This window comes from Gigantopelta aegis, chromosome 6, assembly GCF_016097555.1.
Source record: "Gigantopelta aegis isolate Gae_Host chromosome 6, Gae_host_genome, whole genome shotgun sequence".
Lineage (NCBI taxonomy): Eukaryota > Metazoa > Mollusca > Gastropoda > Neomphalida > Peltospiridae > Gigantopelta > Gigantopelta aegis.
In genome coordinates, this window is record NC_054704.1 from 19152259 (window position 1) to 19224347 (window position 72089).

Sequence of the window (72089 nt, forward strand, 5' to 3'; positions counted from 1 at the left end):
ATCGGGAGAAACTGACACCATGGGCAAAATATTTTGATGGGATTATCTACAAAACTTAAAGTTTCCCATAATTATGGTTTTAACACATCCACAAATTACTTGAGCTCAAACCTGTACCGTTGTTTCAACATGGTATAGTCAAGTTATATAGCTCTAATTATTGAACGTCTTCATATACCTGCTACCCCCGTCTTTGGTCAGAAACACGGTGTAATTTGTAGCCAATAAATGAATGAACGTAGTTCTTTCCTGTTGCTCATTGGCTGAAGGCGCTCTCTGCTGGTGCCTAGTTCCAGTTGTGTTTACAGAAAGATCGACGGTGCCAGTGGAAGCAGGATCGCAATGGATATCCCTGCCAGGCAAGGGCCGTTGTAGCGGCGCTGTAAGTATACTTAACATTTCAAACGTCGGTTCTAGTTACGGAATTATCACAGACACATAGTTAAAAGTGACTGCGGACCCATCGCTTTCGGTAAATACGTGTCGGCTAATCTTTTGAACTATCTGCTTCAAGGAACATTTACTGAAGCGTGTTTCAATGGGAACGGTAAGTAACAAAAGTTTAAAGTGTTTATTCCTCTTTTACATATACTATAGACATTTTCGGAGCATACAAATGTAAAGTTCATTGTCAAGAATGCACCTCTCCTTGTTAAGACATGTTGATACGTCTATTATACTTTATCTTTCTTAAACCTTTTCGACTCTTCGAGTTGATTTCAGAGGCAGTGGCACAAAGGTTGACCTTTAGTCGTGTGCCCATGACGATGGTGCAAGACCTGGCTTTGATGTAGGTCGTGGCACATGTTAGAGACTGATTAACTCCATGCTATAGTGTTTACAAATAATAAATAAAGAAAATACAAACAGGACCGTACACAGCCGAAAACAAGGGAGTTAAGAAAGGACAGAGGAAACATATATGATATTTTCCAACTAGACTAGAAAGTGCGTTTTTAAATTAAAAATGGTACCTTAATTTTTTGTTTCTTTAGTTGTTTTTTTTGGAGTTCTTTTTGGGGTGGAGGGGGAGGAGGGAGAAGCTGCTCTCTATTGTTTTGGTACCTACTCCTTCTGAGTGTTTTATACAATGCATTGAATCAAATTGAATTATTAGGTATGATCCTGACAGGTACTTCTATACCAGCATTCTCCTTCAGACTGCTCTAACAAACACTAAATATGTTTTTTGTTATTGACTTTAATTACATGCAATAAACAGACTTCCTGTGCTAACACTGCTACCTTACATAATCACTAACTGACTACTACAGTCTGGTACATGGTAAGTTCTCTTCTCAGCGTTGCACTGTAGCTGGAAGAAACCTGGCAGCTTGTCAGTGGCAGTCCTGTTCTTATCAGTATTGAGAGCTTTTATAACAAAAACAGGGATTGTGTAATCATGTTTCCACGAATATTTGTGCTCCATTTGGAGTGGATCCAAACAAGATGTGTTTGCCATTTCCTAATTACCCAGGTGTTGTGAATAGTCTTCCCATGTAATGAAGAGCACTACAGGTTTTTTCTCTCCAAATCCTATTAGTTGTAAAAAAGTAAAAAGTTGCTTTGAATAAAACTGCTGGTATTTGTGAACATCTGTTTAGACTTTTACCAGTTGGTTCAGTTTTTTCCCCCATCTCTCTCTTTATGTTCTGTCCTCCCTTTGTGAAATACAACTTTTCAGTGTTTTGTTTGGTATTATCAATGACTTTTCCATTGATTCTTCTGTGAATTAATTAATTCATTTGGAGTGTAGCTTAAAATATTGACACCTAATCCTTCTATCCCACCTCCATCATACACGTTTTTGGGTTGGTTTTTTTTTTTTTTTTACATTTCGGCCAGTGTTTCACAACTGGTATAAAAAAAACCCTTAAGCTAACCTTGTTATGTAGACCACTTAATTGATTGTTTCATTGCTTAATTGATTGATTGATTGCTATATGTAGGTAAGTAAGTAAGTAAGTAAATATGTATGTATGTATGTATATCTGTATGTATGTATTGATGTATGTATGTATTGATGAATGTATTGATGTATGAATATCTATATATTGTATGTATGTCGTGGTTGACTGTTACATACATAGATATTAACACACTGGTGCAGGAAATAATTAAATACTTTCTGGCCTCACAAATTGTTCCATGCCATTGCTGGGACTTGAACCTGTGGCACTGAATCGCCCGCAAATTGCAGACTAACCACAATGTGTTCTGAGCTATCGAGGCATCCATGTATGTTGATTGATTGATTGAATGATGGATTGATTGATGGATGTATGGATGAAATGATTGGTTTGTAAGTTTTGTTTGTTAATTAATTAATTAATTAATTCATTCATTCATTCATTCATTGACTTTTCTAACTGTCTGTTAATTCTTTTATTGTCTGTCTTTTTCTCACTACCTTCTCATATTTGTATACGTTATATTTTTGATATTTTAGTCCGTTTGTGATGTGCACATGCATATATGTTTCATATCACTTTCCCACTTCTCTCAATTTCTCTTCTTCCACTGCATCTGTATTAGAAATCAAATGTTCTGTGTTCCCATACTAAAAAAATGCCTCTTTTCAAAGATTGGAACAGAGTGAAAATTTTATAAATTATAAACAAATTTTGTAAGTGCTAGAGATTGAAGAAAACAGTTTATTGCATAGATCAAGATAAGATAAACATAAATTTTATTGCAGATATACATTTCACATTTGGAACATTGTACATAAAGTACAAAAACATATGACATAACAATGTGTATGACTAATTTTGATTCTGACCTGTCCCTTTCTGTTATACCTTATGCCACATGTTTGTACTGGAGCAGAAGGTACCTTATGCACCAAGTTATAAAATATCCCTTGCTGATTGTGTCAGTAAACCAGCCTCAGTGGTGTCGTGGTTAAGCCATTGGACTACAGGCTGGTAGGTACAGGATTCGCAACCCGGTACCGGCTCCCACCCAGAGTGAGTTCTTAAGGGTTCAATGGGTAGGTGTAAGGCCACTACACCCTCTTCTCTCTCACTAACCACTAACCAACTAAAACTAAACCACTGTCCTGGACAGACAGCCCTGATAGCTGAGGTGTGTGTGCCCAGGACAGCTTGCTTGAACATTAATTGGATATTAGCATGAAAATAAGTTGAAATGAAATGTGACAGTAAGAAAATTTACAAGCATGTGGCAAAAGCAAGTTTGAATATAATTAGTATTATAAGTTTAGCAATTTTGTACTACTGCATGGTAGTTTATACTTTAAAATACTGGTTACATTTTGTGATGTGATACATAAGTCTTATATTGAAAATCCCCAGTAAACAAATGATGCATCAATTAAATCCAGTATCTGATTTCACTTTGAAAGACAGGAAGGAAGGAAGAAAATGTTTTATTTAACGACGCACTCAACACATTTTATTTACAGTTATATGGTGTTGGACATATGGTTAAGGACCACACAGATAATGAGAGAGGAAACCTGCTGTCACCACTTCATGGGCTACTCTTTTCAATTAGCAGCAAGGGATCTTTTATATGCACCATCCCATAGACAGGATAGCACATACCATGGTCTTTGACATACCAGTCGTGGTGCACTGGCTGGAGCAAGAAATAGTATGGTTTAGGACTACACAGATACTGAGGGATGTAACCCACTGTTGTCACTATATGGGCTACTCTTTTCAATTAGCAGCAAGGGATCTTTTATATGCACCATAGACAGGATAGCCTTTGATGTACCAATCATGGTGCACTGGCTGGACTGAAAGTCAGAAGTTTTCTTTTATTTTAGCACATTTACCAAATCGCAGAACTTTTTTGTTTGAGTATATTATCATCATACCATACAATAAAAGTGTCCATATTTTGGAAATAAGCCACATTCACACATCTGCATGACGACCTGTATACCTGGTATGTTTGGAAGTGCCGAGCACTCTTGTGAACATACATGTAGCTTCGTAATTAACTTCTGTCACTGATGATTTATTGCGTACCTGTCTACCTGAAACCTGTCTGACTCATAAAAATTGATCCAACTTTTTTCAGCTGTAATGTATGCTATATGTTTTTTATAAAATGAATGGATGAATGGATGAATGGACGGACGGATGGATGGATGGATGGATGGATGGGTTTGATGAATGGATGGGTGGATGGATGAACAAATTTGTCAATAAACAAATGAATAAAATGTGTTTTTTGTTTAACAACACCACTAGAGCACATTGATTAATTAATCATTGGCTATTGGATGTGAAACATTTGATAATTCTGACTCGTAGTCATCAGAAGAAACACGATACATTTTTCCATTAGCAGCAAGGGTGAAAAAACCCCGTCATTTGAATGGATCCACCAAGGTGGTTCGATCCTGCAATGCAAGCACCTCAGGTGAGCATCAACGGACTGAGCAAAATCCCACTCCCACTAATGAATGAATGATCCATCAACAAGACATTGTACTGTCAGAGAAATAATAGGTTGGGTTTTTGAAAATAAAATTTTCAATAACTAGCCAAATACAACTATAACAATCCTTCTTATATTTACTACCAACAAGAACTGCAACCTGTGTTGAGTTCTTGCACCACTCTTTGTTAAACCAGTGCCTGCAGTTCTGTATTTACTGTGTGGAGTCTGACTATGTACAGTATCAAACTGATGAGAAAACAGCCCGAGGAGCTGCCAGAGGAGAGAGGCGGCTGCCAGATTGTTGATAGAAGATGTTATCTGGAACAGGTGCAGTTTCAGAAAAAACACTACATGACCTTTACATTTTCTGCACACTTCTTCACAAATATATATATACAACTAGATGTTCCTGGTTAAATTAATTGTGATAAGAGATTTAGATAATATCTTAAAGAATGCACATTTGTCTTTTATTTCATAACCTCGTGTATGGAGAAAAATATGGTCCAGATTTGGAGTAAATAAGAATATAACAATATAAGTACTGTTTTCCTTAGAAAACTTGACACAGCGTGGTAGATTAATTACTTTGGGACCAGTCAGGGTTGTATTTTACATATAAAACATTTTAATGTGACTGTACTATGAGGTACTGATATCTGCTACAAAGCACATTTGTCAAGGGCATATTATTTGGTTTGAACCTTCAAAAAACAGGAAAATACATTGATATATTGATTTTGTGTGTGTGTTTGGCTCTGTGTGTGTGTGTGACATGTGTTTGTGTGTGTGTGTGACATGTGTTTGTGTGTGTGTGTGTGACGTGTGTATGGTGTCTGTACACGCCTCCAAGAATGGAATAGTTTTGTAACCTATTTATGGGTTGCACCAAAATAAATTAGATATCTCATTTCCATTTTTGCATAACCTGTTACATCTGTGTAAAAAAATATCCGAAATTTAAGGTGCAAATAAAAAATATGTTATGCAAAATGAGATTCACATGAGCAATGTGTGCACACAAGGATCAGTTTTACAATTTCAGAAGCCTGATGTTTGTGTGTCTTTGTGTGCATATGAAAAGCAGACAGGTATGTGTGTGTGTGTTTGTACACGCATGCATGCATATGCAGTGCACATGACCTTTCATGTACTGGATGCAACAGCTATGTACAAATAGTGTTCGTTTCAGTCAGGTGTTGAATCTGGTGTTATTCCAGGTATTTTTATTGCATCATCTTATCAGTTGTCAAGCCTGACACTGAGGTATGAATTCGTTTTCCGGGAATATTACTGCTGTTATGTGAGCTGTGTTACTACTGTTTGCTATATGACAAATTGCAATTCTTCTTGTCAGCGTTAAGTGATCTGTGTCAAAAATGTTAAACAATTGGTTATCAGTTACTTTGTTTTGACACTGATGAGATATGTTTTGGTGTTTTGTTCCCTATTTCCTTTTAGTTGTTAATGTATATAATTGTAATGATTATTTATTTTGCTGTATACATTTCATGAAACTATTACGGTGTTTTTGACAGCACAGAGTTCCCCTATTTCCTTTACACATAGTTGTCAATGTATAATTGTCATGATTATTTATTTTGCTATATACATTTCATAAACTACCAGATATGTAGTATGGGTGTTACATTAAAATTACAACAAGTACCCACCATTTCTCCCACTCATCCAGTTATCGAGGTATTTTTTCACCCACCCATTTATATGGGTAATTTCATCAATCTTTCAACCTATATGTACATTCATACCAGAAATATTTAGAAATATTTTATTTAACGACGCATTCAACACATTTTATTTATGGTTATATGGCATCAGACATATGGTTAAGGAGCACACAGATTTTGAAAGGAAACCCGCTGTCGCCACTTCATGGGCTACTCTTTCCGATTAGCAGCAAGGGATCTCTTATTTGCGCTTCCCACAGGCAGGATAGCACAAACCATGGCCTTTGTTGAACCAGATCACTGGTTAGTGCAAGTGGTTTACACCTACCCATTGAGCCTTGCGGAGCACACAGGGTTTGGAGTCGGTATCTGGATTAAAAATCCCATGCCTCGACTGGGATCCGAACCCAGTACCTACCAGCCTGTTGACCGATGGCCTAACTATGACACCACTGAGGCCGGTCACATTCATACCAAACCCAATGTCTACTCTATTTTCCCCACCAAGTTTCTCATCTACAGTGGACTCTGTCCAAACCGGCATCTGTCTAATCCAGATTTTTGTGTAAACCAGAACAATTTCAAAGCCCGTTAATCTATTAGCATTAGAACTCTGCCTAAACTGGATGCTGTCTATTCTGAATTTGTGATGCAAATTCAACAACAAAAGAATGGTTTATGTGGTAATTAGCTCCGTCTAGACCAGCATGTGCTTTTACCTGTTGAACAATGATGTGCAGTTCCACATTAAAGTGAAATTAAATAATAGCATCTTTTTGAAGGCTAAATAAACAATGAATACAGCATGATCAATCATATTATGAGTATGTGTTCATACCTAACTGTATTCACTCATATTCATGTCTTGTCAAAACTAGCACCTGTAAATATAACGTTTTATTGACATTGGTCTTTTATCATAGGAACTGTAACTCTGGATGAAATCTGTCTATACTGGCATACTGTGTAAATCATCATATTCCGTCAGTCCCAGTAAATGCATTGTATATTTATGTATTCTTAACCACCTTCCTGTATCTTTCACACAAGATAATATTTCAACATTTTAGGTAATAGGAAGTTGTTTCACATGATTTTTACCTACCTATCTATCCAGTTGGCCCTCCCACTAACCAAAAACACCCATCCATACTCCCTCCTTTCCTCCCTCTATCAATCGATCCATCCATGTATCCATCCAACAAAAATCCATCAACAAATTTACCTGCCTACTCGACCATTGATCCTGCTACTCACCATAATACTGACACATCCCATCTGATTGCCTGTCCGTCCGTCCGTCCGTCCGTCTATCCATCCAGCCAGCCATCCACCCACCCACCCACCCACCCACCCATCCATCGACGTTGATAATTATGTGTGTTATTTTAGGTCCATGATGGCTCCCGAGTATGAGTCGGTGTCTCAGCCGATTGGAATCTACGGCTGGCGGAAGCGATGTCTGTACGCCTTCATCCTCTTCCTCATGGTCGTTGTCATCATGAACCTGTCACTCACCGTCTGGATCCTCCGAGTCATGAACTTCTCCATTGTAGGAATGAATGAATCAATTAATGTTTAATAACACCCCAGCGTGTGCGCTCTCTCTCTCTCTCTCTCTCTCTCTCTCTCTCTCTCTCTCTCTCTCTCTCTCTCTCTCTCTCTCTCTCTCTCTCACACACACACACACACACCACACACACACAGACACACACACACATGCATACACACACAAACAAACACACACACCAAAATTAAAATAAAAAGAGAAAACCTAAAGAAAGCAATATAAAAACCCCCCAAAAACAAACAATAACCAACAAACTAAACAAAACAAAACAAAAGCATCATACCTAAAATAAAATAAAAACCCACTCCACAATTACGACTAAAAACACAGAACAAAAAAGAACCAAAATAAAACCCTATAAAGGATGAATAAAACAAAAGGAAGAAAACGGCCCAAAGTTCTTATTTATATCAGAATGTTTAATCTGCACTCCAATAAAACTTTTGCTTAATGTCTTCCCTTTTATTCCATTATTTATCAATCCCAATGGAGACAGAAAAATTATAATTCTTTAATTCTTAAAATCAATTTGTCAAATGTCACTTTCCAACATTTGTTTTCAAAATATATTTACAATTTATTTCACAAACATCATAGAACTCAAGGGAAGACGAAAAAGAAAGAAAGAAGTGTTTTATTTAACGACGCACTCAACACATTTTATTTACGGTTATATGGCATCAGACATATGGTTCAGGACCACACAGGTTTTGAGAGGAAACCCGCTGTCGCCGCTACATGGGCTACTCTTCCGATTGGCAGCAAGGGATCTTTTATTTGCGCTTCCCACAGGCAGGATAGCACAAACCATGGCCTTTGTTGAACCAGTTATGGATCACTGGTCGGTGCAAGTGGTTTACACCTACCCATTGAGCCTTGCGGAGCACTCACTCAGGGTTTGGAGTCGATATCTGGATTAAAAATCCCATGCCTCGACTGGGATCCGAACCCAGTACCTACCAGCCTGTAGACCGATGGCCTGCCATGACACCACCGAGGCCGGTAAGACGAAAAAAGAACTTTGGATATTTGTGTTGTAGTGTACCTATGATTTCTTTCTTTTTATGTTCAAGATCTTACAGAAACTGATGTTCTTTTTTAATTTTTTGTTGTTGTAGCATGGCATGGGCAGTCTGAGAATAATTCCAAAAGGCATCAGAGTTGAAGGGGAGTCTGAATTTTTAAGATCTGTATATGCACATGAAATCAAATCAAAAGAGGTAAAAAAAACAAATTCAGCAGTACAAATGAAGTGCCTCCCTTATAGCAGAAGCTAGTTTTCTATTATGTGTGATTTCAAATAGAACATTTTGCATTTTTGCTAATTTGATTTCATGTTAATTCATTACATGGAGTTTTTTTAAGTGATGATACTGACTTCTAATATAATCTCTTGATGTGTACCTACATCCTCTGATAAAACAATTTAAGTACAGAAATTAGGGCTCAAAAGAACGGCCTGCAAAAAGTGAAAAGCAGCTATGTTTTAGACCTAGCAAGTGAAATAAAAATTCACCTGCTAAAATTATTTAAAATTTGCAGGTCATTTTTCAGGTGATGGATGTATGTACGGTCATTTTATTTTCTATTCAGCTGAGGCTGACCTTGCGATTCTGTTATATTTTAATTTTATAATGCTCTAAACTACATGTCAGAGGTGCCAATTTTCCACACACAGCTTGTTTTTAGATACTTTTTAATGGATCATTTTAAAATGTTTTCAACTTTCAAATATGTATAACTAAAGGTCAATTAAATAAGAAATCACATGATCAATAACTTGTACTCAGATTTGAAGTTAATATAATGTATAATATATTAAACCCTTCATTCAACCTCCATTGTGTCTTATTTCTGGCAGGCCATATTATTTTTTGGCCTGCTGTTTAAACAAAATAAAAGCAGGGAGTATTTTACTTTCTATTTTGAGCCCTAGAAATAGTGTTAAAGACACAATGATGTTCCCTATGTAAGTATGATCTAAAATTAAATTTCATTACCTTTTTATTAAAAAGTACAAACAATTTTTTTTTACCCTGCTTAACACATAATGCAGATTTGTATCAAATGATTACATGTTAAATTTTGATAGCCACTAACATACTTGCTACTCTTTTGTTGAGGATGAAGGTCAGTGAAGGATTTTAAAATTTGTTTTTGCAGGGGCAGCCATTGTATATAGAATCTCGTGAAGCTCTCAGGTTGCAGGCTATAAACAAATCCAACAAAGTGAAAAGTAGTTTAGTTTTAGGTAAGTCTAAAGGATTTACAACAGATATCATTGGTGGTAAGTACCACAAAAAAAATCTGTTTTCAGTGGCTTAAACACATGTAGATTAACCATGTAACTGTCCAAAGCTTGTTTTTAAAGAAAATAAGCTTGAATCTCTTGTGCATCTTGAACTTTAAAAAAACAAAAAATCTTGTAATGTGATACTGTATATTTTTTGTATACTCTGATAATAAAATTGAAATGTTCTATTTTCAGAGGATGATAAGATAGAAGTTAAGTGTGGAACTTTTGAAGTAAAAGATACCGATGGTAAAATGCAATTCAAGGTCACAAATGATGAAGTTGTTATAGGCCTGGATGAGGTTGTATATCCTGGTATGAATTATTTACTTCAGACTTGTTTATAATGTGGTTCGTTTGGCCTCCAAAAAGTTTTTTTATTTTTATAGATGACTGGTTCTTCATGTAAAGTAGGCCTATATAGCAAAATTAGCTTGTAAGATTATTTGTAATATTTGTAAACAAATGACCCATTGACAGCAAAACACCATTAACCAAGTTAATAATGGTAAATATCAAATGTTTTTATGACTTGGATATTATGGGTAAATTATGCAATAAATTTAGTTATCAAATAATGGCAAAATATTTTTGAAGATGTCTTCTGCAGTTGACGGAGTACAGTTTGATAAACCATTATAAACCAGACTGATGTAGATGTAATAAAAAATGTTTTTCTTTCAGAGGGCGTGACGTTTAAGGGCTCTGTGGAAACTCCCAGTTTAAGAGGACCAATTTCAGAAGATTTAGTGTAAGCACATACATATTCAGTAGCATTAGAAATGGTAATTTCATACTTAACCCTCTTTTCCCCACTCACAATATGTCTAGATGAAACATTCACAAACTATTTGACTGGTTCCATCTATGGTCATTTGGTTTAACATGAATAGCATAAACAGGTCAGTGTAGCAGACATTATTGGATGTCAAACAATAGGTAGTTTTGACATATAGCTTAGAGAGGAAACCTGCTACATTTTTCCATTAGTAGCAAGGGTTTTTATATACACCATTCCACAGACAGGATAGCAGCACATGCTATGGCCTTTGATATAGTAGACTTAATGAATTGGTTAAGAAATAGCCCAATGGGTCCACCAACAGGGATCAATTCTAGACCGACAGCCTCAGTGAGCTCTTTAATAGATACAGCTAGGTTACCAAATCTTTTTGTTGGTATTTGTTGTTGTTTGTTTGAAATTAAATAATCTATTATCATTTTGGTTTAATGGTTTGATCTTTTAAACATTTTATTTTATACCATTGGTCTGATTATTGCCAGTTTTTAATACTTCTTAAATGATGAAATTTATGTAACAAACAGGTGGTCAAGTTTTGTAAAAGATCAGTTCTACAATTTTAGTAGGTAGTGTGTTTAGTGTGTATGATAATATTTATAGGATATTAAACAAGCTTTCATTTTGTATCATGTTTGTCCCGAGTGAAATAAGTTTCAGTTGTCACGAGCTTCAGCGAGTGACAATGAAAATTATTTCACAAGAGACAAAATGATATGAAATGATAGCGATTTTATTATCCTATTTATTACCCACGATTGATCTTAATTTATATCACTCATCTCGTTTCATTGACGTTCCTGTAAGGTTGTAGTACATCAATCTATGACGTCATCATGTGACGTCAAAAGTGTTACGTCCCATTTAGCATTCTAGTGGGACATATCACTGTGATATGTACCAAGATATCTTTAACCATATGGGTAATATAAGATGTTTATGTTTTTGTATGAGCTCACTACTGTTACAGGGTGGAGTCAGAAGAACATGCTGTTCGTGTGTCAGGGTTTGGGGGTGTTGAGATCCGGGCTCCGGCTGGAGACGTCAGCTTTGAGAGCTCAGACAGCATCCGACTGCAGGCAACAACGGGATCTGTGAGTCAATGTAGTGTTTAATACTATCCATGGATTTATATATATGTGTAGATGCCTTCTAATGAAACAGTCTACTGTAGAAATCGTATACCATCAACATAAATGAATTAAAGAAACATTGCAAAAAACATTGTTTTGTTTTTTTAAACCATTATTCTCCAAGTCAAGAATAATTTAAATATTCATACACACACACAGACACACGCACACACACACTTGCAAGCACACACACACACACACACATGCGAGCACACATACACAGTCGGTATTTAGTACAAGGGATGTGATTTTCAAACATTTTACCAGATTTCAGCTTCTTTTTTGTACATAATGTTTTCATAAAGTAGATTAGATTTGATTGGAAATGCTTAAAATGTATTTTATTTGATAATGGAATAGTTTTCTGATTTTTAAAGATCACTTTTGCTTTTACTTTCAAATATATTTCACATCCCTTTATTTGAAACAACAAAATACTAAGATATTCACAATTCTAATTACCAAATACATTTTGGAATTTTAAAATGTACTTTTATTTTTTCAGATATATATGGACTCTAGCAAAATTTATATAAAAAACATACAACAAGCAAATGTGGGAGGTACAAGCTATCCAAATGTATATCAACTGTGTTTGTGTGAAAATGGCCGAGTCTTTCTGTCGGAACCAGCAGGAGACTGCCAGGCTACAAACGATATCTGTGGCAGCTAGTGAACATGTACCATTACACTTCATATTTATTTCATATGTCTTCATTCATCCGTCTTCAGTCATTCATCGAGTTATAAATGTTGTAAATAAAAATATTAGCAATTTTATGAGACCATAGTAGAAGTAATGGTGTATTTAATATTTGTATTAGAAACTAGAACTGGAATAGCAATTAGCAGCTGAAGGAATTTTAATGTACCCATGATCTTCACATTTTGCAGCCCCCGTCCAAGAAAATAAAGACAGTGAAATGTAGTGAAAGTCCTCTGTAAACTGAAATTGCCTCAAAACTGGATGTATTTCACAGTCCCCAATTTTTAAATAGAATAAAACATCTGAACTGGATACTTCTAATCTTAAAACCAGACTTCTTACTTGATACTATGGGTGTCCGGTTTATTGAGTTTTACTGTAATTGTAATTTCAAATATTTTAAATTGGCATTCCTGCTAAATTAATTAACACATGAATATGAGACGCCTCTAGTGGCATGTCATTATTCTAATTTGGCAGGTAGTGGGTGATATCCAATAGTTGTTAATGTTTCAGTCACTGATATTTTGAAACATTAACATTGTCACTATTTAACTGGACTAGTATTATAAACTAGCTGATCTCATGATATTATGTCAGTGGCGGATCCAGAAAATCCAATGACATGAGGTGGAATGCCAATGGAACTTTGGGGGAGGTTTGGAGAGGATCGTAAAAAAATAAAATAAATTAATATAAAATGATCTACCTCTGTATGTTGTTAATGAGATTCACTAAATATTAAAGCCACCGACTCTGTTTTACATGGCATTAGTTTTTACCTACTACAAACACCAGGACAACCAGAAATATGGTGAATTTGCTAAAACTGATCATTTAAGCAAAAAGTTTATTAAATGTGTGTTAGCAGTAAAAAAAACTAAAACTTATAAATAAGACCAGCGTCTTTAAGATTGTTTGTATTTCATGATTCACAGTGTATTAATCACCAGTGGAATTTTTAATTTTGTTTCTAGAATTTTTATTTTATAATATTTTGTTGTTTAGGAATTTCTAATCAGTGTGTTTGAACATACATATACTTCAACATAAGTACAGGGCTCGAACTTAAGAAATTGTTACCTACGGCAATTTTAAACATAATTTTTGCAACAAATAAAATAAAAATAAAACATTATCACTTCAACTGATGGCAATAATGTTTTAGTTTTTTTTGTCAAGCAGCAAAAAACTGCCATTGGTAAAGTCTTGGCCTACAACAATTCATACCACAACTACAAGTTCGAGCCCTGCTGTAGATTTTTTGTTTGTTTGTTTTGTTTTTAATTTTAAATGTATTTTGCATACGACTACAATATTGTTTTATGTGTAGACCTATCATTTTTAATCTGATATTAGTAAGCTTTAATGTGGTTATTTTAGGTATGCATATGAGCAACAAATCATTGAAATATTTATGATGTATATATAACTTGATGTTTTAAATATAATTTTGACAGATGGTGTTTCACAATCATCTTAATTTTTATAATTTTATATTGGTCTTCAGCTTGTTTCAACCTTAAAGAAGAGTTAACTTGCATATAAAGACATGCTAAAAACCACATCCGTACATTTATCTTGTATATAGAGGCCACCTCTTCACAATGGTTAAACACTTCATTACCACCAACCTTTATGAATATGTTTAACTATATTCAAGCATCCTATTAGCTTTCCAATTGAAATTACACGTTTCAGACCTCGTCTTAAAAAATATCGGGCACATGTAATCTAATTGAGCTGAAAAAAATTATGTATTTAATGTAAAATAAATTGTAATAAATTGCTACCGATATTAATTATTAATTGGTTCAAGATGTTTCATTTAAAACCAGGGCTTTATTTACAAAAAATACCATCATTTCAGTTTAGTGCCCATTGTGTCTATCTGTATAAAATCCTATATTATTGTGCCCCTGTGTAATGTTTTAATTTTGTTGTTGTTGCTCTTCCAGTTATTTTTAGCTAGGTATTTCCAACAACCTAGAACATTAATATTTAAACATCAACATTGTGAGAACACAATTATGCACAGTAATCATTCATGACTTATCCTAGAACAGAAAACTGTTTATTACCCATACTGGCAGAGAGAAATAGGGGAAAAAAGTGATCTTTCCTTAGTGGCCCCCCCCCCCCCCCCCCCCATTTCTTTCCCTGGATATGTATTTATGTCATAATCAGTGCTTCACTATATGTTTTGACGTCACAACTGTTAGCTGATAATTTTAGTGCGTGCAGCCATTAGTTAAGTGCAAGTGTAATGGCTGTCATGTCAACAACTTACTTCATCAACTAAGCTGCAACACTGTCTATTGTTCTCAACTTGCAAACTTGTTTTCAATAACAGTATCATTTGAAAATCTTACATAAAATTATAAAGTGAATTGATGTTGCAGTTCTTGAGCCTTTGATGAGGGAAGGACAACATCAATTCACTCTTGCAAAATAAACAGTACTGCCTCGTAGCTCGTTGAGTATTCTCTAAATACAGTGATGGTCAATAGATGAATTAGATAATTCTGTGTACTTACATGTGTTTAAATATTTTTAAAACAATTATACTATGTGAAATGGCAAACAGAATTATGAAAACCATGAGTTATGATGTCAATTGTTGTAAAGCACGAGTTATGATGTCACATGTATCTAGAAATCGTCTAGCCCTCGGGTCAGACAGATTTATCTAGCCCTAAGGTCAGACAGATTTTTCTAGCACCGTGCAAAAGCTGGATAACCCTGTCCAGTGGTCAAGAATAGAAAGTATTAAAAGCCATATTACGGTATGTCTCAACGTTTTGGATAAAGTATATATAGTGGCAGTGTGGGTTTTTACTTTATCAACTGAGTGCAACAAGATGTACACCGTATATCGGCTGACTGAACAATACACGAAAACCAAACATTCATTTGATTCTTTCCAATACTTTGATATAACAAATAAGTAAGCTAATAGTATAAGTAAGCTTAAACAAAAGAAAAAATCCCCAAAAGATCAAATTCCAACAAAAATGTTTATTTGATTTGCATATTTTAAGAAACTAGGAAATTTGTACAGCAACATACACAATATTTTAACAAAACATCTATTCCAAGTATTGCACAAAATACTAAGCATTTTCAACTGTTTTAATGTTTCCAATACTTACATCACATACAAGCAAAACAATATACATGGCAGATAATCTCATTTGCATAAAATATTTTACAGAAAACAATTACGAAAAGATACATCAAGCAAATACCCACAGGTAAAGTACCGCAATATTGTGCAACTATTTAGAGTCAACTTGAACATGTTTAATAAAACTGCCATGACTCTAGAGCATAACCACAAACTGATGGTAAATGCTGCACAATGTAGTTACTTGTCACTGAAAAGCTGGCAAGGTTTTTATATTTTATTTTTTAGTCAGGACTACACAACATTCGTCACAATCTGACGAGCAATTTTGAACCAAGATTAGTTACAAACATGTTAATCACCATTTTGATCCTAAACTTCATTACAAAAGTATTTAATACAGGTAACCATTCTTAAATAACCATGATCTTAACTGATATAACTAGATTGCATGAGCAACATGGTCATGACATTTAGGTTTGTTTTGTTTAATGACACCACTAGAGCACATTGATTTATATATCATCGGCTATTGGATGTCAAACATTTGGAAATTTGAACATATAGTCTTAGGAAACCTGCTACATTTTTCCATTGGTAGCAAGGGATCTTTTGGTACACCATCCAAAAGACAGGGTAGCACATACCATGGCCTTTGATATACCAGTCGTGGTGCACTGGCTGGAACAAGAAATAGCCCAATGGGCCCACCGATGGGGATTGATCCCAAACTGATCACACATCAAGCACACACTTTACCACCGGGCTATGTCCCGCCCCGGTCATGACATTAAATAAAAGTATCAAAAGCTTTTAGTCATCAGCTTTTTATATAGAATATAAACAGTACACTAATATTTGCTCTACAAATATAGTTTTATGTGCAAATAGCTAGAATGTAAATCATTTTAAACCATAATTAGATAATGTAAAATAGTCTAGTCACCGTATCTGGAACATTAATAGAAAATTTGATTATTATATGCTTCCTTGTAGAAGTTAAGTTTTATAATTTTAAAAAAATCACATATACAATATGGTTGTTCCATATTTGGTTATGGGGGTAGGGGAGGGAGTATGCAGGAGGCATTGTAATTATTATTCTATCTTGATGGGTCTATCACATCTTTTCTCTCATGTATATGCTGTTGGGGTTTTAAATTGTAAATTTTGATATACATAAAATAATTGTCTCCCTCACCCACACTCCATGTCAAGAACTTTTCAGATTCATTTACAAAGGAAAGTGTAAAGTCATTTTAAAGCAATACTAAAATACAAAAGCCATAATGGAATATAAAATGGCATCGATGAAATATAAAAATTGTTTCAGGTGTACAAAAGAAGTACAGATCTAAATAACATGCCATAAGTTGGATTAGTTATGCCATTGGTAATGTAATGCTCTTGAAGACAAACCTTCAAGCAATAGACTGGTTCAAGTGATAGGTAACTTGTGTAGACTGGTTCACAGGACCAGATCCCACCCTAACAGCAAGTTATAGTTGCTAATACTGGACCAGTCCAATAAGGAATCTGAAAAAAGTCAAACAATGTTGTCCAGTGCACAGTACTCTAAAGCAAATGTAAGTAATACATATATTCAGTAAAAACATGCATACTGGGGATATTTGCAAGGAAAAAAAGAAATGTGATATGGTTAATTTTCCGATAGAAATGTTTAGGCTTAAAAGAAATACATTGTCAAGAATATTCATATTCTGATTAAAACAATACAACACAGGGACAAAAAAAGAATAAAGCATTGGAAAATGTTCACACAAATTCAACGATACATAAGGTAAAATCACAAACCATGTTTATTTCTTTAAACACTGACCATATTAATGTAACAACCTTCATAAGGATTACCTATAGCAGTGATAGGCTAAAATTGTAAAATGTAAATCTAATAATGACCAGCAAGTCTTGCTGCCAGTGACAGTGACAACACAAAAAGTCATTTTACTCTCAGTCATTTGTGAAAACAGTGGTCCTGGTAACAGTTACAATGCAGATAATTTTACAATCACTTGTGTTAACAACATAACTGTTAGGTTTGGCTAGTAATAATATACCCACTAAACTGAAAAGATATCATAAAAGACAAGAGACAAATTCATGCGTTTTTTGTGTGTGTTTTTAAAACCCTCTGTATTAAATAACAGTTCCTCGAATACAATACATTGGTTCTAATACTGGTTTTGTGTAAAAGGGGAGATAAGTTTATGTTTGAACATTATGGTGCATGTGATGTTACTCATAATTCTACTTGTTCAAAAGGTGAGATTAACTCACAAATGAATTGCATATCAATAAGATGAAATGATTTGGTCCTATTACTACATATATTATACAGAGTTATAACTTAAAAATGTATTTCAAAGCAAAATAATTTTGGTCCTATTATCAAGTTTTTAACATCACTAGACCAAGGAGACGGCCACTTCAAAAAATGTTAATATGGCTTAGTGGTGTGTGCATGATTGATATCTTAAAATCTGTACCAAATAATTTTAATTAAAGCTGTTTCTAAATGTATGACTAGCACCATGGCTACATTTAGATCTCAACATAATGGTTTAAATTTAGAAATGTATATCAACTAGATTAAATTCATGGTCCCACATTAATAAACAATATATATATATATATAATTGTTTATCAAACATTGTCTAAATGAGCAATTTTCAATCCTTCAGCAATTATTATTTTGACTGCTTAGTGATGACTGCATAAATACATGCAAATTCATTTGAAGATTGTAATACATGTCTATAAAATGTAAAAACTGCTATAAAATATCATAAAAATCTCTAATGAATGATTAATTATCTAAAGCAATCCAAGACAACAATCTCACCAATTTGACGATACTGATTGGGCAACTGTCAAGAAAAGCTTAACCACAAATTGTTATATTTTTTACTATGTCATATTTTATTGACAGCTTTACATGATGAATACAAGTCCTGTGAAATTAAAAACCTAAGTTACAATAAAGTGAATTTTTTTTTTTTGGGGGGGGGGGGGGGGGGGGGGGGATTAAATGATTTTCTAAAAATAATGTTTAATTAATTAATGTAAAGTTTATTATAAATCTCATTCTGTTAAAAAACTTGTAAAGAAACATCTCACCATGACAATATAATGTAGACCTAAATTTCGCAAAACCACTGAAAATGTGATATCGAAATTCCAGCTTCATTGAAGCAAGCAACAATAATCTATCCATGACATTTATTAAAATACAGAAACCTGCTATATATGATCAATATAAAAAATGTAGTAAATGTAGATCTATTTAAAAATTGAAATGAAGCTCAAATCCACCATGACCAGTAAAATCAAGCAACATCTCATAAGATCCTGATTAAAAGTACATGGCTGTTAACTGTCTGTCGTGAGACGGATTTCCGTCGTGAGAGAAATTGTGGAAATAATTTTTTCAGTCAGGTTTTTTTTTTTTTTTTAAATAAGAATCACTTCGGCCGTTTTCGGTTTCCGTAATGTCAACCTGATCGCTTCGGACGTTTTCTTTGCCCCACTGACCCCCTTTAGGGACCCATCCCAGGGTATAATCTACTATACATTTCACCGGCCCCATTCCCCTAATGTAAATTCCCAATCCAATATCAAACTTTTCCCCAATTAGACCCTTCAACCCAACAGTTTCCCAATAAAGATTCCCAAAGTTGCTCTTATCGTGGACACTTGAATTCATATTTTTTTTTACAAATTTAGCTAATTGTATACATTTGTTTTAAATGACATCGAAAAAGTTTCGTTTTGGTTTTCCGATCGATTAAGAACACGTGACGAACAACTCTGACCTGGATATGCAAATTAGGTGTATCCTGTTTTGATACAGTCTGCTGTATCGTAGTTTTTAGTAATAATGCCTACATTGTCTAATATAATATATTTTTGGTAGAAGAATTAACTTTTTGTTTTAATCCATCCATTTGCGTTAACACACATTTGGGATCTATCGCAACACGTCCAACCCTAGTGGTATATGGACATGTTAAATTGTTATCTATCTATCCAATCCGCTATTTATGGATGTGGAAAGTAAAAGTATTGACTTAATGTGCATCCTGCACTACCATTTGCTGTGCTATTTTAAGCAGACGATCTTATTTTGTAAAAAGGTGTGTACATATGTTTCGTACTTTTTTTCTTCAGATATTTTATTATTATTATATTAAAAAAAAATTAAAATCATGTTTGGTACAGTTTTTGTAATTAAACCCCCTAAAAAAACCCGTTACTACAGTAGTTGTAAATTAAGTGAAAAAAAACCCTAATTTAAATGTGCTACTTACTCTCTTTGAAGTAATGGCCGTACCCGATGTCACACCATGTGATGAACAGCACGTGCGAGTTTGAACACTGTTACAATGTAATAGTTCTGCTGGGAGATTATTAGATTGCGTATTATAGATATTAAGACTTAATAAAATTGATCCGGTGAAAAATTAACATTTACTGACCAGCGGTATGTTACTTCTTTATTATTTACGATTGAATAATGGGGTCATTCGAGAACTACTCAACGTGCACTAAGGAGAGTAGGAATTATGGGATGTGTGACAAAACGTAATTGTGTGTGTGTGGGGGGGGGGGGGGGGGGGGGGGAGAGGGTGTTATTGTGCAACGTAATGTTAATTAATAAAGTATGCAACCAGTCATTGCCGTTTTATTTTAACATATATGTATTACTAAAGACCCCAAAGTAAAATATGACATGGTCACAAAACGTTACACGAGCGAGAGGGGTATTAAAACTGCAAGATTTTGCGTTACGTATTGTTAAATGGACACAAAGATCAACAAAGGACTATTCAACGTTAGCGTAATGCAGTATCAGACATTGGCTTTTACCCCAATTTTTAACGACCATAATGAATTTGCAATAAGACTACGGCGACCCGATGTAAATGTATTTGAATATTTGATTTGCCGTCCATTAGCTGGCGGTCAAGCCTAAATAAATAATATCAAGTAATAATGCAAACTTTTAAAAAAATGTCCGTAGCTTGTGAAAGAACACCCCAGCAAATGTCAGCCTAATAGGACTATTTTTATTAATATAGGTTCACTGCAGGACCCATCAAATTAATGTTTGGGTTGGGAGAAATACATGTTTAAAGTGGACTACAATTATCATGTAAAACACTACCATTTTGAATGGTGATATAATCATGGCACTGACATCCGCCATCTAAACCCCCAACCAGGGCAATGCCCTGTACATGAAATTTCAGTCACAACATTTTACTTTTGTTAACAGCCATGAAAGTATCAAACTAAGCAGATCTAAATTACATCTGGTGTATTAACTACACATAAATTCCGTACACCAACATTATAAATTAAAATATATCTTAAAAAAAAAAAAAAAAAATCCAATCTGATTTCTGAAATAGTAGTTGACAGAATTATTTTTCAATTCTGTGAAATATCCTTGACAGAATTATTTTTCAATTCTGTGAAATATCCAACAAGTATAAATAACACAATGCGATTAAAGGTATATATAGAGGATTTGTCACGATTATTTTTTTAATATGGAAAATATCAACTGAGTCTATATTAATCGGTATTTGTCGAGGCTCTGCTGAGACAAATACCGATTAACTAGACAAGGTTGATATTTTACATATTTAAAAAAACGAGTAGCGAATTCTATTTATCCTATAACACTTCTAAAATAATATTTTAATTAAATTTTTAGTAAATCACAGTACTAAAGTCGGTAATATGACATCATCATGATTAGCACAAATTAGTTTGATGTCACGCATTTTAACTAAATCTTTGAAAACGTTACGCTCAGATACACAGGTCTTATTGGCTTGTCAGCAAATGGCCCATCCACAGCATCACATTACATAGAGACCTTGCAAATTTGCATACCATTATTAACCAGGTTAATACACTAAAATTATCACATGGGTTTATGACATGGATATCATGGGTAAGTTATAGGATATATATATATATATACATTCTGAACAACCGAAAAGTTATGATCTATTGCAATTCAACATTTCACTTCTGGATTTTAATATATTTACCAAAAAAAAAAAAGAAAAAAAAAGAAAGAAAAGCCTTGATCAACAAGATGTAAAAATACGGTAAGAGGTTTAAATCTGTTTTCAAATTATGTGTCGTGATACTATTTTGCACCTTGGTTATATTTTGTAACCAGACTTCGTTATGAAAATCAAAATTGAGATTAGCAATTAACTGCTCCCTCAACTTGAATTATGGGGAGCCATCTGAAATATTACCATAATGATACCATATAAATTGCTAAAGGGAGCTCAAAATTACTCTCCTTGGACTAGTCCTAGGCGAGTGAGAGTGATAGCTCCCCTTAAATGGTGAGGTCTATACATCAAATATAATAATTTTATAATCATCATCACCGTACATGTGTAACAGTGGGTGGTTGTCAGTCGGCTGTCGTGAATATCAACAAACCGGTCTGAATGCACAGAAAAATAATTTTTACCCATTAAAAAGCACTTCAAAACATTTGTTTGAAATTTGATATTATATTTTCTTTTATATTTATCAGTCATCTGTCATGAATATTAACTATACGGTGGACATAAAAAAATCGGTCTGATTGCACTAAACACTTGTTACCCATTAAAAAGCACCTCAAAATATTTCTTTGAAATCTGACATTTTCTTTTCTTTCTTAATTATCAGCCATCTGTCACGAATATTAACTATAGAGTGGACATCAACAAACCTGTTTGATTGTACTAAATAATTTTTACCCATGAAAACAAATCACCTCAAAATATTTTGTTTGAAATTTGACATGATATTGTGTTTTATAATTATAATTAGTCTCATTATTGCATTACTTTTCAACAATGAACCTGCCAAATATTGAAATTGTGTTCCACAGTTTTCTAGGTATTAACAATAAGAACTGATGAGGTTATCTTCTTTCACAGCCACAGCCACGCTAGAATATATGTCAAACATATACATTTGTATGTGCAACCAAAAACTAATAATTTCCCGAATCAGTGTCCCATACATTAGTAAGACCACAATACCTGTTTTTAACCAATTGTGTACATAAATATATAATAGTTTAATACCATAATACCTGTCTGTGCAACAACATGCTTTAAACACCAACAAAAAAGGTTATTAATTTTAAATATATCACAATAGCTGCTAACATAGCAGCCGAAGGACTAAGTGAACGAAACCTGACAAAGTGTTACAGAAGCTAGTATATGAAAGATCACAGAGGGAAGCGTAACACTGATTATACACACTGTAAGCGTTCGGATGTGTTCCGCACAACTTTCCTCAGATTCTTTAGCACACTATCACACGCCGTGACGCCAGCTCCCGCTCGGAACTGCTGAATTCCTCGCATCACTGTCCACCTGCAACAAACAATGTCATCATTAGATCAGAAGGTAGGACATGTTCTTGGTCAGAAGACCCCTATTCTCCTCCAATTAATCATGGACTGAAACAATTGCAGTGATCATCTTTATTGTTTACTGGACATGTATTAAGACCATAAGCAATGAAGCAATAAAACCAACATCATAATAAAACAAAAAATCCCAACAAAATAAGATGCAGTCCACAACAGAATCATTAGCATGACTGTCTGTTTGTTCCCACCATTCTAAAACTAGAATAACACTGGAGCATTAAAAAGCAAGCAGAAGCAGGGGTGGGAATTGGTGAACTGTAAAATAGAGGAAATTTAGAGGGGTCCCAGAAATTCTTGAAATCCTAGGTTAAATTCTGTGCCATCTGACACATTCTGGAGGAAAGGATGATTAAAATGCAAGGAAATGCAAAGTTCCATGAGAGGAAAACAGCTGATCTGAGGAGAATTCCCACCCCAGCTGAAGGGATACTAATATTATTACAACTCAACAATAAAGTTTATGCCAAAACATGATCTATACCCAATGAAAAGGATGTTAAAACTGTGCTTGGTATGATACATGCTATGTCATGTTGCAACAAAACTGATGTAAATGGACATATTGCAGTTTGGAAATGAACCCTTCATACATCTAATAACATCTCAGCATTGTTTAAATTATGATTATTTGGTGTCTAACATATGGTTATTTTGACTCTTTACTTGAAAAAAAATGCAGAAAATAAGCTATCACAAAGGCTACTACCACTGAAAAGCAGAGCCCATAGATAGAATAGTACATACCAAGGCAAATGATGTACCAACCTTTGGGTACTGGTTGGAAGAGGGGGAAAATATCTATCCAAGGTAATAAACCCTGTGATCTATTGCACCTCGAAGGAGCGCTCCACCACCGAGACACATAAATGGAAACAACAACGTGGATGTTGTCTTTACAAAACTGATTATCAAGTATGTTTCCACCTTTCAAAAACTAGCACCATACTGGAGGAAAAAAAAAGAAATGTTTTATTTAACGATGCACTCCACACATTTTATTTACGGTTATATTGCGTCAGACATATGGTTACGGACCACACAGATATTGAGAGAGGAAACCCGCTGTCGCCACTTCATGGGCCCGTACTGGAGGAGTACCTGGTATTCTGAGTATACTTACGTGTCAGTGATTGGGTCGAAGGCTTCCACCGAGTTGAGATAATTAGATCCGTCATGGCCGCCCACTGCGTACAGTTTGCCTCCAAGTGCGTCGAGCCCGACCCCTCCCCGACAACACAACATGCCATTGACCACAGACCACGTGTCAGACTTTGGGTCATACCGCTCCACCGAGTCGAGGGGGGAGTTGTCATCAAAACCACCTGAAACACCAGCAGTTAAAACGTTAACGTTTATTTAGTTTAACACCACTAGAGCACACAGACTAATCAGTCAATGATTAATGGATGTTTAACATCTAGTAAGTCTGACATAGTCTTCAGAGGCAACCTGCTATTTTTTTCCATTATCAGCAAGGAATCTTTTATTCTCAAAGTCTGGCCAGCACATACCACAGCCTTTAATATACAGTCATTGGGCACTCGCTGGGACGGGAAAAAAATAATAATCAGAGAATGGGTCCACCGAGGGGATTTGATCCTTTGAGATAAAAAAATCCCTAAAATGTCTAATGGACCACATGTGTATACTGACCTACAACATAAATAGCACCATACAGCACTGCCACTCCAGCTCCTGCCCGTTTTTTGTTCATGCTGCCGATAGGCGTCCACTTGTTTAAATACGGGTCATAGCGCTCACACTTGTCAAGTGAGCTCGTTCCATCATTGCCCCCAATAGCATAGATATGACCCTGAAATTGCCAATGGTGTCACATATTACGAAATGGGTACAAGAAATCATTTGAAAGAGATATTAATCATGACCTAACTAAAAATAACTTCTATTTCTATTAACTTCATATTAACAGTGTTATTATACCTGCATCACTGTTCGGTACTGAAGCTTGATAATCTACATGTTGTTAAAGATGCAATCTCATCTTTCCATTCTTTAACATAATTTACCAAGCTCAACTGAACTAGTTTTAATAAATTTATGTGATATCGACAACTGCCTTATTGCAACATACGATTCTCACCATCATTGTCCAGTACAATGCACCACTAAACAAATCAAAATCTAATTGCTCTCATTGCTTTGCAATGGTATACAGTGCACTTTTTATGACCTAGATCTAAAATCCCAGCTACCATAAATCGAAGAATGGTGCCTCATGGGAATCAACTGAAACTGGATGATCTATTTGTAAATACTGAAACATAGAACATAAAGTCAAGACTGCAGCTTTTATTACATGGTATTTCATTCCACAACACTGACATATTAATCTTAGTCAACGACCAATGATAAAAATGTACTGAATCACCAAATTTCAACCCTCCAATCAGTGTACCATAATACCTTGAGTGACGCGATGCCGACCCCGCCTCTCGGTGTGGTCATGCTAGCGACCGATGACCAGCTGTCTGTGAGGATGTCATATCTCTCCACCGTGCTGAAGCAGGTCGAGTCGTCCAGACCACCCACCGCGTAGATCGGACCTCCAAGACTGGCCAGGGCTATTCCTCGTCTGTGAGGGTAAATAACATATTATATATATATATACAATACAAAACATATCAAGACTTGAATGCAAGAATCATACCAAAACTTTGAATTCTACACTGTCGGTTACTGGGTTTTTAAAACAAAGGTCTTTTTAAAAAAAATGTTTTACCAAATATATACAGTAATACCCTCTGAACCAAACACCCATGGGACTAAGTGAAAAAGTCCAGTTTTAAGGGGAATCCTGTTAAAAGATTCTGTTCTGTACTGATATTTAAAAAAACCATTTGGTTTTGAGGGGATTACGGTTTACTGAGCATCTGGTTTTAATCACTACTACATACACTATAGGAAGAAACCCGACAGCACCCCCTTTCAATAGTGTTCTGGTTAAATGTGTAGTTTGGCAGGCACAGATTGCGTAGCTTTGATATAGTTTTTTTTCTGCCCGTAATCAGAGCGATATAACTACATAACTGTCCAACTGTCTGTATTGCTCTCTTATGGTCAGAGTATTTGGGCTAGATTTTTAGCTGCAGTCAAGAAATAAACTGATTGTTTCTTTGTGGAAACATTTATTATAAATTTGCGAAAAAGCACACGTAAGAAGTAAAATATTTCACTAAACTATTACTTCCGTGACATTATTTTACCTGATGCAAAATAAAACAAATAAGTTAGTAAAGATTATTTTCAAACAAAGATCATGTCTGGCAGCCTACAGCAAAAGTTGACAAATATAAACCTGAATGTTGCCATTGGATGTATCTCCTTCCACTTGTTGGTTTTGGGATCAAACACCTCTCCACTGCTGAGATGTTCTGTGCCGTCGTGTCCACCCACTGCATACAGCAAACCTTCAAAAAGTGAAGCACAGTCAACTATTCAGTCAATAACACAATAGGCTGTAAACTCATTTCAGTTTTATTCAATTCCTCCATTATCACCTTGACCAGAATTAAACTAACAGCATTATACATAATGCAGGGCTTGAAATTAAGAATGTGCTACTTACGACAATTTTGAAATATTTGTATTATAGGCAAAATGCTCTCCTACAGCAAAATTTTAGTCTGTCTACAGCAATGTTAAACCAGTAACTTTTGCAACAAATATAAAAAACATAAATGATCTCTTAAACAGACAGCAATAATTTCTATCCAATGAAAAAAAAAAGAGGACATAAGTAACACACCCGACCTATATCAATTCATATTGCAACTATGGCAATTGCCATCAGTGCCATCATTAAGTTAATGGAATGGGGAAAGGGTCTATGCAAATAAAAATAGAATTTCAGTGGTTAACAATGGAAAAAAATGTTTGTTTCATAACAAACCAGATTTTTTGTTTTTGGGGGGGGGGGGGGGAGATGATAAATTACAGGCACAGCTACTACCATTCAGTGACGGGGAACATAAAGGTGATTTCTAACAATTACCATTAACTGAAGGTACCGCTACTACCATTCAGTGATGGGGAACATAAAGGTGATTTCTAACAATTACCATTAACTGAAGGTACCGCTACTACCATTCAGTGATGGGGAACATAAAGGTGATTTCTAACAATTACCATTAACTGAAGGTACCGCTACTACCATTCAGTGACGGGGAACATAAAGGTGATTTCTAACAATTACCATTATCTGAAGGTACCGCTACTACCATTCAGTGACGGGGAACATAAAGGTGATTTCTAACAATTACCATTATCTGAAGGTACCGCTACTACCATTCAGTGACCGGGAACATAAAGGTGATTTCTAACAATTACCATTATCTGAAGGTACCGCTACTACCATTCAGTGACGGGGAACATAAAGGTGATTTCTAACAATTACCATTATCTGATTTCTAACAATTACCTGAATTATCTGAAGGTACCGCTACTACCATTCAGTGACCGGGAACATAAAGGTGATTTCTAACAATTACCATTATCTGAAGGTACCGCTACTACCATTCAGTGACCGGGAACATAAAGGTGATTTCTAACAATTACCATTATCTGAAGGTACCGCTACTACCATTCAGTGACCGGGAACATAAAGGTGATTTCTAACAATTACCATTAACTGAAGGTACCGCTACTACCATTCAGTGACGGGGAACATAAAGGTGATTTCTAACAATTACCATTATCTGAAGGTACCGCTACTACCATTCAGTGACGGGGAACATAAAGGTGATTTCTAACAATTACCATTATCTGAAGGTACCGCTACTACCATTCAGTGACGGGGAACATAAAGGTGATTTCTAACAATTACCATTATCTGACCGGGAACATAAAGGTGATTTCTAACAATTACCATTATCTGAAGGTACCGCTACTACCATTCAGTGACGGGGAACATAAAGGTGATTTCTAACAATTACCATTATCTGAAGGTACCGCTACTACCATTCAGTGACGGGGAACATAAAGGTGATTTCTAACAATTACCATTATCTGAAGGTACCGCTACTACCATTCAGTGACCGGGAACATAAAGGTGATTTCTAACAATTACCATTATCTGAAGGTACCGCTACTACCATTCAGTGACCGGGAACATAAAGGTGATTTCTAACAATTACCATTATCTGAAGGTACCGCTACTACCATTCAGTGACCGGGAACATAAAGGTGATTTCTAACAATTACCATTAACTGAGCATACACCAACGTGCCGGCGCCGGGTGTGCATCTGTGCGACGTCAAACCACTTGTTTCTGCGGACATCGTAACACTCAGTACTCTTGAAGGGGTCTCCTGACGCTCCACGTCCTCCAACACAGAACAACACACCTGAGAAAATTAAACAGTTAACATATTCATTATGTGCAATATTTATTAGTCGACATTACTCTTGGATGTGGGGAGGGTGTGTTAGTGGGGGTGGGGAGACTGGTCTATGCATTAAATTAGGGTCAGCAACACAAGTGTGATATTGATTTAAAATATACCAATTGCTTCTAGGTGATTACCTAGTCACCACAGCCACAATGAAATAAAGACAATCAAAATTGATAGCTTCATGACATACTAGTAACTTAACCTGAAACTGATTGCTCTGTGATATGTAAATTAACTACAAATGTCAGCATCGTAAATACATTTTAAATGTTTTAAACCTGGTTTTGAGGATATATAAGAAACAGAATACTACATTAATGTCCTTTAGTTATCCAAATGATCTTACAAACTCATTTAAAATCGTCTTCAACTCACTTTTACTCATAAGACATGTTTTCAAACAATTCATAAGATAAATGGCATGTAACGGCCGCTCATATAGTATTCTCTATTTAACACAGCATTCAATCAAATTGAAATCTCACCTGCATAAGCTTTCCTTGGACACGTGCGAGGTGTGACTTTGACATCCGGCACGAGACTGACCAGAGACATCTGGTAATACTTGGCCTCGTCGAGGTAATCGCGACAATCGTGGTTCTTCTTTATCAATTCAGCTGTCTCCACTTTCTCCATGAGGAAAGTCGGGTCCATGAGGGCCAGCTTGACATGGGAGATGAGCCCGGGGAGGTGTTCCCCGCGTGCCTCGGCGTCGTGGTTCACCCATGCCATCAGAGCATCGTACACCTGCTCCTCAGTCTCCACGTGCAGGTCCGGAGAAGACACCAGTCTCTCCAGCAGGTTCACCGGCATGTTCTTGAAGTCAGGGCTTCCCGTGATTTCCAGGAAGTGATCCAGGATGTATTCATCCACAGTCTTCATCAGCTCCACCCGGTTGTGCTGCTCGGCAAAGTTCCTCACGTCTATACAGTTTGATGGGTGGAGGTGGGTCTTCATGAAGTCGCAGCACGCCTGAGCGACGGCCTCGATCTGGAGAATTGAGGATGCGTACAGGATCGACTGAACGTTGTCCGTGGTCAGGCTGATTTTTGATGTGTAAACAAATCGAATAAGCTTTTCCATAGCATTCTCGTCAATATCGTAAATAGTCACCACACCTTGCTTACTTTCCGCCATTTCAGAAGTGAACATGGCTCGAAAATACAGACTGGCACATGCAAGAACCGTTCGATGACACTTAAATGATTTATCCCCGACCTTAAGTTCCACATCACAAAGATGTCCACTTTCATAGAATTCCAGGAGTGTCTTAAAACTGTCTCTGAACAATGTCTTTACTTCGTGAGTGAAAATCGGACAGGACGACATGCTGGCTGAATCAGCTGACCCTGGCCTCTCTAAAGCCTTATCATATGCCATTTTTCTCAAAGAAGCTGAAGAGGCGCGAGATACAGAGTAATATATTTCCGAAGCTGGGCGTAGTTTGTGCTGGAATGAGTTTCTCTTGACGGGAGCTGGGGGTATGGGGGGAGCTGTCCTAGAGTAGCTGGGCAGGCTGTCATTCCGCTGAGGTGGAGAAGGCACGTAAGGCATAATAACTCGGTCACGTCCTCCGTTCCGATACCTTCACTGCCATGTCAAGTAGATCGACTAGCTATAACAGCTGAGACAATCACTAGCAGTACCTGAAATATAAAAGAAACATATACTAATCTGGGCTCATCCTCAACAAGTTATATTCAAGGACATTTTTTCAATCCTTTTTAATTCGTGAATAAGGATCTTAAATGCCACTGACGAAACTCTGAAATTAGTGCAATGAGATGCATTAGAGCAAAGCACAAATTATGCAGTGATTTTCAGTGGTTACTAATGTCACCATCACTTTTTTCACTCTTGCAATGAACCTCTTCACAGCACTTAATAGATATAGCCACCTATTTTTCTTCATAACTTCCTACTTTCAAAGATCATGAGAATTAGGACAATAACCAAATAATTACCACAAAAATCTTCGAAATTGGTAATTTTGAAGAAGATTGATATCCATCATTAAAAAGAAAGTTTATTTATGCAAAAATAGTGTTCTAGTGTAAGCCAAATATATTAAAATAATCAAATGGTTATATATATATCCGATTACTGACAGGTAAGACGTAACATTTGGATGGTAACCTGGACATAAAATATGTCCGAGCTTTAAAGCATTTAACAGATTACTGAACAGAAGGATGGAAGGCTCAAGCAAGACTGGCAGAACATTTGCTACAAGTACCAGGAATCTTTAGTACCATAAGATCATCAAAGGCAACATTAGCTATACAGACATGATATACAGAAATTCACATACACTCTTTTTGCTTCCTATTTTTTGCACAAATTTATTTTGTGCAAGAATATATACCACGACACTGCATCAAATGCAATGGTTACAACATTGGCATCGTTTGTCGTTTTTCTACAACATAAGTACTGGGTTTTTTTGTTAACCCACCAAATAACAACACAACAAGCAGTCTTGATAAAAAGTTCTTGCTTATATCAGAGAATATGATACTCATAAAAACATATTTAAACGTCATTTGTTGGCAATTCAGATCAATTGCATGGCTTCTACAGACAAATTCCGCTTGTATGCATTAATACATTGCCTGACCCTATACACATCATTGATCTAGAAAAACTTTTAATGAGCTAGTTTTGTACATCCTTAAACCCAGAATACTAATGTTCAACTTTAAACCAAAAAAAGTTGTTTTCTTTACACAAATAATTTCTATATGCTGGTAATAGATCTATGCTTTAATACATTGCCTGCCTCAATAAGCTACATCTTTATACACTTAGTATTAATAAACATTTATAAAGAAAACAAACACCCCAAAACAATCACTGGTTTTCACCCCTCCCCCAAATACCCCCCACATGCACACATCCCCCCCCCCGAATAAAAACAAAACAGTGAGAGAGAAAAGATCTACATGGTCTCCATAGAACTTTTGAAGGAATTCACCTTCTACGACAGGTACTCATTAGTACATTAACCGGCACTGAACACATCATTCATCTCAACTTTCTGCAAGCCAAAGCACCACCAGATGTTCTGCTGACACTTAGAGATAGTCAAACACTGCCGTTAGTTCACCACAGAATACCTGCAGTCCAGCACACACACACCAGTCTTAAGTCAACTTAACATGAACAACAACCTGTTGATGTGCTCAAGGTCATTTCCACACCGGTAGCAACTGAATCTAAGCTCTGAAAACTTTCCAACTTGCCAGATAAGAATTACACAAGATGAAATGAGAGAAATATTGGCCGACCCAAAATACAGAGTCTAGGCTGGATACAGTGTGTATGTGCATGCATCCAAGCAGACCAATATAGCACATGGCACCCAGCTGGCCAAAGTAAACAAGTTATTTATGCCCACATTGAATGGCTGCATGAAAGCCGTCATTAGATAAATCATAGTGTAGGTGTTTTTCTCATGACAGTGAATGCCTGTAACACTGTTAAGATTCCAAAGAGGTGCTTCTTTCATACATGTGCAAACTGGTTCCCAATAATGGGATCATTAGAACTGGGTAGTGATATATACTCTTCAAAAAAAGAAACGCAAAAGGGTACAAATGGGTTATAACTCCGATTTTATGTTTCCTACCGGTTCATGCTTTGTGAATATAAGGTCATTGCATGTCCCAAACACATTCCCACGGTTACATTCGATAAAACGCAGCTACTGTACAATAAAGTTCCAAAATGTGAATATTCGCAAAAACGCAGCCACGTGCAAACCATGTCACCACTGCACGTGCGTTGTCTGCACGTGCAACATGAACACCGACAGTATAAAAGTGCAGGGTGTTCGCTTGCCTGGCCTCTGTATCTGGCCGACAGTTGACAATCCAGGACATGCCACGTCTCAGTGAACCGCAGAGAAACAATGCCATCGGCCGACTAGACGCAGGCGAATCCAGAATGGCCGTTGCCAGGGCATTCCATGTGTCCCCAAGCACCATCTCCAGACTGTGGGACCGTTACCAGCAACATGGATCAACACGTGACCTCCCTAGATCCGGTCACTACCCCCGGGCAGGACCGCTACATCCGGGTATGCCACCTTCGGGAACGATTGACTACTGCCACCTCCACAGCCGCAGCAATACCAGGTTTGCGCAGGATATCCGACCAGACCGTACGGAACCACCTACGTGAGGTAGGAATTCGTGCCAGACGTCCAGTTCGAGGTGTCATCTTAACACCACAACACCGTCGACTCCGACTGCAGTGGTGCCAGATTCATCGACAATGGCCTCAACTGCGATGGAGACAGGTGTGGTTCAGTGACGAGTCCCGATTTCTGCTCCGACGTCATGATGGAATATGTCGCGTGATTAGGCGTCGTGGTGAACGTTATGCGGCAAACTGCGTGCAGGAAGTGGACAGATTCGGCGGGGGTAGTGTCATGGTGTGGGCAGCCATCTCACACACTGGCAGAACTGACCTGGTCCACGTGCAGGGCAACCTGAATGCACAGGGCTACAATGACCAGATCCTCCGGCCACACATCGTTCCAGTTATGGCCAACGCCAACGCAGTGTTCCAACATGACAACGCCAGGCCTCACACAGCACGTCTCACAACGGCTTTCCTACAGAACAACAACATTAATGTCCTTCCTTGGCCATCGATATCACCGGATTTGAACCCAATTGAGCATCTATGGGACGAGTTGGACCGACGCCTCCGACAGCGACAACCACAGCCCCAGACCCTGCCCGAGCTGGCAGCAGCCTTGCAGGCCGAGTGGGCCACCATCCCCCGGGACGTCATCCGTACTCTGGTTGCTTCAATGGGCAGGCGGTGCCAGGCAGTTGTCAACACACGCGGAGGCCACACCCGGTATTGACTCCAGATGACCTTGACCTTGGTGGTGTGTCCTATCACTTACTCACAATGGACTAGAGTGAATTGTGAACAATCCTGCAACATTTGGTAATTATCGGACTCACCATTCAATAATTAAATCAATTCTCCAAATGTTACGACAATGTGGTTTTGCGTTTCTTCTTTTGAAGAGTATATTACATATATTACATGCTTCACTGGTCTTGGTGGTGTAGTGATAAGCCATCAGGCCTAAGACTGGTAGGTACTGGGTTTACATCCTTGTACCAGCTTCCAGCCACAGTGAATTTTTAATTGGTGAGGTGTTTATTGAGGATAGCATGCTTGGATCTTAATCTGCAAACACACCATTCTGCATTTGAATATACAATCATTTTAACTGTTTACTCTGCATTCCTGTGCTTGTCATGTCATATTAATGCATGACTTTACAAAAAATTATCAGTGCATATTTTGTGGGAAATTATTAGCACACTCCTATTTCGATCAGGATAAAGAAAATGAACGAGTCTCAGTGACGTTAAGTAAAAACCCCCACAAAAACCCCACTCTCTCCCCCACCCCTCCAACAAAGAACATTATTGACCATATTTCAGGTAATCAACAGGTTTTATGGACCCAACAAAATTATACTTCCCTCATTAATGGTCAATGATTGACATATATTTGCAAACATTGATAAACTGTAAATTATATTATCTAAAAAAAACCCACCGAATAGTGTGATTTTGAATATCGGGTGTAAATTTCTATTTTGCCTGTATCAATATTTGTCAGTGTCTGCAATGCATGCACCATAATGTTCACCACTATGAGGTATATATTTTGTTCATCAAATTTCTAGTGTATAAAATGTGTTATTATTTGTTAAATTGTGACTCACATTAATGGCAGAAAAGTGAAGAGAGGATAATGAAGTAGAAGAAATATATATATTTTTTAAATGTGGCAAAATTAACTTTAAACGGCTATCGTTTATTTAAAAATTAGAAATCACCGAAAGCACTATAGAATTTTGTCAACAATACAGCTCATTACCTCGGACTGTGAAATGTCATTTGTGTGATGAACAGCATAAACTGTACGAAATTAAAAGAACGAGTACAAAAACTATTGATTTCAGATGTCAATGTAATAACAAAAAATTGTAAAAAGGAAAAGAAAAAAAAATTGGGTTCAATTACATAGCTGTTTGTGGTTCTCCAGTGCCAAAATTTTACATTGCAAAAGTCTTCTTTTAGCTTATTGCCACATTAAAAAAATTGATTATCATCATGCAAAAGTCTTCTTTTGGCCTATTGCTTTATCAAACAAGATTACTGGTGAAGTACATGATACATCAAGAATTTGATGGAAAACCATATGATGTTCAGAATACAGACAAATTATTTAATTTATTTGTATCACAAAGACCTAGTAATTCTATGTGACAAACACCCATTCCAAGTTGTTCCTACATGTGAGGTTTAGTCCTGTATGCATCTGTATGCAAGATATGATCCGGACAAGGATTTACAGTTATGTGCAGTAGACTGTAAAAAGTAGGTCACAGTGACCTAGTAATATTATGTGACATACCACCATCTCAAGTTGTTCTTACATGTGAGGTTGGATGGTCCTGTATGCATCTATATGCAAGATATGGTCCGAACAAGAAAAAGTTAACAGATGGACATAGTGTCAAACATAGAATTTGTTTTTGTATAGGAGCAGGAATCTTTGTCTACCGTGTGGTAGTCAGCCGTTTTTTTGCTATAGAGTAACCTCTGACTAAGAGAACGATCATAACTATACAAATGTCCATCTAGCTCTCCAGCTAACCAGACTTTATATAAAACCATAATGACAACCGACACCAACTCTTGATAGTGATAATGAAATTCCTTGTGAAAAGAATGCATTTTAAAAAAGATAGTAATAAAATGGATACCAGTTCAAGTGATGACCCCAAACTGGGACAAAGTGTGGTAGTTGGAGAACAAAACATTGAGCTCTGCCAGATATGACATGCATTTAATCTTTTAACAACAGAAAATGGCACGGATATTTACATTTGTTGGTTGGTTTTGACAAAAAAGTGAACAAAGTAAAACATTATTTCATCAAATCTATTGTACATTACAGTGCACATGTATCGAAACCATTTTCCGTTAATAGGCCGGTTCACGGTTACTTGAGAATGCCTGATGTTTCACCCCAATGTCTATTCGCCACCAGTCAGTTCGCCCCCAAAACACGTCAATTCGCCCTCAACGCATTACCAGTTAGCCCCCGCAAAAAAAAACCCCAGCAACATAGGGTTTGGTATGTCTTTGCTAGGAATGATGTCACTAACAGCTTACTGTATAATGCTGCTACGGCTGTGACACGAGAGGCGCTACGAGTCAAAATCCCTTTGATTTAGGCTGATCAAAATGTTGTGTATTTCATCATACTTAATTACTATACTGAACAAAATAAGAAACTTCCGCTAACTTTGCTTGAACATAACTTGATGAAAACAAACCGGGGGAATAATTGTTATATATGTGTTTAAAGAGTGTTCCATGATGCATCGTTTGGTGCAAAAATCATGGCCATAGGTTAACAGAAACTGGGAGAAATTTTGACCAAGTGTGGTAGGGGTTAAAAAAAAAAACCCCACTTAATAACGGGTATGACCACCTCTTGAATTGACCACTGCAGTGCATCGCAGGCGCATAGAATTGACTAAAAGTGTTGATTTCTGCCTGTGGAATATTGTTCCATTCCTGAATGAGCGCTTGACGAAGTTCGTTGACGTTAGCGGGTGGGTTGGGATGACGCCTCAATCGTCTGTCCAGACTATCACAGACATGCTCGATGGGGTTGAGATCAGGACTTTTAGCGGGCCAGTCATCAATGAAATCAATGTTATTTGTCCTAAGAAAATTTACAGTGTCTCTAGCTGTATGAGAGGTGGCATTATCATGCTGAAAAATCGAGATGTTGGCGTTGTTATGGAACAGAGGAATGACGTGATGAGCGAGAATGTCATCACGGTAACGTTGAGCATTTAAAGTGCCATCAATGACGACTAGTGGTGAACGATAACCATGGGCAATGGCTGCCCAGACCATGACACAACCCCCACCCCCGAAACGATCTCGTTCAAGAACACAGCAGTCAGCATAGCGTTCATTTCTCCTACGGTAGACGCGTTCCCTGCCATCACCACGTTGTAAAGAAAATCTGGATTCATCCGAAAAAAGAATGGTATTCCAGCGTCGCCGTATCCAACGAGTGTGTACACGTGCCCAATTAAGATGATTTAGACGATGACGTTGCGTTAAAACGCATCCGACGTAAGGACGTCGTGCATGTAAACCGTTCCCCCGCAGACGACTACGAACAGTTTGCCCACTGATTCGGTTATTATGAAGCCCAGGTGTGTTAGCAGCAGTAGCAGTGGCAGTTTGGAATCGATTGCGCAAATGCGTGTTCATGATATAGCTGTCTTGACCACGCGTTGTAACACGTGGACGTCCACGACGTGGCAAGTCGTTGGTGCTTCCTGTCGTTCGAAATCTTATGCGAAGATTTCGTATCGCTCGACTAGAACTCCCAACATGCCTTGCAACGTCTTCTGTCGACATGCCAGCATCAAGCATGCCAATCGCCCGTTCGCGTATATTATTGGGTATTCTTGGCATACTAAAAATGCTACAATGTAAAAAACTGAAAAATGTTTTACAAATTTTGAAGCGTTTTCGTTCACTTGACAACAATGTCAGTAAGACAAGTAAAACAAATTGACCGAATACTACACGGGACATGTCGAACCATACATGCACGTGCAAATTGAATTTCACGTTGTCAACGATTAACAGTGCAAAAATAATTGATAAAATTCATGAATCCTGATAATACAGCTCAAGGCTAATACTACCTATATAATTTCATTACACAATGAATTCTTTAACACAACAAATACTTTATGTACAAATCCTATGTTTCTTTTTTTGTTCAGTATATATGTAACAAATGACACATCAGACGAGGCCACATCATCTGTGGTTTAAAGCATTCTTTGGCAAGAAACATTTTGTTCAGGATCTACAATATTTTAAAACATTCCCGAGTTTGCTGCATTATAAGATGTTTCCGACTAATAAAATATTTTTACAATTAAGCTTACATATTAAATATATTTTCTTGTTTATAATATCAGTGTCAGTATATATTCAATGTGTTTCTGGTCGTCTTAATATTTGTAAGAAGTCCAAACTGGATTTTGTCTTTAAATAATTTCGTACGTATGAAAAAACAGTATTTTAGGAAATAAGATGAAATTTAACCTAGTACAAATATTAGAATGATCAGAAACGCCTTAAATATACAGCCACTAATATTTTATGCAGAAAAATATATTTGATATTTGATTTACAATCGTTAAAAAGTCTCTGTTAGTTGATAACATCTTGAAAAGTGCAGCAAACTCAGGAATGTCCCTAATCAATTTTCAGTTAACTAGAAATATCCCTAATCAAGATTTTGAAAATAAAATGTTCCCTGTTTGGTGTTAGCTCATATCATAATAGTATTACCATCAATCCTCAGTTTATTATGGGAACAACCCTGATTTTAATCAGAGGCTGTGCCCACAAAGTATTTATGCCTGCCTATCTACCAACAAACAAACACAAACTCATGTTCTCTCTTCCCATTAAAGGTAAACTAAACTCCAACAAGAGCCTTATGTGTTGGAAAGATGCATACCCGGACCACCAACACATGATTATGCCATTTTGTTTAGTTTTTGTGACGTCCGGTGGTATAGCTTGGGGCGAAGTGACGTCAGCTCAGTTCCAACTTCTCTATTATGCACAGTGTAAACAAATGCTCTGATTTACGATAAGGCGCTTCGCTTTCATCAACCTAACTTGTAAAACAACATAAATGACTTGATAGTATAATAAACTATTTAACTAAATATATTTCAATTTGCATCAATATAACGAAATGGAGTTATAGTATTTTTTTCTTTTAAAAAATCCAAAGAAAAAATGCATATTATTAGGCCTACTGGTAGGATACGTTCGAGCAAAAACGACCACTCACGATAAACAAGTGATAATTTTCTTTTCTCTGGGACTACGTAATTGGTCAGTTTTGTGATTTTAGGTGGGGAAGTCTACTTAATTAAGGGTTTTACAGAATTACTTACAGTAATAAAGCTGGTAAAGTCCATTACGATTTGAGGTTATCACACAATACCCTGTGATCTTAATAAAAGATGCACGCCTTTTTAGTGTGTCTAGACACAGTGTCTAGGAACCGTCTAATATACACCTGCCAATCAAGAACCACAGGTACAGGCCACGGAAAGAAAAGACCAATTAAGCAAGAAAACACTCCGACTATTATTTCAGTACGTGGGTTAATTTATATACAAAATATAATACAGTTATTTCAACACTTTGACAATGGTGGTTTATTTTGTATTGAAAAATAAACCACACATACATGTTGCTGTGTTACTGGGATAGATATTATTACAGAAGACTGCTATGAATTCGCAAAAATCAGGTATGTTTTGTTTCTTCAATTCGAAGACCAATTCCTGACGTGACACATTAGGTATTACGTAACCACCAGCTCGCCAGATGGTACAAAATGGCTGTGCCCATTATAATTAACAGCCGTCACATTTAACCGTTTTATTAACTATACGATTATACTTGTTGATATTAAGCAATAATGTGCATTACGTATCGTTGAATATGCCTTGCTTTAGCATTCCTTTAATACCTTTCAAACAAATGCGCACATGTAGCAAGAACAAAAACGAAGAAAACAAAACCACCTCCACTAAAATCATCTTTACTGGGTGGGGGTAACTTATAAAAAGTTGGGGGCGAACTGACAAATAATTGAGGGCCAACTGACAACCCACTGGGGGCAAACTTATATATAACGAAGTATCATCAGCGAACAAGCATATATTTGAAGTAATTCCACAAACAATATCATTTATGTAGATCAAAAATAGGATAGGACCAAGAACAGAACCTTGGGGGACACCAGCTGGGACAGTTTTCGTGTAAGAAGACTGGTTTTGTAATACAACACGTTGCTTACGATCAGATAGATAACTTTCAAATCATGTTATTTCTAATTTGTGGATTAGACCCGTATGCCAAACTCAATCAAATGCTTTACTTATATCACAAAACACCGCTCTAACTTCTTTTCCCTCATCTACAGATTGACAAATAAAATGATATAAATAAAATAACTGGTTAACCTGGGATAAAACCAGATTGAATTTTTTTATAATATTGTTGGTTTTAAAGAAATTAAAAATATATTTAAACTAATTTAATGATATATTTTTCTAAAAGTTTTGAAAGATTACTTGTTAATGAGATACATGTAGGTCTATAGTTCGTTAGTTTATGGATACTTCCCTTTTTGTGGATAGGATTTATGTTAGCAAGTTTCCAACTAGATGGGGAAAAAACAGTGATATAATGATAAACTGAATAGGCGAGTTAGAGGATAAGATAATTCTTTAGCTAAAAGTTTAAGTAGTCTATTACTAATAAGATAGAAAGAGTTCAACCCATACCCCTCTATATCAAGACTCTAAAGACTAACCCTAACCCTAAAACTAACCTTAACCACTGAAATGGGGGTACGGGTCGAACTTATGCCGTTTTATACCAAAAAAATCATTAAAAGCATTGGCTACATCCTTGGGATCTTCAATAAGAGTGCCTTCAATAAGCAATGGAGTTATTGTTGAACTAACAGAACCGCAATTTTTTTATATAATTAGTAACAAGTTTCCACCAGTCTTTTGATCCAGTACAGGTGATGTGCCAGTTCTGGATCACTTCAAAAAAAAAATTGAATTATGTCAACATGTGCGTGTATGACTTTAAAAGAGATTCTTGGTAATAAAGACAATCAACCATATAAATAAACAGTGATATCAAATGAAAATTTAGGTACCGGTAAACATTTAACACCAAAAACAGTGTTGTTCAAGCTGGCATACTTACGCCAGTTGCGGATCACTTTGTCCAGTTCTGGATAACTTTCGAAATTAGAGGCTTAGGCCTTCTAAAACACTATTTCCAACATGTTAGCACTTTCTGTACGTTCGTGGATCCTGTCTGACATATTTTATGGCCATTTGCAACTCCATGAGGTACCCACCCCCCTGATCATGCCCCTAATTAGCAATTTCTAAAATTAACTGAAAATCAACGATGGTGTCCCATGACGTTAGTGCTGCAGCGATAAACCGGTATACCAGTATACCACGATAACTGATCAGCTCGATACGAACTGCAGTACAGTTTTGTGTATCGCGATTTTTATACGCTATTTGTTTTCCTTGTATCTTATTTGACTTGAAATAGGCAAACAAACTAACAAACGAAAACCACATCATTTTATTAATTGGTGATGACAGGAAATGTAACAATCATGTCAAGCGTAGTCGGCTTACTTGTTGGCATACGAAGTGATAGGTCGGTTATTCTTGGTTTTAACTTCTAAACAAAACGTGTTAAAAGTCCAATGAAAATAACCATTTAACGATAATTACAAATAAATGTTTTGTTACTTACACATTATCATTTATTGTTCATTTACGTTGGAATACGGCTATGGCTATCATCTTCAAAGAAATAAACCAACAAATGAGAATCACACTTTGCTGTTTTTCACTGAACTCGGAATACTTTGGCCGATCGTTCAAAATACCTCGGCTAATAACCTTGACTCTGGTTCGGTCGATCTGGCGAAACATTGCGACTCAATACAGGGTAATTCCACGAAAAACGATACCTCTGGAGTGAATTTTTTGTTCACTGTTATGCCTTTATTTTTCACATAGAATTATTTGTTGATAATCAATAAACCATAAAATATTCATGTTTTAATTCAAAACTGTGTCATGTGACCTGGCGGCCATCTTTAATTTGTGCTATTTCCTCCTAAGAATAGAACCCAAATTGCACTGAAATCTTTTTTCAAAAATGTCATTAAAATTGGATGAATATGATAAAGGTAAGTATTGCATTTTGTTTCTAAGATCTTAATGGTAATTCCCAAACAACACAAATTAATAAATTTGGAATAGATTTTTATGAATGAAAACTTGAACTTATAGCATGACCTCGTTGCATCAGTTACCTTTTGAAGCTTAATTTTAATATTGACCTCCTACTGTGCTACCATATATTATATTTTTTTATATTCTTAGTTGTGCCATGGTTACACAACATGGCAACATAATAATCTAAGTGGGCACACCAAGAATTAAAATTTATTGGTAACTGACGTAACTCCCCAGTCAGTAACTGATGCAAGACATTATCACATACATTATTTCCCATTGTTATATTTCTGGGAGGCATAATGTAAGATTGTGAAATGAATTTTCTTGACCTCTGCACTTGTAAGTTTTATCATTTCTTTATTATCACATCTGTGTAAAACTATTAAAAAAAATAGTTTTCAAGAACTGCAAATACTGTGACTCCTTAGAAGTTAATCTAAAGATGTCTGTTTCACTAAAATAAAATAATCATGACTCGGTTAACACTGTTTTTAAATAGATACATGTATGTAGATGATAGCAGTTTCACAAGCATCAATGCATATACCCTTATACTTCAAGATATATATTGTATAGCTTTTGACGTCAGATGCACATAGAATTTGTTTCATTAGATACATGTATATTGTATTGCTTGTGATGTTAGAGGTAGACACTGTTTCATTAGCTTAGATTAATATATGTACAGCACCGTTTATTATAAACAATATCTATAATGTTCAATAATAATTACTGGTAACACAAATTTAAAATTGCAGTTTCATACATGTAGTGGTAAGTCACTTATTTTGCCAATTTTTACATTTATTTATGATAAATAACTACACATTAGATGATTTAATACACGATGTTTCATAATTAACTCAGAAAAATAAATCAACATTACACCGTACTGCCACAGTGGTTTTCCCATGAATTCTTGGCTAAAATTGTAAAGTACATAAACAGTTTGCATCAGTTATTCAACAAAACAGCCAATCCTTTGTCATTGTGCAATTGCAATTCAAATTCAAAATGTAATTTCATGCAATTAACTGTTGGTCACCTGAAATTAATTTTATAATGATATAATTCTTTTTTACCTGTAAATGAAGTTATTTGGTTGTAATATTTTATGGGCATGTAACTTAATTCAAGAATAATCTTTAGATTTCAAAAGATAAATAAAATAATAATAATAATTTTTGGAAATATATTATGCAACTATAAGATAGCAAATGTCCTTTCATTTGATAAATTGGTTACTACTCCTAAAAATATCTCAAGTTGCTGATGTTTTTAGTAGAATACCTCCCAAGACAGCAATCTAGAAAATGAATGAGAATCAAGCACATTTGAATGAACAGGAGGAGGTTGGAGAGGGGAAAAGAACAGAGAATGGTGAAAAATGGAGCAAGATAAAGTGAAATGAAACAAGAAAAAAAAATGAGACAGGACAGCATGCTGAAAATAAAAAACCCCCAGATTTTAAAGAAAGAATATGGGTTATTTACAATATATGCCTTATTCCATCGATTTCTTACGAAATATTTGGTTCGGTTCAGTCATATGGTAATGTCATAAGAAAGTGAATGCAGTATATATACTTGGAAATTGCAAAAAACCCCACCCCAAATCACTACACTTCGAATCAAGATGTACATGTAAACGTAAGCTGTTGTCTCATTGTTGAGGCATGTGTGCAAAAAAACTTTGAAGCACCGATGGTTTAGACTGACTGGCATTGAAGGTGCAACTGTCCAAGTTACTGGGGGGGGGGGGGGCTTGAAAAATTGTGAGGACCTGATGTCCTAAAATGCAATTTCTTGCATTCTACAAGTAAAATTCATCATGACAAATGCATGTATATGCATATTAAAATAATAATAATAATTTGCTTTGAGCAGGGATAGGGTTGGGAAATGGGGGTGTTGACCCCCGCCCCCCCCCCCCCAACCCACCACCCTGAACATGCCCCTATTGTTAAGTTTTTTTTAATTCCCTTTAAGATTTATGTATTTCTTACAATTCAGATGAACCAGTTGCCAAAGACAAATGTTTTATTTTTAAAATATGTTCTTATTAGTTTTTATGATTCGCAAATGTTGCATCAGTTACGTTTAGTGTTACGCCAGTTACCCATTAATAAAAAATTCTTTGTAGAAAACTTAGTTCTCTTGTTCTAGTGATCATAGATTACATGTGCACTACACATTTCTATATATACCTGAAAACTTGATACTTCAGATTCAGAGAATTTTGGCAAGTTAAAAGACATGTCAAATACAAGTTACTTTTTTTGTTGCGTCAGTTACCCACACTTCATTTGTGATTGTAGTTGCACTGAGATTGTATGCAATGAAATTTTCTTTTGACATGACTTTGTCACAACATATTTATTTCAATCAAAAACACTCTTAATAATATTATTGAATACTTTAAAAAGATAATAATAATCAAGACGTTAAAAAATGTCTGAATGTTGCATCAGTTACCGTGGAATTGCCCTACATACATTTCCGTGTCAAGCGAGCAGCAACGGAAAAGCCTGATAGTAAGGATTTCCGAATGTGACAATTTATGAATAGTTTGACACCGTCACACCGGTGTTCTAGTAGACTAATATTGTGTTAAAAAATAAAAATATGGCCTAAAACATTTAGCCTGACAGCTGAAACTAATAAAGATCATTAAAAAGTTATGCCTTCTGTTTTCATTAAAAAAACCCCACCATAAATATTAAATTTAAATAATATCAACTATATTGCAATACATATTGCAATACAGTTTCTTATATCGCAATACGGTTTTGACCATATCGTTGCACCCCTAACGTCAGATATATGGGGCTCGTGTCAAAAATAAAGGTGTGACTACAATCCTTATTCTTTTCGTTTTGTACTTTCAACAAGTACGAATTATATTAAATTTCTGGAATTCTATTATATAATAATAATAATAATTAAAAAATCATTTATTACCATATATATCAATAATAACAATAATAATAATAACAGGGGAAGCACAGTGTAAAAAAAATAGTGGTATGGCTCGTGGTTGCCAGACTCGCCTTTCAAATTACTTGTAAGGTTATTTTCACAGATATAACAAATACACACACAAAAGTGGTACGGCTCTTTGCATACCGGCTATACTGTCTGCGCCGCCCCTGAATAATAATAATAATTATTATTATTACTATTATATTGATGACTTTTAAAAGTCACATTTTCTTTGTGAAAGGAACACAAAGGTTTGAAAAATCAGCACCTTTTATTGGAAATAGAAAGAAATGACCTATCAGCAAAATATCAACTTTGGGACTGTTTAGTATTTATCATAATATTAAAATTAACAGTAATTTTGGAGCAGGACGGTTAGACCCCTAGTTAATATAATGATAAATATTAATTAATATAGTGATACACACTAAACAGTCACAAAGTGGAATTATTATTATCATTTTTTTTAATTCCTTCATTGGGATGCCCTTTTGACATGTTCCATTTGTCCTTTTCCGGTTAGTCCCCCACACCCACAAAATATTTCCTGGATCTGCTCCTGAATGCAGAATTATTTTCAACGACAGTCTAATTTCTAAAGGCTAGGAGTAGCTCAGATTGACCATGTGAATACACAGATCATTGTCCTGCATCAGAATGCGATTGTATAAAACAAAAATCCCACTGAAAAAATTAATCCACTCTATAGTGGTAGACTGTTGAAATGAGAAGCCGTATAAGAGATTATAAGAGGACCCTCCCCCTCTCCCAAAGTTGAGCAGTCAAGTATGCGAAAAGCACGTGCTGTGGCACATGCGAAACAGACCACTGGTGGTGCCAGGATTTTATAACGGTCCTCCAAGTTGTCAAACTTGTGCTGATTCTTTTCTTTGTACAGTAAAATGTTTTTTCCAATCAATCAAGCAAGTAATGGAGTGGACGGCTCTCACACTGAGTGGGGTGGGCAACAATACTGAATAGTCTTATGGGGCAAATACAAGATACGTGTGCAGTGATTTTAGCAGAGATGTGGGGTCTAGACTGGCGATCTAACATAGGCCATACAGGCTCCCATTTTTGTAAGTGGGCAGGACAGACTGATTTTTGCCCGAATTAAACGAAAATGGATTTTTAAAAACAACATTTTATTTATATTAGCATTACTGCTGAATGACTGCAGCTGTGTGTGTATGAATGGCAAATTACATATACAAATATAATGTGAAAGACTTAAATTGTAGTTTCAGTTTATAAAATAGGCCTACGTGTCTTTACATTATATACATATTGTCATTACTTGTAGAAAACAAAAATAATAAAAGAAAAATAATAAAAGAAAAATAAATGGAACTATACAACGATTAATAGAATATTTTGCAGATGACGACTAGCCATGGAACGAACAGTTTAGGGCTATTATGATATGGGTCCAACACATGCAGGGTCAAATTACTATGAACTAGTGGTTGAAATGACGAATCCAGAGAGGTTTAAGAAGAAAATAATAATAATAATAATAATTATTATTATTATTATTATACATAAAACTTGTCATGCACAATCTATATACGTTTCCCCTACACGTACTATAAAATTTCAAATGATATAAACAGAAAAACATCGAAAAGTTCATCTCTCTTGTTAAACGTCTCTTTTTTTTCATGTTGTCTGCTTGTGTAAATTTTTAACAGTGGGTATTTATTGGCATCCAAAACAAAACCAAGACTGTATTATGTGTGTATATTCATAATATTGTTACAGGCTTTTTTTTTACGTACAATTTCAAGAAACATGTAATGACATATTATTTATTTGTTGGAATACTTTTTTAAATGAAATTTACATTAGAAATGACTAAAAAATTTATATACCGACAGACTGATCGGTAACTACAGGTGAACCGGAAGTGATCCAGAACTGGCGCATCACCTGTATCAGAATTATTAATTTTATTGTCAATTTTATCAAAGTATTCCGATTTGGCTTTACGTATTTCCGCAATGTGGAAAGAGTTCAACCCATACCCCTCTATATCAAGGCCCTAAAGACTAACCCTAACCATTGAAAGGGGGGTACGGGTCGAACTCATGCCGATGAACCAATAATTTAGTGTACGGTCTCACTACACAGATGTCATCTGCCATTGAAACCCATGTTAAACTGCCCAACTTCAAGCGAAGATTGCCCATAGAACGGGTTCTCGTTGGCACTAACAACATACACCACTGCGAACATACATTATATAAGCATTTATTTTCACTCCAAAATTGAGAACATTTCCGTCTCAGTTTTTTGCTATATAACCACATCTGGCTGTAGTACCGGTCCGAACAGGTGGTTCATTAACCGATTCATTCCGGCTGTCACTTGCGCTATATACCCATGTCCCAAAAGGTCGATGCACAATATTACAAAATAACATGGGCAAAATACAGCCAGAAGGCTTATCATTAAACATACATATTGTTTTAATTCTTCATCATTTCCTAGAAGTGAATATGTGAACCATAACATGTGTCCCAATTAGGAACTATAGTGGACCGTGATGAATGAACTGTCACCCAGAAGTGATCTGGGTATAATATCCGCCCGGTCCCCTCCATTATTATTTTTAGTTAGGGGTTAGGGGTTAGGGGTTAGGGTTTGGGGTTGGGTTGGGGTTGGGGTTGGGGTTGGGGTTAAGGTTAGGGTTAGGGAGGGGGGGGGGGGGGACCGAGCGGATATTTTTCCGTGATCTGTTTAGTGAGACCTAAGACTTTAGGAGTGAAAGTAGGTGAAGGATGAACTTATGAATTGGGAGGAACTTACCCAAACACAAGTTAAAGCAGATACTGTATTTTCTTAACAATTTACTGATAATTCAACCCAAACATATCATCGTGAAGAGGATGAGAGATGACGTGACTAATACACATTTTCTCAATAACATTCAACTTCACATAATTTTTTTAAAACGCTAAAAGTATAACTAACGTCTGTTCCTCTTCGCCATTTTCCACCAATATTCGAAACATCTTGCGTAACACCAGTCGACTTTTGGTTAGAAGGTCTCATATCATAGTTAATTTCCATTTCCATTTATAAATAATATTGTTGCCAAACTCAACGATAATGATGCTCATGATGGTAAAAAAAAAAATTCTAATCTTATTTATGAATTAAATACTGATAATATAATTATAATAAAGCTACAATTGGTTAGTTGTTTGGAAATAATATTATGTCCGTTTCCGAGGTATGAATCAAAGCACAAAATTATAAAGGGAAGCAATTATTTATGACAACTTTTGTTATAGGATAACAAGGGTTATTTCCCTTATATTCATAAAGTTTTGAGCCGTTTGCCTATTTTTAATAGGCCTATTACTGATTTAGTTAATAAATCTACAAATTCAAAAATTATGAGCCATATACCAATCAGGGCCGTACCCTCCGGGGGGGGGGGGGCGGGGGGCAGTTACCCCTCCTGAGAATCTGACTGGGTTTTTTTTTACTCCAGAAAATAGCATACACATCTCAGGGTTTAATTTGTATAGTGTTTCATTTGTTTATAAAAAGTAGTGCCCCCCCCCCCCCCCCCCGGCTTTTGATCAGGGTACGGCCCTGCTAATGCACCCAAAATATATTGTAAACCCCTCTCCCCCCCCACCCACCCACCCCCCCAGGTCTGACAGGGACAGGATAGGTTTCCTGAAGGGATGAACTATAACGAGTCACTGAATATTACAAACACCTAGATCTATATCATGAAGATGAAAATGTACAACGATTTTGTGTTACTCCATATAAAGGTAAACATGTAGCTTGTGACCCCCCCACCCCACCCCCCGTCCACTATAGACTGTGCCCCATCTTCTTTCCTGATATCGTTCCCACAGACCTGTACTAGCTGGGGCAGGGACGTAGATCAGTGGTAAAGCGCTCACTTGGTGCGCGGTCGGTGTAAGATCGCTATTACTCGTTCCAGCCAGTGCACCACGACTGGTATACCAAAGGCCGTGGTATGTGATATCCTGTCAGTGGGATGGTGCATATAAAAAATCCTTTGCTACTAATGGAAAAAAAATGTAGCGGGTTTCCTCTCAAAGACTATGTCAAAATTACCAAATGTTTAATATCAAATAACCGATAAATCAATGTGCTCCAGTGGTGTCGTTAAAACCCCCACACTTTTGTATTAGCTGGGACAGGCAAAGAACCCTCTATCTGAGTCTAATTATGTATAAATAATTGCATAAAAGCACGAACATATATTAATTAATACATTAAAACAAACAATCGAAGTCAAGGGTGTTATATATATATATATATATATATATATATATATATATATATATATATATATATATATATATATATAATGTATTAATATATGTTCGTGCTTTTATGCAATTAAAAAGAAAGAAATGTTTTATTTAACGACGGACTCAACATATTTTATTTACAGTTATATAGCGTCAGACATATGATTAAGGACCACACAGATATTGAGAGAAGAAACCCGCTGTCGCCAATTCACGGGCTACTCTTTTCGATTAGCAGCAAGGGATCTTTTATATGCACCATTCCACAGACAGGATAGTACATACCACGGCCTTTGTTACACCAGTTGTGAAGCACTGGCTGGAACGCCGAAATAGCCCAATGGGTCCACCGACAGGGATCGATCCTGGACCGACCGCGCATCAAGCGAACGCTTTACCACTGGGCTACGTCCCGCCCACTTATGCAATTAAGGTTCAAACACTCTTCACTAAATAATATAAAGTTTAATGGTTAGTTATTTTGGTTAATGAAAAACACTTCGATGTAGTGGCCTCCCGAACGAGCCGTGGAAACTCACTCCAAGTTGGAACCAGTACTGTGTTAAAGTTTGTTTTGTTTAACGACACCATTAGAGCACATTGGTTTATTAATCATCGGCTACTGGATATGTTAATTCTGATATATAGTTTTAGAGAAAACCCGCTTAATTGTCCTATTAGTAGCAAGACATCTTTTATATGCACTTTAAAGTTACCACAAGCAATACAGCACATACCACATCTTTTGATATACCAGTCGTAGTGGACTGGACCGAAAACAAGACCCAGTCAGAGAATGGGTCCACTGAGGTGATTCGATGCTATGATGCAATCTGGCGTAGCCAGAGGGAAGCCATGAGGGGTGTCATGCCCTACCCCCAATGGCATCTATTTCCCCGTCGCCCGACTAACAGACAGTGTGGTTACCCCCTCCCAATGTAGGTGACCCACAATCCTAGCTACGCTAGTGGCCGCACCGACTGAGCTAGATCCCGCCCCGAGCCAGTGCTGTGATGCGAACCCACGATATGTAGACCGAACAATGTTTTTTACATATAACAATCCGGGTCCAATTTCACAGTGGGGGGGGGGGGGGGGGGGGGGGGGGGGGGAGACGTAGCCCCGTGGTAAAGCGCTCGCTCGATGCGCGGTCGGTCTGGGATCATTCCCCGTCGGTGGGCCCATTGGGCTATTTCCCGTTCCAGCCAATGCACCACGACTGGTATATCAAAGGCCGTGGTATGTACTACCCTGTCTGTGGGGTAGTGCATATAAAGGAACCCTTGCTGCTAATCGAAAAGAGTAGCCCATGAAGTGGCGACAGCGGGTTTCCTCTCTCTATATCTGTGTGAACCTTAACCATATGTCTGACGCCATATAACCGTAAATAAAATGTGTTGAGTGCGTCGTTAAATAAAACATTTCTTTTTTCCAATTTCACAAAACATCGCAAGCCTAGTTTTGCACGTTTACTCAAATCTAAAACTAAACCACAATTCTTATTACTGCTAATATTAGTACAAGTAATATAGTTTAAAATACACCTATTTCATTTTATTTTGTCTTTAAAAGGCTCCATCTTCCGTAATGATGTAATTTTCTGCTTGAAATAGATTCCAAACACGTGTAAATGTATGACCTGTATAACTGTTGTTCTATATCTTGTACAGATATTATTATTGCTTGTTCTTGCAGTTCAATGTAAATGAAAGCACACCGTCAACACTAGCCCGAGTACTCTTACTGTAAGATGGGCGGGACGTAGCCCAGTGGTACAGCGCTCGCTCGATGCGCGGTCGGTGTGGGATGGATCTCCGTCGGTGGGCCCATTGGACTATTTTTCGTTCCATCCAGTGCACCACGACTGGTTTATCAAAGGGGTGGTGCATATAAAATATCCCTTATTGCTAATCGAAAATAGTAGCCCATGAAGTGGCGACAGCAGGTTTCCTCTCTATATATCTGTGTGGTCCTTAACCATATGTCTGACGCCATATGACCGTAAATAAGAATGTGTTGAGTGCGTCGTTAAATAAAACATTTCTTTCTGACTGTAAGAGAGCTAGACGGACATTTGGATGAGAGCATCATAACAATCCAATGTCAGACTAGCTCTCTTACAGTCGAGTACTCGGGCTACGTCAAAACCTATTAATTTTATCACTTGACGACAACAGGAAAGAAGGGTGGGACGTAAAATTCACAATCAAAATATATACCAAGCAATCATCATTTTGAATGTTGGTAATTTGATATTAAGATCACCCTAAATTTAATAAATCCCGCCGATGGTCGATATAGGAAATATAACAAATATTATATGGAAAGAAGCACCCACCACTAACATTTCAGTTATTTAATTGACATATATAAGCCCTCGGGCATTTTATTTACTATATATTATGTACTAATGTGTAAAATAATCGAATTGTATACAATAATTTTACTCTAGGGTCAAAAATTATATAGTCATATTAATAAGAATGAATTAACTCGGTTATGCTTGGTGTACATAGCCTTGCTCTCTTAACTCTAACTAACGTCGCGTGAATTACCATGCACCGTAATGTGTTGACCGACATCTCGAATCTCAATAGATACTTGATTGACAGATCGGTTTGCCCAAGGAATCCCAATAATCAGCCGTGTTTCATCGCACGTAGATAGCAAACGCTCCCTTAACTAATGCAGTTTACGGTGATAAACCGGAGTGATGCAAAACTATGGAAGCCGACGCTATTTGATGACATGACAAACGGCACATCGTTTATAGCCGTAGTTTTCTTTCAGAATATAGTAAACATGTAAACATTAAAAAAAAAACCCCACTTACAAAACAACAACCTCACACACACACACACACACACACACACACACACACACACACACACACACACACACAGCACACACACACAAAGTTTGTTTTGTTTAACGACACACCACTAGAGCACATAGATGTATTCATCATCAGCTCTTTGAGAGGAAATCCGCTAAATTTTTCCATTAGTAGCAAAGGATCTTTTATATGCACTATCCAACAGACAGGATAACACACACCACGGCCTTTGATATACCAGTCGTGGTGCACTGGCTGGAACGATAAATAGTCTGATGGGCCACCGACAGGGATGGATCCTAGACCGACCGCACATCAGGCGAGCGCTTTACCACTGTGCTACGTCCCACCAAAAAACCCTGTACTTATTAATATTGTATAACATTTTTGAAAATATAACGAAATTTAACAAAAAATGTTTTAAAAGATTAAATATTAAAAAAATAAATTATTGTTCTTGTGTATTTGGCCAATTGTTTCACTTCTCAAATATTATGATTGCTATTGTAGTAGCCATGTATAAATCTGCCATAGTGTTTTTGTTTTGACATGCTTACTTTGATATCGATATTTGATATCTGGACACTGGTTTCCTTAAAATATGTAGCAGATCATCGTCTGCCTGACGCAGACTGACGCAAACTGACGCAGACTGACGCAAACTAAAGAATGTTTTAAAAAATATATGGGAACACAGTCGCAGACGATCCAAGTCAGATCTACGACTATAACAGACAAGTGTGCAGGACATTTAGCAGGGGGTCTGGACTATGGGCGGGGGAGGGGGAAGTCATTCTCACCCAAAACATATATTAAAAAATAAGAGAAAATGTTTTTGAACGTGGGAACGCGCGCCTATATAATAATTTTCTTTGGTCTGCATCCATCTTTACTGAACCGGCCTCGGTGGCGTCGTGGTTAGGCCATCGGTCTACAGGCTGGTAGGTACTGGGTTTTGATCCCCGAGTAAGTGCTCCGCATAACTGGTTCAACAAAGGCCATGGTTTGTGCTATCCTGCCTGTGGGAAGCGCAAATAAAAGATCCCTTGCTGCCTGTCGTAAAAGAGTAGCCTATGTGGCGACAGCGGGTTTCCTCTAAAATAGCCAATAGTCGATGATGATAAGATAAAAAAAATCAATGTACTCTAGTGGCGTCGTCAAATAAAACAAACTTTACCATCTTTATTTGTCAGCTTTGGTCGGACATGTTTTACAAATTGTATGAAAAGTAGGTTTATGTGACATTATTCTCCACTGTGTCTTGTCTATGGTAAAGTGCATATTAAAAAATAATTTGCTGCTTATTGATATGAATGGTCGATGTTGCGGCAGTGGGTTCTGTCTAACTCTCAAAACCAATCGTCTCATGGTATCTAACAGCTCATTGTACAAATAAAGCATTTTTGTCCTTTCAGCCTCATTACTAAACCAATACATTACAGCAGCATCAACACATCCATCTACAACGGCAGTCGGTGCCACAGTAAGATAAAGATGTGTTTTCGCAGCGGTGCTCCGGTAGAGTGGCGGCGATAACGGAATGCCTGTAGACCGATGATCCATGGCGTTGTCACCATTGTCGCTCTGCTGTCTGATCTACGTCGAGGGAGTGTAAAACAATAAATCAACAGATCATTCATTTTGTTTCAATACTCTTTTTTTGTCAATATATCCAATAATATCCAGCTATCAGCAACTGTGGATTAACAAGAATACAAGCTGATTATGCTTCAGTGTTTTGTTTCCAGGTACACGGATTTTGAAGCGGCGCGGGCGTTGTGAGAGCATGATGCGGAAACGGACGCATAAAACATGCTCATATGAAATCACTGCTACTGATAATATAGAAATGAGTTTTGATGCTTCCGTTTTCCGCATTCTGTGTCCGCGTCACATTACGAAAAAAAAAAAAAAAAAAAAAAAAAAAAACCCCACAATACCCCCCCCCCCCCACCCCAAAAAAAAATTAATTAAATAAATAAATAAAAAATAAATAACAACAACACATACATGGGAAAATTATCCTAGTGAGAAAAAATCTAATCTGTGCACTCACTATAGGCTGAAAGTATGGACCCATGCATCAGACACCAACCTTTCACGATGGTTTGCTGACAGCCTTACTGAGGTATGGACCCATGCATCAGACACCAACCTTTCACGATGGTTTGCTGACAGCCTTACTGAGGTATGGACCCATGCATCAGACACCAACCTTTCACGATGGTTTGCTGACAGCCTTACTGAGGTATGGACCCATGCATCAGACACCAACCTTTCACGATGGTTTGCTGACAGCCTTACTGAGGTATGGACCCATGCATCAGACACCAACCTTTCACGATGGTTTGCTGACAGCCTTACTGAGGTATGGACCCATGCATCAGACACCAACCTTTCACGATGGTTTGCTGACAGCCTTACTGAGGTATGGACCCATGCATCAGACACCAACCTTTCACGATGATTTGCTGACAGCCTTACTGAGGTATGGACCCATGCATCAGGCACCAACCTTTCACGATGGTTTACTGACAGCCGTACTGAGGTATGGACCCATGCATCAGACACCAACCTTTCACGATGATTTGCTGACAGCCGTACTGAGGTATGGACCCATGCATCAGGCACCAACCTTTCACGATGGTTTACTGACAGCCGTACTGAGGTATGGACCCATGCATCAGGCACCAACCTTTCACGATGGTTTACTGACAGCCGTACTGAGGTATGGACCCATGCATCAGACACCAACCTTTCACGATGATTTGCTGACAGCCGTACTGAGGTATGGACCCATGCATCAGACACCAACCTTTCACGATGATTTGCTGACAGCCTTACTGAGGTATGGACCCATGCATCAGGCACCAACCTTTCACGATGGTTTACTGACAGCCGTACTGAGGTATGGACCCATGCATCAGGCACCAACCTTTCACGATGGTTTACTGACAGCCGTACTGAGGTATGGACCCATGCATCAGGCACCAACCTTTCACGATGGTTTGCTGACAGCCCTACTGAGGTATGAACCCATGCATCAAGCACCAACCTTTCACGGTGGTTTGCTGACAGCCCTACTGAGGTATTGACTCATGCATCAGACACCAACCTTTGACGATGGTTTGCTGACAGCCCTACTGAGGTATGGACCCATGCAGCAGGCACCAACCTTTGACGATGGTTTGCTGACAGCCTTACTGAGGTATGGACCCATGCATCAGACACCAACCTTTGACGATGGTTTGCTGACAGCCTTACTGAGGTATGGACCCATGCAGCAGGCACCAACCTTTCACGATGGTTTACTGACAGCCGTACTGAGGTATGGACCCATGCAGCAGGCACCAACCTTTGACGATGGTTTGCTGACAGCCTTACTGAGGTATGGACCCATGTATCAGACACCAACCTTTCACGATGGTTTGCTGACAGCCTTACTGAGGTATGGACCCATGCATCAGGCACCAACCTTTCACGATGGTTTGCTGACAGCCGTACTGAGGTATGGACCCATGCATCAGGCACCAACCTTTCACGATGGTTTGCTGACAGCCCTACTGAGGTATGGACCCATGCATCAGACACCAACCTTTGACGATGATTTGAGCCTTACTGAGGTATGGACCCATGCAGCAGGCACCAACCTTTCACGATGGTTTGCTGACAGCCTTACTGAGGTATGGACCCATGCATCAGACACCAACCTTTCACGATGGTTTGCTGACAGCCTTACTGAGGTATGGACCCATGCATCAGACACCAACCTTTCACGATGGTTTGCTGACAGCCTTACTGAGGTATGGACCCATGCATCAGACACCAACCTTTCACGATGGTTTGCTGACAGCCTTACTGAGGTATGGACCCATGCATCAGACACCAACCTTTCACGATGGTTTGCTGACAGCCTTACTGAGGTATGGACCCATGCATCAGACACCAACCTTTCACGATGGTTTGCTGACAGCCTTACTGAGGTATGGACCCATGCATCAGACACCAACCTTTCACGATGATTTGCTGACAGCCTTACTGAGGTATGGACCCATGCATCAGGCACCAACCTTTCACGATGGTTTACTGACAGCCGTACTGAGGTATGGACCCATGCATCAGACACCAACCTTTCACGATGATTTGCTGACAGCCTTACTGAGGTATGGACCCATGCATCAGGCACCAACCTTTCACGATGGTTTACTGACAGCCGTACTGAGGTATGGACCCATGCATCAGGCACCAACCTTTCACGATGGTTTACTGACAGCCGTACTGAGGTATGGACCCATGCATCAGGCACCAACCTTTCACGATGGTTTGCTGACAGCCCTACTGAGGTATGAACCCATGCATCAAGCACCAACCTTTCACGGTGGTTTGCTGACAGCCCTACTGAGGTATTGACTCATGCATCAGACACCAACCTTTGACGATGGTTTGCTGACAGCCCTACTGAGGTATGGACCCATGCATTAGACACCAACCTTTGACCTGACAGCCTTACTGAGGTATGGACCCATGCAGCAGGCACCAACCGATGGTTTGCTGACAGCCTTACGATGGACACCAACCTTTGACGATGGTTTGCTGACAGCCTTACTGAGGTATGGACCCATGCAGCAGGCACCAACCTTTCACGATGGTTTACTGACAGCCGTACTGAGGTATGGACCCATGCAGCAGGCACCAACCTTTGACGATGGTTTGCTGACAGCCTTACTGAGGTATGGACCCATGTATCAGACACCAACCTTTCACGATGGTTTGCTGACAGCCTTACTGAGGTATGGACCCATGCATCAGGCACCAACCTTTCACGATGGTTTGCTGACAGCCGTACTGAGGTATGGACCCATGCATCAGGCACCAACCTTTCACGATGGTTTGCTGACAGCCCTACTGAGGTATGGACCCATGCATCAGACACCAACCTTTGACGATGATTTGAGCCTTACTGAGGTATGGACCCATGCAGCAGGCACCAACCTTTCACGATGGTTTGCTGACAGTCTTACTGAGGTATGGACCCATGGATCAAACACCAACCTTTGACGATGGTTTGCTGACAGCCTTACTGAGGTATGGACCCATGCATCAGACACCAACCTTTGACGATGGTTTGCTGACAGCCGTACTGAGGTATGGACCCATGCATCAGACACCAACCTTTGACGATGGTTTGCTGACAGCCTTACTGAGGTATGGACCCATGCATCAGGCACCAACCTTTCACGATGGTTTGCTGACAGCCGTACTGAGGTATGGACCCATGCATCAGGCACCAACCTTTCACGATGGTTTGCTGACAGCCCTACTGAGGTATGGACCCATGCATCAAGCACCAACCTTTCACGGTGGTTTGCTGACAACCCTACTGAGGTATTGACCCATGCATCAGACACCAACCTTTGACGATGGTTTGCTGACAGCCTTACTGAGGTATGGACCCATGCATCAGACACCAACCTTTGACGATGATTTGAGCCTTACTGAGGTATGGACCCATGCAGCAGGCACCAACCTTTGACGATGGTTTGCTGACAGTCTTACTGAGGTATGGACCCATGGATCAAACACCAACCTTTGACGATGGTTTGCTGACAGCCTTACTGAGGTATGGACCCATGCATCAGACACCAACCTTTGACGATGATTTGCTGACAGCCGTACTGAGGTATGGACCCATGCAGCAGACACCAACCTTTGACGATGGTTTGCTGACAGCCTTACTGAGGTATGGACCCATGCAGCAGGCACCAACCTTTGACGATGGTTTACTGACAACCTTAATGAGGTATGGACCAATGCATCAGACACCAACCTTTCACGATGATTTACTGACTGCATTACTGAGGTATAGACCCAAGAAGCACACACCAACATTTCACGATGGTTTTGTGACTGCATTACTGAGGTATGGACCCATGCAGCAGGCACCAACCTTTCACGATGGTTTGCTGACAGCCTTACTGAGGTATGGACTCATGCAGCAGATACCAACCTTTGACGGTGGGTTACTGACAGCCTTACTGAGGTATGGACTCATGCAGCAGACACCAACCTTTGATGGTGGGTTACTGATGCTGGTCAGCATATCATTATATTTATCGTACATCATTGCTTTGCACAAATAGATACATGGTATTGCTATAACCGCAAGCTTGACTATTTATTTTACGGCAGATCAGCCAAATAATTTTGCTCGCAAAGTTAACTTATAACTCTATAAGCAGATCTACTGCAAATTTTGCTTGTAATTTCATGACATAGCTTTGCTTTACAGATTCATGAAATAGCTTTGTTTTTCATAGTTTTGTCCTGCAAATTCATGATATAGTTTCACAACATAGCTTTGTTTTGCAGGTTCATGACATAGCTTTGTTTTGCAGGTTCATGACATAGCTTTGTTTTGCAGGTTCATGACATAGCTTTGTTTTGCAGATTCATAACATAGCTTTGTTTTGCAGGTTCATGGCATAGCTTTGTTTTGCAAATTCATTCCAGGTTCATGGTTATAGAGCTTTACGTTGCAGATTCATGACATAGCTTTTTTGCAGATGTGCGACATAGTTTGTTAAGCATTTTCATGACACAGATTTGCAACAGATTCAAAGGCCAGTACATCACATCTATGGGAAAACCTATTACACTGTATAATTAATAATAATAATAATAATAAATTTTTAAAAAATCCACAAAAAAGAAACCACCACCAAAAAAAAAGCAAGAAAAAAAAAACCAACACAAAAACTAATCCACAATAACAGAGACAACTGGACGAACTTGAAAGGACAAGACAACGAAAGGACAGCACAAGACAGCGCAGCACCACACTGCCAGATCATACGCAAGGGCGGATTTTCGATTTATCCACGCCTAAGCAGCACTTTTCCAAAGACGCAGATGTACAGCAGCGATCAGTATTCAGCATTAATGAGCAATGGGGATTCCTGCCAACCGAGGACGACCAGGAATATCAGCACCGGCCGTGTCCGTGACGTCATCAGATCAGCCTGGCGCCGCGCGGTGCACCCACAGAAATGAAAGTGTCACACGCTGAGGAAATCTCTTGGCGGCTTCATCAATGCCGCGCTCAAACGATTCATGCGGCCGACATTGGCTCTTAGATGAGCGAAAGCAAACAAGCATATCTTTTGATAAGCCGGGCTGACGGAGATCGTCTTTATTGGTTATGAATATGAATTTCATGAGATCTCCAACTCCGGAGCTAGCGATACTAAGATTACTTCACGGCGTTACAACGGACATAGTAATTGGGAGTTCGATCCGAGGTTTAATAATCATTTTAGGTGGACAATTGGTCCGGATTATATGCGTATATAATGAGGAATATCGCGAGATATGACCGTACCAAATCTTACCGATATTTACCAAACAGTTTGAAGGAGGGGATTTGTTGTAGCAACTTCAGATTTATAATGTGCGATGTATTGCTTGTCTAACCGTTTGTTATTGTGTGTGTAACTTCGAAGGCAGACATTTTATTTTCGGAATACTTTAAGTTAACTAATATGAAACAGTTAAAGAAGGTACATGTATTTGTATTAGTTGATATATTTTATTTGTTGACCAAAAAAATGAATTTTAACATTTTGAAAAGAGCTTTTGCAAAGATACCGGTAATGAAAAAGTGGGATGAGGATGGCAACCCCCTCTCCCCCCTCCCCCCCCCCATCACCAATAAATTGAAATTGAATTGTTGGCATTATTTGCATCAACATATTTTCCCACATACCATTACCTGTAAAATAATAATTTAAGCATATTTCATCAGCAGTAATTGAACTCTGTGATATGATGATTTGAAGGATCGAACCCCATCGACCGACCATTGTATTTATTCCCATCCTAGCCAGTGTCCCAAGGCTGTTATATGAAAGGTCGTGGTATACATGTGCTGTCTTGTCTGTGGAAAACTGATTATTTAAGAGGTTATAAGCGTCAGAAGCTGAAATGCCCAGACTATGATTTGGCCGTCCCTCTAAAAGGTGAATTAATATTTGTCCCCACCCCCACATCCAGTAAAAACAGACCATGGAACCTGTGTATAAAGGTCACTCAAAAGACTTGGTAAAAGTGACCGTTATGAGCAGGTGACTGTATTATACAGGTAAATAAAAGCACATATGAAATAGTTTACTATGGAAACTACTACTAAAGTGGAATACATAAAAAATATCAACAGTTGACACAAAGTATACGGTAAAATAAGAGAGAAAACATAAATAATGTTACATAAAAATGTTATTCAAAGCATAAACTGAACACGTTTTGCTGAAAACCACTCTGTTATTCACCTTTTGAAAAAGTCATGTATCTTTGATTGCAATGCTTTCCATTGCATTCTGTTACCTATTAAATTAGTCCACGAGACGCAAACGGTTGCAAGTAAGAAATCATTAATCATTAACAAAACGGCAAGTTTGCCAATGTGTAATGGCTAAATAAACATCGTGGCAGACTGCCGCAAACTGCTAGTGTCATGTCTCACTAGTAGCATTCACACATTTTACAATACACTACATTTCTGTGCTGATGAGTAGGATGTATATATGTAAGTTCGGTGCTAGTCTTACTTCAACCGATGACAAGTAGACTTGCCAAAGACCGACATCACACAGATGTAGGCTAAATACGATTAATGATGAATGAATGTTTAACGACACCCCAGCATGAAAAATACATCGGCTATTGGGTGTCAAACTATAGTAATGCAAACAAATAAAGTAATGATCAACAATCAATATAAAAATTCAAGAATTAAATAAAAACAGTGTAAAGAACTGTGCAAAAATACAAATATCACAGATAGATACTGACTTTTACTCAAAATGTCAATTGTATCTCGAAGAAAACAAGGGGATTTGTGCTGTATTGGCCATTTTCAAAGAGAATGTTACACTCCTGCACTACGGTGTGGTTACAGCACACGCAGGGGCGATTAATGATGTACTGGAGCTTAAATAAAACAATGAGTTTATATTGTGACAGGGACAGGCAAATACATGTATATACATGTATGTGTCTTGTGACCGTCATGACAAGTCCATTGGACAAAACAAATAAAATAATGACCAATGTCTTTTGTGGCCGTTATAAAAGGTTCAACCATTAATTTTGGTCAAAAAGTAGTGGCCGCTAGCCGCATTGTAGTTTCGACTGTATACGATAACCAAAATAGCCGCTGATAATACACTGTGCTGAGGTGTAACTAAAACATCAATTTCTCTAAGCATATAATATGGTATACATGTATATATATATATATATATATATATATATATATATATATATATATATATATATATATATATAATTATACATATCGGTAGTCCTGTTTCATGATTATCTTTCACTGACATATCGGTCGTGGTATGTGCTATCTTTTCTATGGAGAAAATACTTTTTGATGCTAATGAATAATAAAAGTAAGTCTACATGGTGACAACAAGTTATCCTCTCTCGGCCTCACACTAACCAGCAGGCGCGGATCCAGTTTGATGGTTCTAGAGGGGAGGTTCTTCCGGCACATCGAATTGGCCCAAACCTCCAGTGTTTGCCGGAAGAATATTATACATTTATTTATTTTTATACATTTATTTATTTTTAGTGCATGTGTTGGAGGGGGGGGGGGGGGGTAAAACTTGGGTTGACTGCATGTTTTGGGGGAAGATTGTCTATATGTATGCAATGCTTGATAGTGTAATTTGGAATACTGTAGGATTCCCCTTTTGAAAGTTGCAGCCCCCTTTGTAGTCCTGCATCTACCCTGCTATCTCGTTCAACATCTATGTCCAGGACAGGTATTGTGTTTGAACATTAAATGCATGTGTTTTTAAACAAATAAGTGATCAGTCCCTCCAACAAACATATACTCCCTAGTCCCGCCCCATGCGCGTGACCCACATAACAATGTTTAGTATGATGTTGCGTGTATAAATCGAGGAAAATGGAGCAGTGTTAGATCAGGTGGCTTATTAGATAAGACAGCTTTACGACTTGTATATGGAGTTGCTTGGACTACGTCTGGCCTGATGGATGGTTATTGGAGTCGTCATCGCATATTTAATTTTGATGTTTCCTCCTCTTTACTGAGCGCACCGAAACGTGATGCTTACCTGACACTGCATTACGTATGCGACAGTTAACATGGATTTACATGGAGCAAAATCTAGCTTTGAAATAGAACATTCACCTCAGCTGCGAGAGCTCGTAGTTCCGTTCGAGATTTTTCAGTTTTAATTAATGCTAAACGACTGCTATATCGAAGACATGGATGAGCTGTACTGTATGTCGAAAAATAGAGGTCCATATTTAAAACGTTTTTACGTAATCGAAAAAAATATTAGCAGTTAAATCCCAAGATAAGGCCAAAAGAATTCGTCTTCGAAATATTTATTTTCTTATATTATGTCGGTGCATTACCGATATCCGTTACCAATATACGTTTCTGTCGAATTTGAAAGTGCTATCGAAATGCGCAATGTAATGCAGAAAATTTGTTTGTAATGTTTGTAATATTACTTGCGATAGGCCGTATAGCAAATGCTCCATGTGAAAAATCGAAGGCCGAGTGTACATTCTACGCTGGCATAGCCGATTGGAGGGGGAGGGGGACAAATCACATTGGGCCATGCCCCACTCCAATCACACATATTCCCCACATCTCTATATTTTGTCTCGCCTCATAACACGACTCCCAATTTTGACCCCACCCCAATATAAAACCTGGCTACGCCAATGACATTCTGTCCTGTCCTGCAGCACAACTGGTATATCAAAGACCGTGGTATGTGCTACCCTGTCAGTGGAATGGTGCATATAAGACTCCTTGCTATTAAAGAAACAATGTAGCGGGTTTTCTCTTATTTCTGTATACCTGGCTTGTTTCTGGTTGTTATAATGTGTATGAAAGATCAAGACAATGTCTTCATGTAACGGAGGGGCGGGATTTAACTCAGTCGGTTGAGTGTTCGCCTGAGGTGCTTGCGTCGCAGGATCGTATCACCTCAGTGGACTGACTGGATTTTGTCTCCAATAGCCGATGATTAATCAATGTGCTCCAGTGGTGTCGTTAAACAAAACAAACTTTAACGTTTCAATCAGTGCACCACAAATGGTCAAAGGCCGTGGTATGTGCTTTCCTGTCTGTGAGAAAGTGCATATAAAATATCCCTTGCTACAATAAAAAAAATGTATTGTGTTTCTTCTTCTGATGAGTCAGAATTACCAAATGTTTGACATCCAATAGCCGATGATTAAATTAATCAATGTACTCCATTGGTGTCGTTAAACAAAACAAACTTTCATGTAACGGCTTGAGCACCAGAATTTTGATGAGTATGAAAGTTTGTTGGTACCTTATTATGGTCTTCAACCTCCCTCGTACATCAAAGGCCGTGGTATGTGCTATCCTGTCTATGGGATGGTGCATATAAAAGATCCCTTGCTGCTAATCGAAAAAGAGTAGCCCATGAAGTGGTGACAGCGGGTTTCCTCCTTCAATATCTGTGGTCCTTAACCATATGTCCGACGCCATATAACCGTAAATAAAATGCGTCTTCAAATAAACCATTTCCTTCCTTCAACCTCTCTCAGTGTGGATGGCCTAATATGCGGACTAAAGCTGCGCTTCAATGTAGACTTTTCGTGTATACATGTATTATTGTCTAATTTCATTAATTAATGAAGAAAATCACTGGCGAATCAAACAGACTAGCAACTCATAAGCAATATGTTCTGATGTCATTAAACAAACATTTCTCTCCTTGTAATGCAATATTTCTTTTGATGGTAAAACTCACTGGTAAATGTCATTCAGCACCATCTTCAGCTGCTATGTGAAACCCGCGAAACAGATTGACGGGTATTCTCGCCCAAATCAGCCAGCCACTGTAATATATTTAACTATCTGTGTAAATATTTGTCCTACTTGTATAACTATTTATAAGCTACAACGAAATATCGTTATCAACATAAATAATCATTTGAAACATGTTATGCTTTTCCCACATTTCGCCCCTCAGGAGGTAATGCGGCGTTAAAAGAGTAATTAGCTACGCCATGATATTTAGATATTTCTGATTGGTTGTCACAACATATATCCTTACCAATGAATGTCACGCAGACAAATATTCCCAAGAAATAGCCAACCACGTTGTATATATCAAGTTTCGTGAACGTTACATGCCCCCCCCCCCCCCCCCCCCCCCCACACTCATATTTTTTAATAATCTAATTTCTGTCCCTTTTAACTCCCAGTAGCGGCTACCAAGGAATGCATGCTTGAATATTAATAGGTCAATAAAACATTGAACTAATTCAGATCATTGGATAATTTCGAGTTTATGTCCCAACTAATAAGCTTAATTCTTTTGCTGCCTCTATGTCCCAGACCCTACTTTTTAAATGACGTCATGTTTATATTAATTTTTAATAGTATAATATATATGCGTGGTTTATTTGGTAGGACAAAATACCTTTTACATCACACTTTAATATATTTTAGTATATTACTTTATTTATGTAATATGGACTAGTCGTATATATGAAAACAGTAAGCTGATACAGACATATTGAAACAATAAGTTGATATAGACAGATTGGTGCGGATGAGAAAGTAGCCATGAAATTAAAGTGAATACAAATTAGGTTGGTTTTTTTGTTTTTCGTTTTTTGTTTGTTTGATGGAATCATTTTGATTTTATCCTGATCTTTTGTTGAAATTTCTCCGAGATACTGAATTTTATTCTAAATTCTAATTGTACCTACTAGTATGTGATATTTATATTTTTGCACAGCTGTGTACACTGTTTTAATTTAATTTCTCAATTTTTATATTGATGTTGAGCACTTAATTTTTGCATTTACCTTAGTTTAATACACAGTAGCCAGTGTATTTTTTTGTGCTGTGTCGATAAACATTCATTCATCCATCTATCCATCCATCCATCCATTCAGTTTACAGTTTATATTTTACATTATTATAAAGCAATAAACTCCTTGACGTTGTAATAACGTTGACAACTTCATACATTTTATATTTTTCAGATATTCATCAGCAGAATAAAGAAAACGGTTTTCTTTTCATCGCGACAAATTTCTCACCAGGAGCTGTAACGTAAGTTGGGCGGTCAGAGGTTTTCAAAAGAGTAAGACGCGGCGTTCAGACACACTCTAAAGCAGACGTATTTTGCGGTCAGTGGCTCGGAAAGATCCCAGGCCGGTAGGTATTCTGCATCTACCATACGAGATCTCTCACGTGACCGAGCTGCGCGAGCAACTTGCTCGAGCCTGCTCGAGCTGCACCCGCTACCCCATGGCGGACAATCAATGACCTGAAAACTGCCGTGGGAACTTTATACGACGTTGACGTACAACTTAATCGAGGAAGTGTACACTTCATGGCTGGTACTAGGAGCGTCAAATAAATAAATAAATAATTAAAAAGTTTAGTTTGTTTTGTTTAACGACACCACTAGAGCATGTATTGATTTAGTAATCATCGACTCTTGGATGTTAAATCTTTTGTTATTTGGACATATAATCTTAGATGGGGAAACGTAAATTTTTTTATCAGTAGCAATGCATCTTTTATATGCACCACCCCACAGGCAGGAGAGCACATACCACAACATTGATATGTCAGTCGTGGTGCATTGGCTAGAACGAGAAATAACCCAATGGGCCCACCGATGGGGATCGATTCTAGACCGATCACGCATCAAGTGAGCACTGGGCTACGTCCCGCCCTCATTAATAAAAAAAAAAAAAAAGCAAAAACTAAAGCAAAAAACCTCAAACATACACACCCACGCACACCCACACCCACACGCACACCCACACCCACCACGCACGCACACACCCACACCCACGCACGCACGCACGCACGCGCACACACACACGCACACACACACACGCACACACACACAAACACACACAGACATTCACACTTCCGCTCGCCAGGCTGTCTACCCTGGACAGGGTGTGATTACCTGCAAATTTTAACTATTAACAAAAAAGAAATTTAAAAAAAGAAAGTTTCTTTTGTTAACGACACCACTAGAGCAATTGATTTATTAATCATCGGCAATTGGATGTCAAACATTTGGTAATTTTGACATATAGTCTTAGAGAGGAAACCTGCTACATTTTTCCATTTGTAGCAAGGGATCTTTTATATGCACCATTCCACAGACAGGATAGCATATACCACAGCCTTTGATATACCAGTCGTGGTGCACTGGCTGGAACAATAAAAAAGAAATATGTCAAAATTTAGAAAATAAGGTCTAATATAAAATAAAAAAATGCTTGGTCCATTAAGTTGTTTCGTTATTTTTGACAGTTAGATTAATAACATTGCATCTTTGTGGCAAAAATGCAGTACAACTGCTTTTATGATGTGGTCGATTCGCTTGCTATATATTGGTACAAAATGACTATGGTACGAAATGACTTTTCGCTAAAGTAAAAAATGACCAGGGTGACTATGATTGCTCTGAGTGGGACCCAGTACCGAGGTGCGAACCCAGTACCTAACAGCCTTAAGGCAGATGGCGTATACATTAAGCCACCTAGGCCAGTGTTTTAAAAATTGTTTCTGCTCCTTGTACTCACAGAGAGCAGGACACTTCCAACGTGATTTGTCACTGTGTTTTGTTATTTATCTCATTGCACCTAACCGTATAAATTAGCGTTGAGAGAGTCGCCCTCTAAATAAGACACATTATACCAAGTGGTTAATTAAACATCAAACATACACTGTGAGTTTGTCGTGAGGTAAATCACGGTATTCACAGTATAATTAAGTTATAAAGTTAGGATGATTCAGGCTCGCAGTAACTCAATCGCTTTTTTTTTTTTTTTAAAGCTTCATTTACAAAAAAAAAGAAGATAAAAAAAACCCCAAAACAAACAAACTATCGGTCACTGAGTCAAACATTGTGAAATATTACAGAGAAAACCCGCTACATTTTCCCGCTATTATCAAAGGATCTTTTATATGCACTTTCCCACAAACACACACCACATCCATTGATATACCAGTCATGGAGCACTGGTTGGGACATCAAAAAAACAAAACAATCAAAGAATGGGTCAATGGAGGAGATTCGATCCTTCGACCCAAGTACCACAGGAGAGCGCGTTAAAGACTAAGTTAGATCTAGTCCATGTTCTTCCAGAGGGTGAAGACGTGGGTATAGTCGGTCCAACTTCCTTCCCTCATCATCCAAAAAATCTAATCAAATCAAATTATATTTTTAAGTTAAAATAGAACAGAATAGAGAAGAATATAACAGTTTAGTACAGGTTTGTTTTATTTAACCACCTTGTATAAAAAGAAAGAAATGTTTTATTTAACGACGCACTCAACACATTTTATTTACAGTTATATGGCGTCAAACATATGGTTATAGACCACACAGATAATGAGAGGAAATCCGATGTCGCCACTTCATGGGCTACTCTTTTCGATTAGCAGCAAGGGATCTTTTATATGCACCATCCCACAGACAGGGTAGTACATACCACGGCTTTTGATATACCAGTCGTGGTGCACTGGCTAGAACGAGAAATAGCCCAATGGGCCGACCGACGGGGATCAATCCCAGACTGATCGCGCATCGAGCGAGCGCTGTACCACTGGGCTACGTCCCGGCCCCTCCCCCACCTTGTATAAGCCATTAAAATAATAATTCGGATTTCTTCTACCTCCACCAACTATGCGATTATTTGCGAAATAACCCATTGTACCATTGTTTGACACATGGGGGCGGGACGTAGCCCAGTGGTAACGCGCTCGCTTGATGCGCGGTCGGTCTGGGATCGATCCCCATCGGCGGGCCCATTGGGCTATTTCTCATTCCAGCCAGTGCATCGCGACTGACATATCAAAGGTCGTGGTATGTGCTATCCTGTCTGTGGGATGGTGCATCTAAAAGATCCCTTGCTACTAATGGCAAAATGTAGCGGGTTTCCTCTCTAATACTATATATCAAAATTACCATATGTTTGACATCCACTAGCCGATGATTAATAAATCAATGTGCTCTAGTGGTGTCGTTAAACAAAACAAACAAACTTCTTGTTTGACACACAGCGGCTGATATATATATATATTTGTTCTCGGGTGTCGTTAAACATTCATTCATTCATTGGTGGCGCAGTGGTTAAGCCATCGGACTACAGGCTGGTAGGTACAGGGTTCGCAGCCCGGTACCGGCTCCAACCCAGAGTGAGTTCTTAAGGGCTCAATGGGTAGGTGTAAGGCCACTACACCCTCTTCTCTCTCACTAACCACTAACCAACTAACAACTAACCCACTGTCCTGGACAGACAGCCCAGATAGCTGAGATGTGTGCCCATGACAGCGTGCTTGAACCTTAATTGGATATAAGCACGAAAATAAGTTGAAATCAATCATTCATTGGTACCCGTGCATAACTTATCGACCAATCAAACTGACTGACGTAACTTTATGTCTGATCAACTACTGATGAACCGAATAGTATTATATTTTAGTATTATATAAACGAAATGAAAATGAAACTTCTAAAATGAATCATTTACGTCTGCCGCTGTTCGGTGTAACTTCAAACCATGTTTGAGCATGTCGCGGTTTCTGTAGCTTCTTAATCAAGATTCCCACCAAGAAATGTCGCTGTCAAGATTTTATGGAATACTTGTCACTTTGATTAAAGTTTAGAATCTCAGTAGATAGCTTCAGTGATAGGAATCGATGGAAAATTTACATTTGGACCCGTTCACACAGTGAATAAACGAGGAATCGATCGACGAGTGCAAGTATCATCTGACATTAAACAAGGATCCGTACTTGAGAGGGGTTCCAGAAATTACAGGGGCGATTGTGGGGTTTTGTGGGAGGAGGTGCAACTTCTGAAGAGAACATTATAAGTTTCTCGAAGAACACTAAACATGCATCTCATATATGTGGAAAGAAAGAAAGAAATGTTTTATTTAACGACGCACTCAACACATTATATTTACGGTTATATGGCGTCAGACATATGGTTAAGGACCACACGGATATTGAGAGAGGAAACCCCCTGTCGCCACTTCATGGGCTACTCTTTTTGATTAGCAACAAGGGATCTTTTAAATGCACCATCCCACAGACAGAGTAGTACATACCATGGCATTTGGGATACCAGTCGTGGTGCACTGGCTGGAACGAGAAATAGCACAATGGGGCCCACCGACAGCGCATCGAGCGAACACTTTACCACGGGCTACGTCCCGCCCCAATATATGTGGAAGTCTAGCCTAAAAACTACCAGCCGAACAAGATATTGCATCTGTCTCACTAAAAATAAATAATGCCATTAAAGTTATCAATTGCCGACTAACAGAGACTTTTTAACGACTGTAATTATTAAATATATTTTTCTGCATAACATATCAGTGGCTGTATATTAAATGTGTTTCTGGTCGTCCTAGTGTTTGCACTAGATTAAACATCATTCTATCTCTTAATACTTTTTTTTCGTACGTACGAACTTATAGAAGATCAAAATTCAGTTTGATCTAATTATAATGAGTAGGACGATTAAAAAAAAAATAATAATAAAAAAGAAGAAAAAAAAGAACCCTCATTGAGTAGTCTAAACAGGAATTTGTATTTAGTAAATAATTTTAGTTGTTATATAAGAAACATGAGAATAGTCCCTTTAAATACTGGATAAATAAATAAATAAATAAATAAATAAATAATCAAGTTTTAAAAGTTTCGTCCACATATTTACAGGTCATATATTTTGTTAATGAAAACTATACTTTCTTAAAGAAACGTAGACCTGTACTGGTAATCGACCAAAGACTAGCAATGCATATTAATTTTTTGTCTTCCATTGTTAAATTAGGCTGAATAACTATGCCATCGAAAAGTGCATTCTTGAATTACAGCAGATTTAATTCCATTTACGATATAGTTCAAACACTTGCCCGACCTCAGATCTGCTTATTTTCAAATCTATCAGATTATTTTCCCTTCGTGTACGGAATTGCTTATTTACAGTTCGTTGGTGTTTATTTTTTCAGAAATCTGTTTGCATTAATTCTAACCGATAAGCTTGTGATGTAGCCTAAACTAGGTTGTGCTTACACGTGGTAACTGAAAATGATATGCAGAGATAATATTTTCAATGTTATTTTTTCTTTTACTTGTTTTATTAAATGCGTGAGAATAAAAACAAAAACAACACATTTGATACAAATTAAAATCACACTCTCTTAAAAGGGATTATTTTCCATGCATTAGGTTTCTAAATTCAGGAAATTTTTTAAAACGAGGGATTCATAATTGCTATATCAAATGCCGTTGTATGTGCTATCCTGTGTGTGGGAACACGTTAAAGAGTGTTTTCTTAAAGACACCACTAGGACTAGAGCACATTGGTTTATTGAAATTAATTATTGGTCAAACATTTGGTCACTGTGACACGTAATTAAAGGATATATGCTATATTTGTCTATTAGCAACAAAAACTTTTATATGCACTTACCCACAGACAGGATAGTACATACTACGACCTTTGATATACCAGTCGTGGTCTACTGGCTGGAAAGAGAAATAGCTCAAGGGGCCAACTGACAGGGATGGATCCTAGACCGACCACACATCAGGCGAGCGCTTTACCACTGGGCTACGTCCCGTCCCCCGTTTGCTAGTAATGCGAATATGAATAATATTACCCCGCTGTTTAGGACACACCCGCCTATAAATTCGGAGAATGTACTTCAGACAGACATGCTTGAACCCTCAGAGGATGTAAACACACGTCAAATGGTTGATTTATTGATCGATTGATCGATTGATTGAAATATGAATAAACGTTATCCATTTTGGAGCATTTTCGTTTCATTGTGACAAAATTAGGCAAATATGAAAGATGATTGGATCTGCAAGGGCCTGATCCAGCTCAGTCGGACTATCGCTCGTCTGAGGTTCTTCAGTCGTAAGATCGAAACCCCTAGGTGGACCCATATCTAACTGGGTTTATGCAAAACTAACCAGCGTCCCACGACTGATATATAAACGGACGTGGTATGTGCTGTTTTGTCTGTAGAAAAGTGTATATAAATAATCCCTTACGTTACTGCTAATGGAAAACTGTAGCAGGTTTCCTCTGAAAATTATGCGTCAGAATTACCAAATGTGTGACATCCAAAAGCCGATAATTAATAAATCAATATGCTCTAGTGGTGTCGATATACAATAATTAACTTTAACATCTTACTAGATAAGAGCTGCTATTAGCAGTGCTAATGATTTGTAGTATACAACAGGTATGCTTTAAAACTGCATTCTTGAGTATTAAAAACAAATATTTAACTATATCGAGTAGATATATTTATCTTCGCAGGCTATCCTTGCCTATACTAGCAAATCTGTCTTATAAAAAAAAAAATTCAAAACAAAAATTCATTTCAGCACTCAATTATATTAGCAGAACATTTTTTCACTGTTTTGTTTCGAAATATTGAAAATATGAGTTGTACAAGATGAATAATAACTTCGATAACACGCACGTTTATTAAAAATGTAGGTGTATTTGTATCTTGCATTCGTAAATGGTGCTATAATACAGTGAATCAATATTGCTGCTTTTAGAGAATTAAATTGATATTATTTTGTTTAATGAATCTTATTTGTCAAATATTGTCAACGAAAAATCATCTCCTGTCCACAAGTGTAATACCATTCTTTGAAAATATATTGCTATGTGACCTGCACGGGTTAGACATGCAACGATCCATATTTTTTGACATAACCAAAATCATTACTCAAAATAAAACGAAAAACATTACACAGAATAAATCCTAAAAGCAATTTATCTGAACAGAAATGCTTTGATATCCAACGACTGACAGTGTTTCACGTTTCAAAATGAAACATAGTCAATCTCTCAGTCCGTCTCTTCCATTCGCCATGGAAGAGAGGAGAAAGCGTTTAATTGAAGACGCTGTATCGTTTGATAGTGTTGAGATGCTATCGTCTGCTCGTGTAAGAAATGGCGCCAAAGATTCTTCAATTATTTTCGACATTTCCAATAAATTTTCTTCTTAAAGATCCAAGTGAAGTGAATCCAAAGGAGTACTTCGATGGCTGCAGTTAATGACTCTTTGCCGCTGTGCTAACGTACACGGAAATTCAATCAAAGCATTGCCAACGAGCCGCTAACTACTCATAGAATTAGGAATGAAAATAGCATACTCAAAATTGATAAATTATAATCTACGTTTTTGGAATATGTTTGATTTGTCCGAAAGCTTGTGTAAGAAAGAAAAGTAGCTTTGCCGACACATTTTGTGATGAGTG

The 72089-nt window shown here is 37.5% G+C and overlaps 3 protein-coding genes across 4 annotated transcripts; 2 read left to right on the forward strand and 1 right to left on the reverse strand.

Annotated features, from left to right (window-relative positions):
* The first annotated feature begins 260 nt into the window (after nt 1-260).
* On the forward strand, nt 261-15433 carry LOC121375433 (zeta-sarcoglycan-like). Of its 2 annotated transcripts, none has more exons than XM_041502882.1 (8): nt 261-382; nt 7500-7659; nt 8796-8897; nt 9841-9928; nt 10166-10285; nt 10655-10721; nt 11740-11863; nt 12408-15433. In XM_041502882.1, the coding sequence occupies exons 2-8, from the start codon at nt 7504-7506 to the stop codon at nt 12573-12575; spliced, it is 825 nt and encodes a 274-aa protein (XP_041358816.1). In that variant the 5' UTR covers nt 261-382; nt 7500-7503; the 3' UTR covers nt 12576-15433. The 2 variants fall into 2 exon arrangements, with proteins under 2 accessions (XP_041358816.1, XP_041358817.1); XM_041502883.1 differs by lacking the exon at nt 261-382 and adding an exon at nt 5534-5685.
* A 980-nt stretch (nt 15434-16413) lies between these two features.
* Nucleotides 16414-47564, reverse strand: LOC121375154 (kelch-like protein 8). Its single transcript, XM_041502425.1, has 9 exons — nt 47390-47564; nt 29119-30279; nt 28442-28585; nt 26538-26649; nt 25646-25814; nt 24875-25034; nt 24342-24543; nt 23049-23162; nt 16414-17271 (listed from the first exon to the last, which is right to left on the reverse strand). Exons 2-9 carry the CDS (start codon nt 30185-30187, stop codon nt 17244-17246), a joined length of 1998 nt encoding a protein of 665 aa, XP_041358359.1. The 5' UTR covers nt 30188-30279; nt 47390-47564; the 3' UTR covers nt 16414-17243.
* Nucleotides 47565-54819: 7255 nt separating this feature from the next.
* LOC121374404 (mucin-3A-like) lies at nt 54820-56131 on the forward strand. The gene is made up of 2 exons (XM_041501505.1): nt 54820-55267; nt 55395-56131. Exons 1-2 carry the CDS (start codon nt 54820-54822, stop codon nt 56129-56131), a joined length of 1185 nt encoding a protein of 394 aa, XP_041357439.1.
* The last annotated feature ends 15958 nt before the right edge of the window (nt 56132-72089 follow it).

What these genes read in the sequence shown, in the direction of transcription:
- LOC121375154 (XM_041502425.1), bottom strand. Translation starts at nt 30,187, where the DNA reads ATGCCTTACGTGCCTTCTCCACCTCAGCGGAATGACAGCCTGCCCAGC. An exon ending in TGGTGTATGCTCAGTTAATG is followed by an intron (nt 26,650 to 28,441) that starts GTAATTGTTAGA and finishes CACTTTTTGAAG; the next exon opens with GTTTGCTGTATGCAGTGGGT. An exon ending in TCGGCATCGCGTCACTCAAG is followed by an intron (nt 25,035 to 25,645) that starts GTATTATGGTAC and finishes TGGCAATTTCAG; the next exon opens with GGTCATATCTATGCTATTGG.
- LOC121375433 (XM_041502882.1), top strand. Translation starts at nt 7,504, where the DNA reads ATGATGGCTCCCGAGTATGAGTCGGTGTCTCAGCCGATTGGAATCTAC. An exon ending in ATGAAATCAAATCAAAAGAG is followed by an intron (nt 8,898 to 9,840) that starts GTAAAAAAAACA and finishes TTGTTTTTGCAG; the next exon opens with GGGCAGCCATTGTATATAGA. An exon ending in GAAAAGTAGTTTAGTTTTAG is followed by an intron (nt 9,929 to 10,165) that starts GTAAGTCTAAAG and finishes TTCTATTTTCAG; the next exon opens with AGGATGATAAGATAGAAGTT.
- LOC121374404 (XM_041501505.1), top strand. Translation starts at nt 54,820, where the DNA reads ATGCATCAGACACCAACCTTTGACGATGGTTTGCTGACAGCCCTACTG. An exon ending in GGCACCAACCTTTCACGATG is followed by an intron (nt 55,268 to 55,394) that starts GTTTGCTGACAG and finishes GTTTGCTGACAG; the next exon opens with CCTTACTGAGGTATGGACCC.